The sequence below is a fragment of the Notamacropus eugenii genome, chromosome 2, assembly GCF_028372415.1.
Source record: "Notamacropus eugenii isolate mMacEug1 chromosome 2, mMacEug1.pri_v2, whole genome shotgun sequence".
Lineage (NCBI taxonomy): Eukaryota > Metazoa > Chordata > Mammalia > Diprotodontia > Macropodidae > Notamacropus > Notamacropus eugenii.
The window spans coordinates 97,019,571-97,091,659 of record NC_092873.1 but is presented as its reverse complement, the minus strand read 5'-3'; the positions used below and the strand labels follow the sequence as shown (position 1 = coordinate 97,091,659).

Genomic DNA, 72,089 nt, shown 5'->3' with positions numbered 1-72,089 from the left:
TATTTCTTCCTTTACAACACAACTAATGTGGAAATATCTATTTAATATGATTCCACATCAAGTGCAAGTTATATTGTCATTTCTCTGATGTCATGGTCATCTTCAAAAATGAAGGACAAACACAAACCTGTGAGTAGATCAAACTGCCTGAATGGGGACCCAGCTAGGTGGGTAACTCAGCTCATCCTCCCCCTTCTGTCCTCCACTTCCTTCTCTCCAAAGGAAGGCAAATTTGGATGGCCAGAGGATGCCCAGTTAACTTGGGATTTAACTGGTTAGATTTCTTTCTTTCTTTCTTTCCTTCTTTCTTTCTTTTCTTCCATCCTTCCTTTCTTCCTTCTTTACTTCCTTCCTTCCTTCTTTCCTTCCTTCCTTCCTTCCTTCCTTCCTTCCTTCCTTCCTTCCTTCCTTCCTTCCTTCCTTCCTTCCTTCCTTTCTTATACCCAGGGCACTCTGAAGCCCATAGATTGCACACCAATATGTCCCTGCCCAAAATCCATTTAATGGATGTTTTCTGGACCCTCCTGGCTTAAGAGTGATTATCAGTAGTAACTGTTGCTCTTTCCCTTCCACCTTGAGTTACTTATTTTTTTTCTTTTGCTCATTCAAAGGGCCATTCCCTGATTACTTCTTAAAGAGACCTATTCACTGAATGGGCATCACCTCATTTTAAGTGAGGACGTTTTTAGCCAAAAAAGGTCAAGGTCTCCCATTGCATCCTGGGCCCTCTCCAGTCATCCTGATGAATATCTGATCATGGGATCCAGATGGCTCAGGAGGAGAAAGTGAAGCTAGTGACCTTGCACAGCCCTCCCTGACTCAAAGCAAAGTCAGGTGCAAGTCATGTCATCATTTGTCTGATGTCATGGTCTTCATCAAAAACAAAGGGTGAACAAACACAAAAACATGTATGAACTATATCAAATTGCTTGCTGTCTTAGGGAGATAGAAGGGGATGGATGAAAGGAGGGAGAAAAATTTGGAACACAAAAAAAATGAATGTTGAAAACTATCTTTACATGTAATTAGAAAAAACAAAATACTATTAAGGGATTTTCCTAGGTTCATTCAGCTGCTAGTATAAGAGAAAAGACTTGAAATAAGGTCTTCTGAGCTCCCAGGCTAGATCCCTAGCTACTAACCAACACTTGCCCATTAACAACAAGAGCAGCATTTCAGCTTTTGAATAAAATTAGGCTGAATATTTAAAAGGATCTCCACTGTGGGGGACGGTGGAGATGGGCGTAAGCTGCTTCTTTCACCTTAGCAGGCTTCCCAGTGTTGCATTCATGAGAAGCAGGCCAGCTTAAGCAATAGTACTAGACTGCAGAAGAAATTTTAAGCAATTAATGCCCTCTGTTTGTCATCTCCACCTCCACTTGCACATTGGTCTTTGCTTACCTGGATTATTTCATGATGTACATGCTCTAAGGGAATGATGGAACAAAGGGATTCGGAATTAATACAAGGCCTTGGGGACCTCCAAAGAAATTTTGGCCTAAGACTTGTCTCAAGCATAAGGATTACTAAAGATCTGGCACATATAAAATGTAGGAAATGACTATTTAGAGGAAATTTATTCTATGTCTATATTCACCATAATCTAGGTTTAGAAATTCATAGTGAAAAAAACTTAAGGTTTTTTCCTGTAACAGAGGATTTTGCTATAAGAAGGAGGAAAAGGACATTGTTTTAACAATATTACATTGTTTTATCAGATCTTGGTCTAAAAGTTACAGACTAACATTTCACAAATAAGCTAGAACAACATTTTTCCAGTTCTTTTTGATTTGATGAGGCCTGCACAACTTGGCAGGAGGTACTGGCCAAAATTAAAATAGGCTAAACTTCTTTGGGCTGCAGATAGGTTAGACTAAAGATAGAGGGTCAATGGTTGATTTCTGTGACTCATGTGACAAACAGGAGAATGCTCAGTGGAAACCCTACTTTTTTTATGAGCCTCCTGAAATCTTTTGGCAAACTTTAAGTGGTCTGTGGGCCATATGTTGTGCTGGCCTGGTTTTGACTAAAGAGTAAAGAATTTTCTTGAAAGTCAGTTTGTTTATTTTAACTTTCTATTCACTATTCAAAGGGTATACCAGTGGTCTAACAGGTGGGAGGCTTTCTCATTCAGAAGGGACATGCAGAACAGTAGGAGAGGTCTTATCACTGCTTTTGCAAGACTAACTCACTAACTTTTTCCTGCAGTCTAATCTCAGCAGTTCAAAATCTTGGATATATCATTCAGTACTTCAGATGGGACTTGTTAACAATGTGCCCTTACATGACAAGTTAACATAAGCACCTTTTTATCCAGGCTCAAAGTGAGAACGTAGGTAATAAATCACATTTATAGGCCCAAAAGATTTCATCTCGTTCAGGTTCTAATGCTTACAATTAAACTGGGAGGTAGTTATCCATTAAGTCAAAATTTATACAAGAAGGAATTAGAATCGGCTTTCATTTTTAGTGTAACATATGACAATCATTAAATATATTCATCTTTTGTTTCCATTAAGATCAAAGGACTTCCACATGTTTTTTCCATTATTTTTCAAAGCTATCAGTTCACACATCTCATTCATATCATCACGCTGTGTCTTTCTATTGCATGCGTTATATAAAATATTGATGCTGCAAACAAACAATCACAAAACAAAACTGAATAAGGAACAAGGTTTATAGTAATGCACATTTTAGATCATGGTCCAGTTTGGCCTAGTGGAGGGAATGCTGGGCTTGGAGTCAGGAAGCCATCTTCCCAAGTTCAAATCTGGCCTGTGACACTTACTAGATGTGTGACCCTGAGTGAATCACTTAACCTTGTTTGCCTCAGTTTCCTCAGCCGTAAAATCAGCTGGAGAAGGAAATGGCAAATGACTCCTATATCTCTGCCAAATAAAGCACAAATGGCTTCATTAAGAGTTGGACACAAGTGAAATGATGAAACAGTAACAAATGTCTAGTTGCAGGCATAGGACCTTGGTCGATAGGTTTAGAGGCTTTCCAGGTCATTGCTGTTCATTTACAACATTGTTTAATCCAGAAAAAGAAGTGTTTTGAACCTCTGATTTAAATTAAATGTATTTGACCTACTGTCCTCTTGCCAAAAAAAAAAGTTACTCTGGGCCCCACCCCGGAAATCTACTTTCTTTAACCCTTTCATGTTTTTTTTGAAATTTGCATCATTTCAAAAATATAAAATATTTTTTTAAAAAGTGATGCATCTTAAATATGATAGTTTATTGTACATATTCCTGCTGATGCATGCTGAACTTCCGGACAATGCTAGACATACTGTCCTGTCAACAGTTTTTTGTTAAGATCTGTTGGCAGACTTGAACTGATAGATTATAACTTGCATTTTGTGTGTTTATTTGGAAAATAGTTTAGTTATTACTAATTAGTAACTGTTTCTTCTTTACCCAAGAACCCTGAGATCTTCCCCTCCCAGTTGGATTTTTTTTTTTTAATTAAAGAGGTTATTCCTTGACTAACTACTTGAAGAAGCCTATTCGTTGAATGGGTGTATCTCACTCAAAGTGAGAATCTGATAAGATCTTAACCTAAAATGGCCAGGGTCTCACATCACATCCTGGGTCATCTGCAGTTGTTTTGATGCCCATCTGACCACCGGACCCAGATAGCTCTGGAGGAGAAAGTGAGGCTGGTGATCTTGCATAGCCCTTCCTCACTCAAATCAAAGTCAACTGCAAGTCATGTCATCATCTCGATGGTCCTCTTCAAGAAGTAAGGATAATCACAACAACTCTGTTTTCAGATGAAACATGTATGAACAGTTTTTCAAAATTTTCTTTTCTTCTCTTCTTTCCTTATACTTCCATACCCCTTTATTTTTATTCAGTGCCCCCCAATTGTACCTAAAGCTACTATCCTCCCTCAATCATTCTAGCAACCACAAAGGGTAGTATTGCCCACTTGGGGAACTTATGTATAAAACAAAATGTATTTTCCAACCGGAAGTCTACACAGTTTCAAGTTTGGCTTATATGAAATTATCACAATAAGAGAAAGGCTGGTGGACAAACTGGCCGAATCTCAATCCTTAGTCATCCAGGAAGGGAGAAGTGAAGTTGGAAAACAAAAAAGATAAAGAGATGGAGGAAGCATTTTGATTGGTGCTGAAGTCATTGCATTCCTGGCCAACTCTCCCCTGCCTCTATGCTTCCCAAGCAGGAGTAAGAGACAGAAGACCAGAGGGAGATCTTTCCAAGTGGCTTAAAGCTCTGAGGCACTTGCGAGTCAAGCTGGTTGTGACCATGAGATGCTCCAATGCTAAGGGAAATTCTAAAGGGAAAGAAATAGAGAAACCCTGATGATTATACCAGTTTCAAGAGACTGATTAAAAACTTCCATTCTTTGTTACCACAGATGTGGATGACTAATTCCTATAGACCAGATGTTTAGTATTTGTGTGTCAGGAACTGTGCCAAGCAATAAGGCTATAAATACAATAAATATACTGGTTCCTACTCTCCAAGAGCTTATATTTTAACAGGAAAAGACAAAACATAAAAAGAAGTAGAAAGCATGGGTGTTGCCCATGTGGGAATCAATGCAGCTTGGGGTTGGGAGTAGCACATAGAACATATTGAGTTGGGAGTGAGGTCAGCAGCATGGCAGGGACTCCTTAAGAAATGGGGATCCCTGATAGGGACTCCCCAATCAATGAGCAGTCCTCCAGGCAGAGTCTAAGGTGAAATACAGACACAGCTCAAGGTGGGGTCTCCACTCCAGTACCTCTCTCCCTACTGGTCTCTTCTCTGACACTCATTCTTAAAAGATTCTGGCTCCCCTATTGTTTTGTATTTCAGAGTGTAACCAGTTTTAAACAGCTATCCCATTTGAATAAACGAGTCCCAGTTACCCTTGTGCAAACATGACTTTTGTTCTCTACAACCTTTGCTTCCACCGTTGAGAAACCTATTTCCTCAGGACCACATTCATGTACTTTCCTTCGCTTATGGATTTCCTCTTTCTTTTCACACTAGTTCTTTCAGTTTGGAAGAATGATTATACAGAGTTCTTTCATCATATTTCTTTTTTGTTTGTTTGTTTAGTATTTTATTTTTCCCCAAAACAATTTTTAACATTCGTTTTTAAAAACTTTGAGTTTCAAATTCTCTCCCTTCCTCCCTCCTTAACCCCCTCTTTAAGAAGACGAACATGCGTAGTCATGCAAAACATTGCCATAACAGTCATATTGTTAAAGAAAATATAGACAAACGAAACATCAAGAAAAATGAAGTTAAAAAAGTATGCTACAATCTGTATTGAGACACTATCAGTTCTTTGTCTGGAGATGGATAACATTTTTTATCTTAAGAACTTCTGAGCTGTCTTGGATCATTATATTGCTGAGAAAAGTTAAGTTACTAACAGCTGATCACCTTAAAATATTGCTGTTACTTTGTAGCCAGTACATTCACTTTGCATCAGTTTATCTAAGTCTTTGCAGGTTATTTCTGAGAGCATCCTGCTCATCATCGCTTATAACACAAGAGTATTCCATCAAAATCACATAACACAATTTGTTCAATGTTTCCCCCAATTCATGGAAATCTCCTCAAATTCTTTTCCACCAGAAAAGAGGTGCTATAAATATTTTTGTACATATAGGTCCTTTTCCTTTTTGTTTAAGATACAGACTTAGTAGTGGTATTGCTAAGTGAAAGAGCATGCATGGTTTTATAGCCCTTTGGGTATAGTTCCAAATTGCTCCAAAGAACAGTTGAATCAGTTCAAAACTCTACCAACAGAGCATTAATGTCTCATTTTTCCTACATCTACACCAACATTTGTCATTTTCCTTTTCTGTTCTATTAGACAATCTAATAGGTATGAGGTAGTATCTCTGAAGTATTTTAATTTGCTTTTCTCCAACGAATAGTGATTTAGAGTATTTTTAAAAATATGGCTATAGATAACTTCATCCGAGAACTGTTCATATCTTTTGATCATTTTATCATTTGGGGAATTATACTTTGTTTTATAAATTTAACTCGATTCTCCATATATTTAAGACATGAGATCTTTATTGGAGAAACTTGCTTCAAAATTTTTTCACAGTTATGATTGACCTTGCTTGTCACCACAGTAACTTTCTGTGGTCAGAATTTTTTTCTGTTTCATGATCATTTTTCCAGTCTATTTCTTGTAGCTCTTTGTTAAAGTGGGGCTCTGCTTCCAGAGTGGAGGGTGCACTGTCCCAGACTTCAGGGGTTTTGTGCGGCTGTTTTCAGAGATACTTTCAGAAACCTATAAGTTTTCAGTCTTTCCAAGGTGGTATGATCTAAGGGGAGGTGTTCATTCCTGTGCTCTGGCCTGCGAGTGACCACAAGCACTATTTTCTACCCTGAGACTGTGATGAGGGTTCCTGATCCACTGTGGCTACAAGCTCTGGTGGGTTAATGCCTGTCCTAACCCTGGCACTGACATCCAGGGCTGTGACCCAGATCCAAGTATGGCCAAAGCACCAGAGTCCTGCCCCCAGTGCCAGCAAAATGACCCCTGTAATCTCCTTCTGATCCATTGTTTGACCCTTACGCTCTATGGGTTGAGAGCTCTGGATGCAGCCATTGCCACTGCTAATTCAGTGATTCCCAAGGCCTGCTCCTGCTTTTCTGAGGCTTGGTCTGGCCTGGAGTAGCCTGTGCTGGACTGTGCTCCACTCTCAACCAAATGCAACAGATCTTTCCTGCCAATCTTCTAAATTGTCATTGGAAAATTATTTCACCCCTTCCTTTAGTGGGTTCTGCCACTTCACGAATTGTTTTATGGAATTATTTAAATGTTTGAAGGGGTTTGTGGGAAAGCTCAGGTGAGTCACTGCTTTTTCTTGACCCTCTTAGCTCTGTTCCCTACTCCATCATATTTCACAGCTAATTCCTATTCTCTGTGTGTGTGTGTGTGTGTGCATGTGTGCAAAACTGGTTTGTTTGCTTACTACACTTTTCTGTAATTTAAAATGAGTAAAATCTCCATGACTTTAGAAGCAGTGAAACATGTATCACTTGATATACACATTTTTCTAAAGTGACTATGCTCTGAGAGACATCTTCTCAAAATACAGCTCCTGATGGGATTAATTATTTACATCCATAGTCATATCATAAATATATCTCTAGCTACCCATACACAAGCAGCTCTGGAAAGGTCCACTTTATTTTTTTATGCTCTCTAGGTGAGTAAAATTATTTTTAAATGCTTATGATACATTTTGATTTATAAAAACAAACACTTCCCAAATGCACTCAAACCACTGCCTAGCATGTTGAACTTAGAAACAATTCAGAAGAAACCCACCCATTAGAATGACTGTGACTGATAGCCACCACTATTCCTTTCCACTTTTGTATCTGAAGATTGTTATTAGAAAGATTCTGACTTTTTATTTCAACAATTTAGTATCTATGCTGCTTTTTATATTTGAGTTGAATTTTGTCCACTTTTTGTACTGTTTTCCTTTGAGTTGTATATTTTCTGCATATTGTTCATTCAACTCTGCATTTCTTTATTCTCCATCGATTTCCATGTGTATCAGAATTCTTCATATTCAACCTTCTAATGCTACATTCCTATTCCTTAATTTGTTCAGACATTTCCCAATCTTTAGGCACAGATTTTACTTACATCTTTTTGGTAATATGAATAACGTTACTATGAATATTTTTGTATCTGTGAGTCTTTTCTTCCTGAAATTAGCCTCTTTGGGATATGAAACTAGTAATAGGATCACTCAATCAAAAGATACTAACAATGAAAAGACTTGTGTTCTTCTAAAAATTGTTTTCCCTAATAGTTAGAAACCAATTCACAGTTCTTCCACCAGTTAATGAGAGCCTCTGTCTTCTCACAGTCCTCACAGCACTCAATATTGCCATGTTTTATTATCTTTTCTAGCATCCTTTTAATTGGCACTTTGCTGAGAACTGGTGATTTTCAACAACTATTTAGATGGTTTTTAAGAGGTTGCATTACTTCTTTAAAAATTCTGTGTTAGTATCTGTGGGTTGCTTGTCCACTAGACAATTTCTCTTATTCTTTTAGATAGGGGATATTAAGGCTCTGCTTGAGATGTCCAAGAACTGCTATGGAAACTGGAAGACAATTTGTCAGAAAAATCAATCAATAGTCATTTATTAAGCACTAACTATGTGCCAGGTATTTTTACTAATTGCTTAGAAATAGAATAAAATGAAACTGTTCTTACCCTTGTTCTAAAGGGTAGATGTATACATATCCATGTGCAAGGGTATACAAAAGACATACTTTAATACAAGATAAATTCTAGGGGGAGAAACTAGAGGGATCAAGGAAGACCACTTGTAGAAGGTGGAGTTCAATTTGAGTTTCATTCAATCAATCAATAAACATTTATTAAGTACCTACTATGTGCCATACATTGTGCTAAGTGCTGGAAATATAAAGAAAGATAAAACACAGCCCAGGCTCTCAAGGAGATCACAACCTAGTGGGGAAGACAACATGCAAACAAACTATAGACAGAATAAATTGGAAATCATCCATTAAGGGAAGATGCTACCACTAAAGGAAATCAGGGAAAGCTTCTTATAGGAGAGATTTTATCTGGGACTTAAAGAAAGCCAAAAAGCAAAGATAAAGGCAGGAGAGCTTTACAGGCATGGGGGAAAGCCAGAGAAAATGCCCAGAGTAGGAAGATGATGTATCTTGTTCAAGAAACAGCAAGAAGACTGGTGCTACTGGAAATAAGAGTAGGGAGGGGTGGAAAGAGTAAGTAGATTGGAAAGGTGTGTTTAGGTGGGGAGTAGGTTATAAAGGGCCTTAAACAGGAAACAGAGGTTTATATATTTTATCCTAGGGGCAGTAAGGAGTTTATTGAGGGAGAGTGGGGGTGACATGACCACACTTACACTTTAGGTAGATTGCTTGGCCAACTGATTGGAGGATGGGCTGGAGTAGGGAGACAATTTGTGGTGTGCAGCAGGCTATAGGAGTAGCCATTAAAATGGCTTCTCCATTAAAATGTAAACAGCTCATCTCTATAAAGTTTCTTCTGATCATTCATTTGTATTTACAAGGGCTTCATGACCAGATTTTCTGGGCAAATCATTATTGGTTAATTGCCTTTATCATTTGCTCTTTCGGATAGCTAATTCTATGCTCTCCACTTCATAGTAGCTAATATAGCTTACGTGGTCCTGACTGTGGGGTCCTCAGTACTTGAATTATTTCTTTCTGGCTACTTTTAGCATTTTTTGTTTGACCTGAAAGCTCTGGATTTTGGCTATGATGTTTCTACCAGTCTTCATTTGGGTTTTTCCCCAGAGGTGATTTTGTGAATCCTTTCCATTTTTCACTTTGTTTCATTATTTTAATGTCTGGGCAGTTTTCTTTCACAATTTCTTGAAATATGATAACTAGGTACTATTTTTGGTCATAGCCTTCAATGGTCCAATTTGATCCAATGATTCTTAATTCATCTCTCCTTGATTTGTTTTCCAAGTCACATGTCTCTGAGATGAGATGTATCACATTTCCTTTTCTTTTTTCAATCTTTTGACTTAATTTTAATATATTTTGTTATGGCATGAAATCATTTATTTCTTTTTTATCCATTATAATTTTAATGGAATCTGTTTTATACCTAAGTTGCTAATTTTCTTTCCAAGTCTTGCCTTTATAACTTCCTCTTCTGTTTCTTTCCTCTATCCCTTTTATTTTATTTGTAACGTAATTTTGGCTCAAAAAATACATCTTGTATCTCCCAAGAATTCTAATTGAAACTGCATTATTCTTTGAGACTTTGCTTATGGGTGTGTTAGTTATTCTCTACTTTTGGGTTTATGTTTTACACATCTCTGATGTATGAAAGCTTTTTTTAAATCATTCTTTCCATCTTATTTCCTAGCTTGGGACTTTGTATTAAGTCTGAATTATTTGTAGTTCTACTTGGATTATCATATTCTTATATAGACCTGATAAATTTTTTAAGTTATCCAATTGGGGTTATTTTCTTGCCAGATCTGGGTCTGAGATCCCCTTTCCCAAGTTAGAGGGAAAGACCCATGGCCTTATTTTGTCCCAATATTTTTTCTCCTGGGTAGAACAACAGCCGCATGTACCAGGGATTTGAGTCTTAGATTGTCCTACTCGAGGAATTGGATTGGAACATTCTGAGCCTCCCCCCCCACCTTTTTTTTTACCAGAGTCTTAAATCCTCTTGGGATCAATGTAACCATACTAAAGCCCTCTTCTTCATCTGGGGGCTGTGTCTTCAATTACTTTTCCTTCCAGTATTGGAATGAGAGGCACCATACTAAGTGACCACTCTTCTTCACTGAGGGGCTATACTTGCCACCTGCATCTGCATTCTCTTACTTAGTATCCTTATCAGCTTCATTATTGTCTCTCCACAGGTAGTTCTTAGATCTGTATATTTAATTTTGGTCTCTCACCTAATCTCTAGTCACTCATAACCAGCTAGTGTTGGAAATTTTGAATTAAGATACTCTTTAGCTGTGGTTGTACATGCTTGTAATCTCTGCTGTTGGGGAATGCTGAGGCTAGTGGATCATTTGCATTTCTGAGATGCAGTAGAGCTAAAGCAGACTGCTGTCCAAACTAAGTCAGGCACAAATATAGTGAGCCCACGGAGGCTGTCTAAGGAGAAGCAAACCAGCCCAGATTGGAAAAATGGAGCAAATTAAAGTTTCTGTACCAATTAGTATTGAAATAGGTCCTATGAGTGGCCTCTGAACTTTCAGCCCAGGGTAGATACAGCCACAAATGAAAACAAAATAATATTTGCATACCCAAAATAGGATTTGTTATCTTTATACCTAAACCTATTCTTCTTCCAGATTTCCCTTTTTCTGTTGAGGGCATCACCAAATTTCTACTCATAGCATTGGTTTCATCATCAGATCCTCATCCTCACTCACCCCACATATTTAGCTGCCAAATTTAGTCATTTCTAACTTTATACCATCCTTTTCATCTGCCTCTCTATTTCTACTCACACAAGCACCATCCTTGTCAGGTCTTATTACCTGTAGCCAGTATTACTGGGAAGAGAAGGAGGGAGAACTGGGAAAGAAAGTATTTATTAAGTACCTTCTATGTGCTAGGCACTCTGCTAAATGCTTTGCAAGTATCACCTCATTTGGACCTCACAACAACCCTACCATGAAGTAGGTGCTATTATGTTTTCCATTTTACGGATGAGAAAACTGAGACAAACAGATTTAGTGAGATACCCAGGGTCACATAGCTAGTGTCTAAGGCTGGAATTGAACTTCGGTCTTCCTGACTTCCAGGCCTATTTCTCTATTCACTGCTCAATCTATATGTCTCTATGATTATGATTATGTTTACAACAGCCTCCTAATTAATCTCCCTGCCTCAAGTCTCTCTCCTTCTCCAATTCATCCTCCATGTAACTAGTGGTCTAGTCATGCTCTTTAAAGTGAAGGTCTGATCCCACTTTGGAAAATAAGGGTCTGTCTCCCATTTAATAAACTCTAGTGGTTCCCTATTTTCCTTGAGATGAAATATAAATCCCTCTGACATTTAAAGACTTTCATAATCAGGTCCCAAACTACCTTATCAACCTTGTTACCCATTATTTCGCATCATAAGCTGTACAATCCAGTCAAACCAGACTTTTTGCCTTTCTTCACTTACCATCTGCCATTTTCATGCTTTTGCAGAGGCTACCTCCCCTCTAGAATGTGTTTCCTTCTTTTACTACCATCACCCTTATCACTTCACATCAGAGGTCACAGACAAAGTCTAATAAGACACGTTGTAGTAGTGGTTTCATTATGCTTTGATGATCTTGATAGCAGAAAGGAAATAAAAGGAAAGATACAGTGTGAGGAAAGGGAGAGGAAAGGTGTGGGAACCTATCTTACATAATTGAAGTGCACAAGTAGAAGTCTGTATAAATATGGAAGGTATGAAGGGAACAGATATCATCACTTGAATCTCACTTTCATCTGAATCAGCAAAGGAGGGTAGAATCTGTAGAAAAACATACATTCATGCATAAAAAGTTAGGAATAGAAATTCGCTCAAACTTAATGGGGAAACAAAAGGAAACAAGGAGAAAGGAAAGAGGGGATTAAGAGGAAGGTTACATTGAGAAAGAGAGAGTAGTCAGATGCAGAAGAAGTCCTGAACTTGGAGGGGGAAAATAAAAGCATAAGATTCTATCATAAAGAGGGGTCAGGGAGCAAAGAGAAGAAAATAAGTAGAGAAGCTTGGGAAGACTTGCATGAAATGATGCATAGTGAAGTGAGAAGAACCAGGAGAACATCAATATTGTAAATACAAACAATTTTGAAAGATTCAAGAATTCTTATGAACATAAGTATCAACTATGATTAGAGAAGACTAATGACAATCAATACTATCTACACCAGAATAGAGAGGTGATGGGCTAATATGCAGAATGAATCCAACTTTTTGGATGTGGCTAGTACAGAAATTTGTTTTGTGCAATGATGTTTATTTGTTAAAATTCTTTGTATTTCTTTTTTTCTCAATAGGGAGAGAGGTAGGAGGGAGAAAATATTAATGCTTGTTATAGGAAGGAAGGAAGGAAGGAAGGAAGGAAGGAAGGAAGGAAGGAAGGAAGGAAGGAAGGAAAGAAGGAAAGAAGGAAGGAAGGAAAAAAAGTATTTCATGATGTAGTAACAGAAAGAACCCAGGACAGAATCTTGGAGAAATACCCACAGTTCGGGGGCATGATATGGGTACTGATCCAGTAAAGGTAAAAGAAAGTAGATAAAAGAATTACAAGAGGTCAGTGTCATGAAAACCCACAAAGGAGAGATTATTCCAGAGGAGAAGTTGGTCAATAATGTAGAAAGCTATAGAGAGAGGCCAAGTTCTCTCTATAGAGAGAACTGAGAAAAGGTCATCAGATTTAGTAATTAATAGAACACTGTAACTTTGGAGAAAGCCATTTCAGTTAAGTGATAAGGTGCCCATGGAAAATAGGTATAGACCAAGATCTTATGGTATTGCTGATCATGACCTGAGATTGCTCTACTAGCATATATTAGCAAGTGTTCTGCAACTTAGAGTCTTAGAGATTTGTCTTGTGAGATTAATGACTTGTCTAGGGATGCATAGCCAGTACTTACCAAAGGTGGGACTTAAACCCTATTTATTTTTACTGTGAGTCCAGTTCAGTATACTCTACAGTAAGCTGTAATCTTGCCTATATGCCACAATACCAAATGAATAAATGACCTAAATACAAAGACTCAAATCAGCTCCCCCCCAAAAAATTACAGGAAAATAGCAACAAAATATTTCACAATTGTAGATAATGTAAAGATGAAAACAGACAAAAAGATAGAAATTTATAAAAGACAAAATAGATAATTTTATTTCATAAAATTTAAAAAAAAACTTTGCAGAAATAAAATCAATGCATTTAGAATTAGAAGAAAAAATTCAGATTGAGGAAACTTGTTGTAGGTGCTTTACACATACTTTTGGGTGAGATGGGGGTAAAACCACTGGAAACATGAAGAGGAAAAGAAGGTAATAACCCTACTGCATTCTATGAGAGGTTTCACCACAGATGAAAGGGGAAGAATGATGAATGTCTTCAATCTCTAGACTTAGGTTGGGCCTGTGAAGGGTCTAGGTCTCTCATTAATGTACTATATGATATCTAGTTGAGTTTTTAAAGCCCCTAGTACCTAATAAAATAGGAATCATGAGACATGGATGACACGTTCAATTCTAAAAATTGATCCATGAAAGACATGGCATGACAGCTCTGAACCCTTAATGTGGGTGCGCCACCTGATGTTAGACTAGATGCTCCCTGTACTGGGGACCTGGACCCGGCTCCCCAATCAGAGACCAATGGCTTGTGGGTCCCAGATGTTGTAATATGCCTTTCCTGTCTTTTAGCATAAGAGCAAACAGCATTGCTGACTCATGGTAATGGAGGAGAGAGCAAGTGGGCGTTGTCTCTATTTCAAGGGATTATTTTCAACATTATTTTCAAAAAGCACATATCCTTGCTTTGGGGCTGCCCATTAGCCAGTGTATTTTAGTGTTAAGAAATAGCAAAATACTACTGATATTTCCTCAAGTCTCCATAATTCTGCAGATTTAAAGCACTCTTTTCTCCCTTGTTCTTCACCTCAAAAACCCTCAGTATCATCTCTCTCCAGTATCTCCTTTATTCTAGCCTGATGAAAAGGTTGCTCTTTTCCTTACCAAGGCATCTATTTCTGATCTTGATTCCATGCTCTCCTGTAGTCTCTGGAAGCTTGCTCCTTCAATTATCTTCTGTATTATCTTCAATCGCCCCTTGTTTGCTGGATCCTTCTCTGCTACCTATACTAAATATGTCCAAGTCATCCTTAAAAAACAAAAGCAAAACAAGCATGAAACTTTCCCTTGACCCTACCAATCCCTCAGGCTTTCACGCTATATCTCTCTTTCCTAATACAGTAAAGTTCCTGGAAAGAGACATTTATGCTTACATTTCAATCTCTTGCAATATATCCCCACTAGTCAACTAATGCTGTTGTCTCTAAGGTTAACAAGATCACTTAATTCCTGAATCTGATCAACTTATCTCAGTCCTTATCTTTCTTGACTTCTCTGCACCTTTTGATACAGAGAACAAGGTCTCTTCCTTCTTCTCAATGTCTCTTCCTCTTAGATGCTCTCTCCTCCTTTGGTGTTCATGGCACTAATGTCTCTTTATACTTATTCTACCTGACTACTCCTTAATCTCCATCATCCATCTCACAACCCCTAACCAAAGGTAGTCTTCTCATTACTTCCTATGCCTTCCCTTTATCATCTCATCAGCTCCCATGGCTTCAATTGCCATCTTTTGGCAGGCAAATTGCTCCAGTCCGACATCACTAACTGTCTGTTGGATAGCTCTACCTGGATGTTCCATAGCCATGACAAATGCAAGGTGTTCAAAAAAGAATTCATTATCTTTCCCCCTATACTTGTCCCTCCTCCAAACTTTCTTATTTCTATTGAATTCCACCATCTTTCCAGTCATCCTCAACTCTTCACTCTCCTTCATCCCCCAAAGTCAATCAGTTATCAAGCTTTCTAAATTCTATTTCAATAAAAGTCCCCATTATCTGTTCCCTCATCTCCATGTTCATGACCTTGACCTTAATTCAAGTCCTTATGTCTCTCACTTGAACTAGCACCATTGTTTCCTAATTGATTTCCTTGTTTTCCAGTCTCTTCTCTCTTCAATCCAACCTCCACATGGCTTCAAAATAATCATCCTGCAGTATGGATCCAACCAGGTCACTCCCCTGCTCATGAATCTTTAATGACTCTCTATTGCTTCTGGAAAAAATGCAAATTCAGACTCCTCAGAAGGATATTTAAAGTCCTTCATAGCATGGCTCCAGCCTGTCTTTGCACACATGTCCCTTATCACTCCCCTTTACACAACTTGCATTCCAGTTGCCATAAGACAAAAATAGAAGAAATTCTTAGAGAATAGTTCTAGTGGCCCCCAGGAATCTACTCTCCCCTGGGGTTCCCTCTCTCCTTGAGAAAGAGCTGAACAATAACAAAAGACCTATTACCCCAAACCATGACTAGACTAAATAAATAAATAAATTCCTGCTGTCAGAATTCATGGATTTCCTTTGGTTTGGGTCATAAATCCTCATGAAGGTCCTCAAACCCCATCCTCTTGCCTAGTGTGAAGAGAAACTCCCTGGAACCCTGTGCTGCACTCTACCCAGATAAGACCAGCTGACTCCTTCAAAAGTGACTGATCAACCAGGTCTTCCAGAAAATCTGCTCTCTTCTCTACCTCCTCTCTTCCTTTGATGGATAAACCTGGCTGCTCAATGCATTTGTTTTCCCTTTTGCTCATACGGTCCTTCCCCACTGAGCTATCCTCAAGAAAAAGCTATAATCACTGTATATATATATGTATATATATATATATGTATATATGTGTGTGTGTGTGTGTACACACACACATATACATATGTATATATACATACACATATGTGTACGTATATGCATATGTGTGTATGTATGTGTATACACACACACACACACACACACACCACACACTGGTCTCATGCCTCTCTCATGCTGGAACAAGTCCAAAGATACCAGCCAAAGTGGTCTCCTTGCCATTCCCTGAATGAATGTTGTATCTAATGGAGATTGCATCGCGTACCTCTTGAAGGTTGGCTGCTACTTATGCCTCCCTCCTAACCTGCACCTTTTAGAATCTTAGCTTTCCTCAAGACTCAAGCATCACTTCCTATGAAAAATCTTTTTCTGATGCCCTTAGTTTTTAATGCTGATTTTTCTCCTGAAATTATTGCAGACTTACTTAGCTGTGTCAAAAGTAAACTCCTTGTGATCTGGGTTGCTTTACTCTTTCCAATTGTCCTCGTCAGAACTTAGCACAATAACTTGAACAGAGTAGGCACTTAATAAATGTTTTATTAATTGAATTGATTTGAAAAAATACTTTATCAAAGTGTATGACCTGTGTTTTTGTCAGCATAGGAAACTCCATCCACAAACTAACTCACAATCATGAAGTTGCCTGACATACATAAAGATTATGGGACTTGCCCAGGGTCACACAGCCAGTAAGTATCAGAACAGAGCTCTGAACACTAGTTTGCCTAATTCTAGGCCCAGAACTCTATATATTGTACCTCACTGCCTCTTAATTTCAACCAACTAATTTTTAAAATATCTACATGTTTCTTTTCCAATTTAGTTTCCTTCTGTACATTTTTGTGGGGATGGGGATGCTATTTTTAGAATTCATTTATTATTTTATAGAGGCATGACCAATGTATATATTATCATTTTTCTATTTCTTTTTTCTCTCTGCATCATTTCATCCTTTTGTCACTTTTATGGCTCATTAAGATTCTATTATGTTGTTATATATACATTTTTTTCCATTTATTTCCTCGTCATTGGACATCTGGATTGGTTCCAGTTTTTCTTATTATGAATAAAGCCATTGTGCTTTTTGTACAGACCAGTTTTGTCTCCCTGTTTTTAATAACTCCCTTTATGTATAGTTCTGATTGTGGGATCACAAAGTCAAAGGATATGGCCTCTTTTGTAACACTTTTTATAATATTACCATTTTCCATTAAAAAAACCAAAAACCTACCCATTCACAGTTGCATCCACAGTACGTGGGGGTTGCCGTTTCTATATAACCCCGCCAGCACTGAATCTATCATGTTTAATTCTGTTTTCCAATTCATTGCGTATTACGAAGTAACTCCAAATCATCTGAATCAACATGCCACTGATTTATTACAGTCTAAACAGCTTTCCTGGAGATTACTGGCCATTTGTGTTGGCTCTTTCTACAAATGTCTCTTGATATTCTTTGAATACTCATTTAGAAATTCACGTCAGCTGGCTTTATATCTTCTGCCAGATTTTTGTGAGGTATGTTATTGTGGTTTTTCTGAACTGTTTCTTTCCTTTTTAAAATGCTGGATGCATTGCTTTTTTCTGTTTCACAAATACCTATTATTTTAAAATAACAAGCAAAATCTAGGTTTTTGTCTTCTATTATTTCTTCAATTTAAATAACTAGTTTTCCCAAGTTTTAATAAATAGGTCATTTGTTAACCATGAATAATCCATGTTTTGAAACAATTAGCACCTTGTTTAAAGTTAATCATTTTACATATGCTTCATTTAAAAAATTTTGGTTTCTGTAATGGTTAACATTTATAATTTTTTAAAAAGATAATTCAAAAAAATCAACAGAACTTCATTACTTCACTAGCACAGGATGGGGGAGGCATGACCAGACTGCAGTTGATATGGATTTGGGATTTTTACAAGGATTAGGAGTTCTTACAAGGATTTTGGAGTTTTATAAGATCAAAATTAGACGTCAGATTTGGTAGCCAAAAGAAATGAATACTTTCTAGATAGCTTTAAGAGAGGCATGTAGGCAATGTGTGAGCATATTTAACAACTGGCTCTTTGAGATAAAAAAGTATAGGATACACTTTTAAGTTTATTCTTCATTATTAACATTTTTTCATCACTCTCTTAAGTCTAGGCAATCTACAGAACCAGAACTTAAGCTCTGATTTGTAGAATTTGCTGGTTTCTGAGGTGCAAATGCTCACACTGAAAATTTAACATTTGGTGTTCAAGCTGGTTCCAGCATACCGCTGTGTGTGAGTTGTACTATTCTCTTCCCTGGTTAGTCCACAGACAGTTCAATGCTTTTTGTTCTAAGTGCCATATCTTAGGAAGGACTTTGACAAACTGGAGTTTTTCCATAGAAGGGGCAATCTGCTGGTTAAAGAAACTGAGAATTATTGGCCTGGAGAACCACCCCCTCATTAGGAGGACACAATGGCAATGACTGATCATGTCAATGCATTGATTCTTTATCATTTTCTTTATATAAATTTAAGTTACAGGTAGCTGTTTTTTTCCATAAGGAGAGTGATTTGGGTTCTTTCTGAACTTCAACCCTTACTTACATGGGCTTTATTGAAATGACTCAAATGCCTATTAGTGATCCTGTGTGTGGGCCCAGAACAACCAGAAACAGCTCCCAAGAGGGAATGAAAAAACCTTAGTGTTATTCCTCTATGTGCTATACTAGTTCATGCTAATAGTTTGTTGGGCTGTTTCGAGCTCAGACAGTGAATGAGTCCCTACATTCCTAGTAATTATGTCTTCTACTGACTTAAGGTAATATGGTTTGTCATAATTGAGAAAACAGAAAACATGAGTGTCTGTTGAAACAAAAATCTAGATATATTATGAACAAGTAGGAGTCAGGTTAGGCACCTAGACTGTCTAGCATGGACTCCACTGTGTAGAGCAAGACCATGTGACAAGGATGACAGTTGGAGTTAGAATCCGTCAGGGAGAACCTATTGCTGGGGATTGGCCCAGGTTCAGTCAGAGAGGGCACATCGTGCCTAATTGATATTGGTGGAGCCTTTAAGCTGAAGTAAATAATTGGGCTCCTATGAATAATCAATCAAATACCACTGGGAAAATACAGCTAGGGACTTGGTAGGGAACAATATGTCTGAATGAGCAGAGCTGGATCTAGAGAAGGTTGTAAGTCCCGTTGGAAAATTAGGGCCAAGGAGATAGACTGAGGAAATGAATATATGATTCAGCAGCTATATAGCTTCCCATTCATTGCTGTTCTGCTCTAAATGGAAATTTCCATGGATTCAACAAAGTAATTTAATTTTGTTTGTGAACTATCCATTTTTCTTTTGGTTATAAATCAGGCGTCTGAATCAGGATTACTCATGTTTCAGAGTTCAGTCTGTCCATCCCTGAAGTTTGTTAGACGATTAGGCTTATGCTTTTGAGTGACTGGTAGCATCTCATCCCTGATGACAGGAAAATGAGGCATGAAGTGCAAATTCTAGCTAGGATCATAAGGTTATCAGTTTAGAGATGGAAAGAGCCTTTGATAGCATCGACTCCAATCTCCTCATGTTATAGATGGAGAAAACTGAGACCTACATGGGTGAGGTGACTTGCCCAAGAGCACACAGGTAGGAAATGACAGAGGTGGGTCCTCTCCAACTCAAAATCCAGCATTGTAGATGCCAAAATATCAATTGGCTTTAACCACAAATGTGTCACACACACATACACAAAACCCTCAGAGATAAGGAGAATCTTGAAATCCTGAGAGTTGGAGAGACCTCACAAATTTATTTAGGCCAAACAGTGTCTGAATGGGAATTTCCTCGTATCTTGATAACCAAACCCCAATGTCAAGGTCTGAAACATGCTGTAATATTCAGTTAACCAATCACATATAACATTGTGACACAATAAAGTTAGATTTGGTTTGGGGACTTGGCCCTTTGAGTGATATGGACTGTTCAGTCTGAGCTCCCTTATGTAAAGAGTGTAAGACAGAGTCTGTGGAAAGAATGACAGTTGGAGTTTGAATCTGGCGGGCAGAGCCCATCATCCCTTGAAGATGGGGCCAGTCATAATCTGAGAGGACACAACCTGATGTAAAAGTGGGAGATGGCTATGGTTTTGTTTATATGTGGGTATAAACAAGTAATTTATCTTTCTTTTGTGAATTTGAAGCAGTCTGAGTCAGGATTTGTGATATCTCAGTGTTGTTCTTCCATCCCTGAGTTCACTATACCATAAGACAGACTACTTTTCAGTAACCGGTACCCTAATGGCCTTGATGGTAGAAATATGAAGAAGGAGATACAACTCCCAGCCAACATGATAAAGCCTTACCTAGCTTTTTCCTCATACCCCTCAAAACCAAAATAAAGGAACAGGTTTGTGTCCTATACAGTCAAGCCCTGGAAAAGAGCCAGACCAAGGGTGGAAATTTCAATTCAATTTGTCAAGTATTTTCCTCTGACCTATCAGATCTTGGCATTACATCCCCACCAAACAACATTCTATAGGTATCCATTTCAGCTCATGGCGTTTTTTGGTGAAGGCTTACTTTTTAAGTGGTTTCAATCACTTGTAGAAAGTTGGCCTTCTTTAAAAATCCTTTTGCACTGAATTATATTTAGGCTGCACAGCTTGGCCAGTGAATGAATCCCTACATCTGTCCCATTTTAAGAGGGAAATGCTTCTCATGAGATTGGTTTCTTATGTTAAGGTAACTGAGAACCTTTCCAGGGCAGGCCTTAAGCAAAGGCAGGGATTGACAGTTGTAGAACCCGTATGCTGCAGGGAATTCCAGTCACATAGGAGTTAAGATTTGAAGGTCTCAGAGCAGATTTCCCCCAAATTCTTGAGTCTGTACTGAGTCTGATGTCCCACCGTTTAGTTTCAAGATGATGCCCTTTTAATATGCAATGTAGCTGTTTGGCTGCCTTTAATACATGGCTTTATAACATGTCAATATATGTCACTAATATATTGGGCTGGACCTGTGATTATTTCATGGGGATGAGGAACCTTCTAGAGAAGGAAATCCTTCCAAATTGCAGATCTGCACCTACTTGGCACAGTATATAGTCTTGTAGAGTTGCTTGGGGCACTAAGAGGTTGTGATTCACTGTCACACAACTAGTATGCGTCAGAGGCAGGATCTGAACATATTTCTTCCTTACTCTGAGGACAGCCCAGCCTCTATCCACTATACTATGCTTATTCTCATCATTGTCACTAGGGAGAATTAGACTCTCAGACACCATTCAAAGCCACAGCTTAGTTGGAGGTGTGGGTGAGGGGAGAGATAGAATGTCCTTTCTGGATATATGGCCCAAACTCTCAAATACCTGGCTATTATATACGGAAGACAAACTTCATAAATAAAATGATAAAACCTTATTGAGCAAAAAAGAGAACTGACCCACCAGAGGAATATTTCGTATTTATAGCTAGAAAAGAGGAACAGACAAAAATATCAGTATTCTTCAAATTAGTTTAGTAACTTAGTGCAGTGTAGATTAAAATTTTGACAGATTACCTTGTAGAAATACACAAAATGATAGTCAAATTTCTATGGGAAAACAAATAAGGAAAACTATAAAGGGATAAATTTCAGGGAGGAGGGGGCTTGAATGTGCGGGAACAGAAAGAAGAATTTTTCTACTACACATTAATCGTATTCAAATAAATGTAAATACATGTAAAACATATTTCAGTTTCCTGCATGCTAACTGATTGTTGGACATCACCTTATTAACATCTCAAACTCAACATGTTCAAAATGGAACTAATCCTCTTTCTTCCTAATGCATCTTCAAAAATGCTGTTTTGTGTAGAAGGCACTACTACCCTCATAGACACTCACCTCAGGTGGATAACAAGTTATCTTTGACCTGCTCTCCCCTCATCCCTCATCACTAATCAACTGCAGAGATGACTTTAACCTTCTTCATGTGTCATGAATCTGTTCTGTCTCTCCATTCACGTAGTCATCCATATAATCCTCTTTTCACCTCACGCTTAGGCTAATCAGTCTCTCTACTAGTTCTTTTTTTGTTTCTCCAGTTCATTCTTCACACAGTTGCCAGTGCAATCTTATAAGACATGGGTCTGATCATTGCCTTTCCAGAAGGTTTAGTAGCTTTTTTTCCCTAAAGAGCATTGTTTTTCTCTATTCATTCAGTTGAAACTCTCTTTGAAGCACAAATATGTTTTTTTCCTCAGTGAGGTTATCCTGTCAGGTATTAAGTGAATCTTTATCTGAAAATTGGAAATGACCCACAAAAGAAGTGTTGGGAATCTCAGTATAGGGCATGTGGCCACATCTTCCTTTGGCTTTCTTAGATATTGAAGAGCAATTTTCTTATCCTTGTAGTTGAACTCAATCATAAGCCTAGGATAGGTTCTTTCTTCTTCAAGAGCCATGACAGTTCTAGTAGCTAAAGACAGACAGATAAGGATACCCTCGGAGAATAAATATGACATCACCATCATCAGCAGTGTGCAAAATCATCATTGCCACCTTGAACAAGACACATTTGTTGAGTACTTTCTGTACATAGGGTATCATACCCAACACAACCTTGTTGAGGAGGCAGGATATGCATGTAAAAAAATAATTAGCAATAGTAGGAAGGAACACATGAGCTCAGAGGAAATACTGACCTCAAGGACCATGGTAGTCTGAGAAGACTTCATGGAAAAAGTAAGGCTTGATCTGGGTATCAAAAGAAGGGTAGAATTGAGAGGAGGAGAAAATGAGGTCAAGGGACATTGCAGGCAGGGGGAATAGTGGGCTCAGAAATAAGTATTTTCAGTTCCCACAATGATGATCTAACTTAATTAGAATAAAGCATGTGTGTAGTTATGAACTTTATACAGTTATGGACCTTGTCTTTCATGGGATGCTTTCTCAACTCTCAACTCTTTACTAGGTACATTTACACTGCTGTGCTTTTTTCTTCTGTCCGAAGAAGTTATTTGGTTTTGAAGAAAGGCCATGTTCCCCAAGAAGCATGGACAGTTATCTATAGAGTATGATTTCATGGGTGATGGAAAGGTACTCTCTGCTCCTCCCAGTATTTCACTGTATGTTCTGGGAATTTCTTCAACAGGACTCAGTTTTTCCCTTTTCCTTGGGCGCTCTCCCACCACCCCTCCAATGAGAAAGAAGGCTTAAAGTAGAGATAGCTCCGGGGAATTCATATACCAATATCAAATCATTTACCCAAAAAGTAGGTTTTGATAGAGGAATTGGGAAGGCAACATGAGGGGAAAGGGAATCTCTCACAATCACAAACTAATGTAAAGAAATCAAGTCACATAGAGAATTTCTATGATAATCTCTATACTATGAGAATGACTTGCACAACTCTGCTGTCTGTGGTCTCAGCGTGGCCTAGCCATTAAGCTCCCCACTGAGTAGCCCATGCTTACCTATTTGGAAGGGGTGGCCACCTTCACCTCCCCTTTGAATAGACAGTATCACTATCCCAGAAACGTTGAGGCAATAGATTAACACAAAGGAATGGAAATCTGCAAAGGCCAGTAGATTCCAGCACCCGCTAGAAAATTCAAGTCAAGACTTACTCAAGTTGTAAGTGGGCTTCAACCAGATTCTGCTACCACATCAGCTGAAATTGCCCCCCATGCTTCACTTTGTTTCAGCAAAACTTATCTTTTTGTTTGTTTAGCTCTAGCTCCATGGATCACTGGGGCCATATCTTATGGTTCCTGGTGAAGGAACACAATGGAGGAGCTTAAATAGCTAAGCAATGAATCAAGAGTAATAAGTGGTTTCCATTTTCAACCTAGATTTAATTGGGGGCAGGGGTACGCTTTATAGGACAATTCAAAGAAATAGATATTTTTCTGGGGGAAATTGCTGAGTTTCCTTAAGTAAAAGGATTGGGCCTGGCCTTTGAGTGCTGCTAATATGATTGACAATACTGGGAAACAGGCCTGAATTCTTGGCTTCCCAAATTTCTCTGAACCAATTGTCTCGAGAAAAATTAGTCTCCCTCATGTGATCACACTGTATTCAGTGATCTCCTTGCCAGTCGTAGAAATCCTAGAAGAGTGTGTTCTTTCATATATATATGTACTCTCCTAAGAAATGATTACCTGCCATGGACTCAACATCACCATAAGATCAAGTTTGTAGTCAATATGAGCCTCTGTAATAGACAGAGGGGATTTTTTTTTTAAACTTAAGGCAGAATCCCCCTCTCTTAGCCTTCTCACTATTCTTTTCCTCTTCCTTCCCTCCAAAGGTAGGAAGAAGCTTCCATTTCCTTATTCAAGCACCATGTTATGCAGGAAACTGATGGCAATGTCAATACTTCAGGAGGCAGGCACAGTCTATTCTGTGGGATTGGATGTACTGCAATGTTTGAAGTATGTGCATATCCCCACTGTGGCCAACTTTATAATAGCCTGTCTTCACATATCTCAAGGAGAAGGCCTTGAGATTGTTTCAAAATTGAGGAAAATATGTTCTAGTATGGGTGGTAGCAAGCCTGCTTCATGATCCAATATCCCTAGAGTGATTCCTCTCAGGTGAAAAGGACCCCTTGTCTTTTACACATAATGCCAGGTAGATAGGGATGCAAAGCAAAAAAGCCTCCTTTACCTATCTGCCAAAATCCACTCAGCTCCTCTGGGGTATGCTTTTTCAACATTCCTCCAAAATTTCAAATCTTAAAATGATTTCATTCTACTATGCCTTTTATTCTCCTTATTATCTCTTCTTTCCTCCCTCTTCTCTTTTTAAGTAAAGACTTCTTTCTCAGTTTAGTTACTATAAACAAAGACCAAAATCAGAGATATCCTTTCTAAGAGTCCTGCACATCCTTCCTTCTCTCCCTTAAGTTCTGCCATGTAACTTCTGTGATACGGGTGCAAAGAGACTGATATATTAAAAGGGAGAGTTGAAATGCGCATAGTACTGGGCTTCCAAAGTGTTACTGTGGGTTTTGCCCTATTATTTCTCTTTTGAGAAAAGTGGGTCTCCCTTCTGAGACTTTAGACCCTGGTGCAGTATTTTCCTCTTGGAACAATAGCAGTATTTTCTTATTTCATAGTGAGGTTTATTACAAACCCCATTAGCTCATATTTAATAAACAATATCTATTCTTGTAACATTTGGAAGTTGAACAAAGCTCTGCTCACAACAATGCCATGAGTTCGGTTCAAGTATAATCCCCAGTGAGGAGAGAAAGCTGAGGCAGCCCAGAGAGGTGAAGCTATTTTAAGCTCATGGAAATGTGGATAGAAAATCACTAAGCTGGAAATTGAATCCAAATCTTTTAATTTAGCACACAGTTCTCTTTCTATCAACCAAGCTACCCCTTCCTTTTTCTCAAAATAATAATATGCACTCATATAGCATGTTAAGGTTTACAAAGTATTTTTCTTGCTATGATCCTGAGAGGCAGGTAGTTATGAGAATTATTCATTGCATTTTACAGATGAGGAAAACTGAGGGTGAGAAGTTAAATGATTTGCTCATCATCCCAATAAGATGATGGGCCCCAAGTTTGTATCAAAGAAGCAATGTTTAAAGGAAATGAAGATATTTATTCTGGAGAAAAAAAAGAATTGAGGGTGAGGGTTGGGGAGGAGGGCATAATAGCCATCTTTGAAGTATTTGATATTCCATATTGTGATAGAGACTCCGTGTCTGGCCCCAGAGGCCAGAACTAGGAACAAGGAGCAGAAGTGATGAGGAGACAAATTTAGGCTTGATGTAAGGAAAACATTCCTAGTTATTCAGGCCATTCCAAAATAGAATAGGCTGCCCCTTCGAGGAAGGGATTTCACTCACCTGAGGTCTTTAAAGAAAAGCAGATGATCACTTGTGGAGTAATGGAATTCTTGTTTAAGTATTGGCTAAACTTCTTTTTATTCCACTGAGGTCCCTTTCAACACTGATAATGAATAATTCTGGGAATCTTTGAGGATTTTTTGATGTACTCACTAATTAAGGTAAAATTGGAAAATGAGAACACCAACCAGTTAATCCATGTAAATAACTGAATTCCCTCAAGGATAGAGGGTTCAGTAATATCAGTCCAAATTCCTAACTGGGTTTTTTAAGGCCTAGGATTGAGTGATAGAGGAATTGCCAAGGGAATCTAGATATCATCTTCCACTGTGGAACATAGCATGAGTCCCATACTTTTTATCCCCTATTCTTTTTTCAGTTCAGGACACAAAACAGGGGCTCCACAAATGATCACTCGTTGACTTTGTGAAGGAAATTCCCAGGTTGTCAAGTCCCAGGGGAGTACTAGGAAATGGCATTGGTCCTTCACTGGAGAACACACAAACTCAAATAAAAGCAAAGATGTGATCTACTCACCTCAATAGCTGGGAGATTTCAAACCTGGATGACAGTGTTTTTGTTGGTAATTTGAGGGAATTTCAGTATGAGAGATTGTCCAGTAATGGAGGTTTACATAGCAGCTGGTAACCCGACTACCTGTCAAATATGCCGCTAAAGGAATTCAGGAATTTGAAGGGATATTGGCTTGGATGATCTGCCAAATCCTTCTGCCTTTAAAATTCTATCATTTTCTGAATTAGGAATATGAGAGAGGACACACACACACACACACACACACACACACACACAAAAGCAAATAACAGACACCTTATCAAGTAGTGACACATTGGGTTTATTGTCTAACGTAGATTTCATTATGTTAAGCACTGTGGTAGATACAAAGAGAGGATAAACACTTCCCCTCATGTGAAAGAACATACAGACCCAATAGGAAGATGCTTTCCTCACACTCACTAATAGGGTTCCTTCCATGAACAAGAAGCACTGTTCCGTGAAGTCCCGCTGCAGACCTGGAGCATCCCTATCAAAGCTGGAATATTGGCAGATCATTATACCTGATGACAGATGAACCTATTATGTCACCCCTGATGATTCCTCCTTTTCTAAGCTCTCCTCTCTTCTTTTATGCCTCAGAAAACAAAAACAATTCAATTTTCTTCCAGGGAGTATAGATATTTAGCTTTGGGACTTGCTAGCAGGTCGTATGAGGTATCCATTCTATTGAAAGCCAGAGCCTTCTTTGGAATATTCCAAGGATCCTAGGGATATAATAAAGCCTTTGAAGGACTGTATTCAGAAACAATTCAAAGAAGACACCTTGTGGCCTCGCCTTCCTCCTGTCTCCTCTAAACATCCTTCTGCTCTGATGATGTGCATAGGCTCCTGGCAGATTATGACTCAAATCAATGATCCTCTTTGGACACACACTCCCCTGGACCCAGCTCCCCAGCTCCAGAGAAGACCAGGCTTCCCTGTTCTTCCTTTGTAATTACTAAATTACTAAAAACTTTTTTTTGTCTTATCCTTCAGTCTCTGTTTTCTTTTCCCATCATGGTGGGTGGTGGTGTATCTTCTTCCTCTGGGGACTGAAAAAGCCTCATGAAACTTGCAGAAACATCACAGTGTAACTGTAAGTCCTTCAACTTCATATTCTCCCTGTCCCTAGATAACTCAAACCCCTGTGGAAACCTGGACTTCAACACAATTATAAATAGATACCAAGGGATCAGATCTTCCAGTGAGTTCTTGCAGACTGTCCTATGAGAATCTGAGCTGGCTTGGTACTGCCTGGCTTCTGATTTCTATACCCATCAAAAGGTCACAGTATTCAGATGCCCAGAAGGGTTTTGTCATATGCTCTCTTCTCACTCTTCTCTGGACATAGGTAACCTCTAGACCTCAATGTGTATTAAGAATTCAAAAAGAGTAATAAACAAAAACTGAGGAACAGCTTATACAGACAAGGGATAGATTCTTCAGAAATACTCAAATGATTTTCTACAGGACCCAGAAAGTTCTCAAGAAGTCTGGCCTCCAGGAAAAGTCAAGCCTGAAGCAGACCTATTACTTAAGTAGATTCCTATGCAAGGTGAATAGTACCCTATTCTCCCGAATTCTGTTAAAACTAGCCCCAATTCTCCCTCACTTCAGTGAAATCTTCATTTATTACTTGTTCTAGGTTCACTTAAGCCCAGAGTTTCTTAGAATCTTAGGCTGAGAATTGGTAAGAACCTTACAGGTCACTTAGTCCAATCCCTTCACTTTACAGGTGAGAAAATTGAGGCTCAATGATGTTATATAACCACCAGAGATCACAGAGTAGTGAGTGACAGAGGCAAGATTTAAATCCAGATCTTCTGATTCCAAAATCTCATCCTGGCATCATACAGCTTCCCACTGGTTGCTGGCACCAAACATGGGGTCTACTGGTGCTGGACCACAATAAAAGAGTGAAAATACAAGAGGAGAAGCTGTTTGACTGTCCTAGCAGAGTTGATCATCAGGCTTTACGATAATTAGATGCTGGTGATATGGCCATGATTTCTAGACAACAGTTGATTCCCAGGCTTTCTCCCAGACAATCATCCACAGCAGCAACTCACTCTAGTTTCATGAAATTTAGTTAGGTCACTGATTGCTAATCATTTCAAGAGTCCTCTAATTGGTATTGAAAAGCCCCAAATGATAAACTGTGTTCTCTCTCCACTCTGATGATAAAGATTTAGGTAGAGAATCACATAGCCAAGACCCTCATCATGATAATGTTCCAGGAGACCTTGTTCACATATTCCTCCATCTGGTGAGGATATAGACTTAGCAAACATTCCCAAGATGACCTTTTGCTCTAGAATTTATTTTTGTTCTGTCTTACCCACTCCCCATCTTCCTCTGCTTCTCTCCAGTATCCTTTTGTCATCATATTAAAGTTTGTGTTGATAAAAAAAAAACTATTCTTCAGTCTTTCACAAACATTTGATTTTCTATAAGTACATATTTTCTGAACAAAACAACTTTGGACCGTGACCTCCTTGGAAAGGATGGACTTTCAAAGGAGTAAGGCAAATTAGCATGGTCATAAGAGTAGTGACCTGAGACCTGAGTTCTAATTCTGTCTTTGATAGATCTATGACCGTGAATCATTTAATTCTCCTTCTCTTTCTCATCTATTCATTTAATTTAGCAGCTTTTAAAAGTTAAGAACTTTTTAAAATAAAATGTTGCATCACTTGGACACCCCCCCATCATCACCACAGAAACCCCAGATCTACTTAAATAAGACCCACTCAGAGACAGTTGACTCCAACTCACACTGATTACAAAACAGCGTATTCACTTCCTATGACACTTTGGATGAATATAGTTGCATCTCCAGTAAGGATTCATGAAATTCACCTTTTACCTTCCATTGAGATCATCCTAAACCATGATTAGCAATCTTGTACATGGGGCAAAGCCACAAAATGTGCCCAGGACAGGTAGCATGGAACAAGCCTGCAAATTAATTTGCTATGTTTTGGAATGGGTTGGGGAGACTCTGGAACACAAGGCTCCACATGAGGAGTGATCCTGGGAAACTGCCCCATAAAGAAGAGACCATGGGACAAAAGTTCCTGTGGTTAGAGATGCTGGGACACTGAAAGTCCATTGAGTTGGTGTCTGGTGGTGGAAGGAGGACAAAGCCAAGCCAGAAGCATATTCACTTAGGGTACAGACACTGGGGTAAGGAGAGAGAAAGTGCATCTTTTGATTTGAAGTAATTCTACTTGCTAACTAGGTAGTAAGCTCAGTTGTTCCCATGCTTCTGTACTCCAAATGTTCTCTAGGTTTCCATGCCCTAGGAAAAAGCCTGGCCTGACACACCCTAGTTGTGGCTCTAAAGATAAGAACTGAGTTTGGAGGTGTATAGGAAATTCTAATGCAACTAGTGCATTCACCAAATTTTTCCTTATGAAAATTCTGTTCTCCTCTTTATGGATTTTATCCTGGAAAAATTGGTCTTCTCAATGCTCTGGTCTGTAGAGTTATTCAGCCTTCTTTCAGCAAGAGCAACAGATGCTATGGATGGAGGATTTTAGGTCATAGCAGTATTGGTGTGTTGTGGGGTTACATTCATGGCTGGTAAAGTGAGCCAAAGGAATAGGCTATGATGCTATGACATGCAAGCCACAGTCCCCAGAAGTGGGATGGGAAAGCTTACTTGTTATGTTTTTTTTACTTTGAAACACCACGTGGTATCTCCAAGAATGGTCACCCTTGTAGGTTTTGCCGTCAGTTCAGATTTTTCCTTGATGAGAATCAGTCTCTTGACCTTGACTCTGGACTGGCGCTTAGGCTCATCTTCCTCGTGTAAGTTCTCACTTTCTTTGTTTTGACCTCAATTTTGCTGGCCATTTCTTCTTTCTTGCATCCATTTGGTAAAACACTTGGCAGCTGGAGTTCTCTGTGCCCTTCTGTCAGCCTGTCCCTAGAGGGCTTCCAGAGAGGGGAATTTTTCATGGAAGGTGAAGCAGGGGTGGTCACTGTCTGTAGTGACCATCCAACTGGGAGTCTCTCAATGTCACTTTAGGGTCCCGGTGTTTCCTCTTCTTCACTTTCCTCCCTGTGTTCTTTCAGGGTGGTCTCTGAGTCAGTCTGTAGACTCACAGCAGATACTCTTTGGGAAGGAGAATCTTCTGTCCTCCCCTCACCCACCTTCCCTTCATACATCCTCAGCCACTTCCGGACTCTTCACAAAACAACCTCAGCACCTGCATCAGGAGTTGCTTCAGCTCCAATGATTTTTTTTTTTTTTTTTGCTGGCATGGAGACCCAGGAATAGGAAGAAGAAAAGGAGGAGGAGAATGAAAATTTAGATGGAGAGAAAGCTGCACTTAGTTCTTCACTCACAGATCCTGAGAAATCAAATGAATAAGCTTTCAGCTTCATTCTTCCCAATGGACAACACTCTTTCTTGGACAATCACCTCCTGCCTTTAGGTGTCAGAAGTTCTTGGTGAGAAGGGCCGCTTCACATTCTCCTTCCCTTCTCAGTCCAGATTTCCATTTGGGGAGTTTGTCTTCAAACAAAGTAAGCTCCCCAGGCTACTCTCTCTGTCCACTAACCCTGTCTCCCCCATAGTTAATCTCTTAGTTAATGTCATAGTTAATCTCCATTGACATCTCTTTGGTCTCTGTGACTGAAGCTTGAACCTGGGACACCAGGGTATGCTCTTATGTTACCCCTTTCCATCCCCAGCAGCTTCCTTCTAGCTTGCCAAGGAACCTATTTCCTTTCTACCCTCAGAGGGATCCCTGAGCCTTTGCATTCTAATCAAGCCTAGATCCATCCTGGGAACTGGATTGTAAACCTGATCTCATCCACAGTTCCCAGAAACATGGTTGCTCAAATCAGAGATAAGGTTTGGTTTGTCACAGTCTAGTCCCCTGTCAACAAAGTCAGAGAGAAATCACTTCGCTGGCACATGCTGCTCTGTACAACACTGCTTATTTTCACTAGGACTCAGTTTCCTCAAGGAAATTGGAGCTAGACTACCTTTCTAGTACTGTTCATCATTCTTCTGCTCATTGCAACCTATGTAAATTCAAGAAAAATGCAAAAAGGCAGATGCCTAAAGCGCCAGCTCTGTTACTGCTACATATGCAGTCCCTCTATATTTGAATATAACTGCATAGGCAGGGATTAGAACATCTGCAGATTTTTTGCCATAATGGGCAATCCATATGAGGCTCTCAGCAAGCATATCCCTATCAATAACTTGTTTCAGCACTCCTCAGAGCTATCCTTGCTAACTCCTCCCCTCAAGTCCCTTCAGAGTCTTCCTCATCGCACCCCCCCCCCCACCTTCCCAGGGTATGACTAGCCCAGTTCAGCTCCTCCCCTTCCCTAGAGAAAATGCCTAGCTTTCACCTTCCATGGCTTAGGAGGCTTGGCTAATGGTATCTACATCTGGTAGTACTTCCTTTTCATGTCTCTACTTCATAGGGAGGGGCTGGGATTAGTCCAAGGAGGGGGGAAGTCCTTCAGAATTCCAAGACCTCTTGTCTCTATAACCTTCATGCTCCTTAGGTAGTTGATAGATGACGCTCCTAACTCTTAAGTATTCAGACAACTCTGCAAAATGGTAGGATCCTGTGCCATTGGACAAGTCTGTGCCCTCCAATTTAGAGTGGGCATGGCGATTACCAAACCCTTTTGTTCCACCAATCAAATGACGATTTCCCATAAGTCAATTGTATGAGTCTGTGAATATTGTGAGGACACCAGGGCAGTGTTGGAGGAGTCTACATTACATGTTTCTCATACATTATGAATGCCCCACCTCTCTTTCCAGTCATGCATGTCCTTGTGGAGAGCTTTTAAGCTACTAATCACATTTAAGTCATCCCCCGTATACACTGCAGGCTACCATTAGACGACCTCCACTATGTAACTTCCTCTTGTCCTTAGGGGCACCTACAATTTTGATTCTTCTCCATAGTATCCCCTGATTTAATGTGATAGAGAAAATTTCATGGTTTTTAAGTAGACCTTGAGCAAAGCAAGCAACTGCGAATCATCGGAAATGGCTAAACCCATTACTTAAGTGGGATCCAGACTAATTTCTTGCTCCTGTCTTGGTCATTATAGAGCCAAATCTCCTCATCAGCAAGCTAGTTTGGAGTTAGACCAGATGTTTCTGGGAATCTAAGGTGTCCTACACAATGTTTTTCTCTTACCCATCAATGACTTATGGTGGTGGGCAGAGTTTTGAAAGGTTCAATTTGGGTGAAAGGTCAGCTGTCATACTCACAAAATTTGATGTTTGGGAGCCTGACTTAGACAACCCAGTCCTTAGGTGTAGGTGTGGCACTTACACAGAGGACAGACAATATGATCCCTGTAGGGACATTCTGAATATCATTCCATTTGGCTCACAGCAACTATGAAGTCTGTGGTTTATAGAAGGCATGTTTTTGTTATTGCTACATTTAATGCCCCAAACACTGGCTTTGTCACAGCAATCCACCCACAGATTCCAATAACTAGAAATTGCCTTTTGAAGCTATTGAGAAACGATGGACAGTGCGTCTTGGGTCTAACATTTACTAAGGGAACAGATAGTCTAAAGATGCTCCAGATTCTTATGACCCATATGGATGATAAGAAGGCATCGTGGCCTCTTTAGATGGTGTCCTCACAGCTCAGATGTGGCTTCAACTTTAAGGAGACAATTCATTTAAGTGATCCAGGGAAGTGTTGTTGCCTACACTGGTCAATTTGAGAAAGAAGTCTCTAAAGGGCCAGGGCCTGAGGAAAAACAATGGGCTTCAAAGATGGCTCCCTTGGCAAAGTCAGGTGCATCAACTTTCATAATGACCACTATGAACTAGGTCTACAGATCATTAGATGCAATTTAGGTGCTTCAGCAGATCACAGAACTGTGATCATCAAGGGGAATGAATGCATGGATGATTTTAGTGCTCTGTGAAGCTGAAGAACCACTTCCCTTGTACCTGAGTGTAAAATGGCCCCCACGTAAACTTCTGGTGTGCCCGCAAGAACTATCTGGCATTTCTCTAATTTGCTTAATAGCAGATGCTAGCAAAGGTTTTGGGGGCCAGGATTAGCTCAGACAAATGTAACGTGGTACAAAGGATCCTGGCAGATCTAGAATCACCAATTTTCTCTGAAAAATTATGGGGATATTGCTCCATCTGAATAGTGTGACCCAGTATTCATACATGTCAGACTAGAATGCTGCCATCTTGTAATAGCTTTTCCTGTCTGGACTTTGTTATATGCATCCCCAGAAGTTCAATTTAGTGACTGTCTCAGCTCTTGCCAACTGGTCCATCAGATTGTGTTCAAAAGATAAGGGGATACTGGTTCTGGATAATGGAATTTGGGGCTCTATAGTCATGACTCCTCTCTCCTCTTTTCAACAATGTTAAGGCTCTAGCTGGGACTAGGTTAACAAAGGATGTGATGCCACTGGCCAAACTCAGGGTCTCTTAGAACCAGCCTCCCAGGTCAGACATCACTTTTGCACAATGCTCACTTTTCTGATCCTTCTTCAGCTTCTATGGATTCTCTTCCCTCCACCCAAAAAATTACGCTATATTTATTTTGCATTCACTTGATTTTATATGTGCTATATGTATGTACATATGCATACATGTGTACACACACATATGCTGTGTACAGGACAATGTGAACTCATTGAGAGCATAGACTCTTTTTGTTTTTGTATTCCCAGTGCTTAGTACAGTACTTGGCACATGGTAGTCACTTAATAAGTGCTGATTGATTGATTGACCAAGTTGACAATCAAAACAAAAAGCTTTCATGGGGCCACAAAATCTAGTTGGACAGTACAAAACATATCTTATCCTCCTTGTATTAGAGAGGGAGCTCTGGGGCAGGATGCAGGTGAGCAATATGGTTGAAAGTGGCTTAGAGCTGAGCAGAAGAACATGTTCAACATTATAGAGTCAGCCTTTCCTAAATCAGATGCCAAGGTGATGTTGGACAGACAGTGTCCAGAACATCCATGTTTACTAAGGGGACAGATGTTCTGAAGGTGCTCCAGATTCCTATGATCAGTATGAACAATAAGAAGGCACATGGTCCCTTCATATGGTGCCCTCACAGCTCAAGTGTGGTTTCAACTTCAAGGTGATGTCCATTTTAGATTACCTAGGGAAATATTTTCCTTAGCGTTGGTTAATTTGAGAAAGAAGTATCATGAGGATATGGGTCATATTTAGGTTAACTCGATTTGCATCCTCAGGTGTCTGTTCTTTGGGTTCATTGGCATGAATGAAAAGGAGGTACCTAACCACGGGTTTGGCATGAAATCATCAGAAAACACTCTGTCTTTGAGCCAGTTCTGAATCAATAAAAGTTATGAATCCACCATTAGTGGGTCCTGCACTGTCTGGGACTTTACAATGTATTATTTAAGTTCCAAAGAGATGGAGTCTGATGGACATGGGGATAAGGTCAATTTAGGGATAGGTGGTGAGTCTCCTTATTCATGATTCTGCTAGGGTGGCACCCTGACTGTGTGGGAATCTATGACTGAGAGTCAAGTGTGCACAGGGCACTTGACCCACAGAGAAGCACACAAAACTAACTCCTATTGCTAAACCAAGAGAGCACTGGAGGGTCTGCTCCAAGGCTGAACTTTAACTAAAGACGGACTTTACACACATGAATTGCCAGATAAGTGCAACACATCAGCAGCCATAGTCACCCAACTTTATTTATACAAAATGGGGAAAAGTCCTCTAAGAACTTATCCACCAGGGCACATATAATCCAGACCACATTCTGATTTCAGGTGGAGGAAGAAGATGGTATTTTCTATCAGAATTCCAGATCTATGAGAACTGTCAGACCTGTGAGTTAGTTGGTTTGGTTTTTGCAAGCTATCTAGTCTCTTGAATGTCTTTGAGAGGCCTCTCTACATGTTGACTTGGCTAGGTAGGGAGAGTGGGGAGGTTGGGGTTAAGAGAGGACTATTTTCTGTGACCTAGGGCATGGACTAAAATGAACCTTACTCTGCTCCCTTGGATGCCATGAAAGCAACCATGTTCATGGGGCATCTCCAGGGGTGAATTATCCATAAATAACAGGGATCATGGAAAACGGATCATTCATCCGGTCTTCTCTCTGAGGTTCCAACTTTGGCCACAAAGCACTGTGTGAGTTAGGCTATTGAATCTTTCAAGGTCGCAAATACTTTTTTTGCAGTATAGCTAGTTGCTGTTTTTTTTGGAGGGGGGGAAGGGTGGTAGAGGCCTGCCTAACATAGCTGCTGTCACAAGCTTAGTCATCCCTGGCTCTTGTTGCCAAGATAATGGTGAAGGACTTGCCACCATGCTTTTCTATTTGTATGCCAGAGTGTGTGCAACTGTGTTGTGCTCCAAAGTGGGGAGGGAACAAGCAGTAAGTGCCTACTATGTGCCAAGCACTGTACTAAGCTCTGTTGATTAGCCCTCCTCTTTTCCTAGCTGCCCTTCCTCCTGTTACACAGAATAGAGCTTTTGAGCTGCCTGTTTGGGGGAGGGCAGGATGAGGGAGTGCAAGAAAATAATAGCAAGTAGAAAGAATAATATGCAGTAGTAAGGGGTAGGTAGGTTCAACAGACAAAGTCACTGGACTTGAAGTGATAGAAGGGATATTTTCTATTTCTCACTTACCAGGATTGATGGTCAGAGAGACACCAGAGAAGAAATGCCAACGGCTGTCCTTGCCAGGGTCTGCCACTGAGTCAGCTCACTCTAGTCCATGATAAAAGAGCTAGACATGGCAAACAGTCAGAAGTCCCTCCCAGTAATAGAAAAGCACCAGACCCCAAGTTTGTAGTTTGAATGAGGGGGAGGATCTGAGGACAGAGTCTGGAGTTCCTGAGTCTTCATCTGACCCTGCTGGAAGGCATCACCTGGGAGCTGCACTATATTGTCAGCACTTCTTTGCCCACTCAAAGAAGGGAAAGAAGGAGGAGGGAATAAGCATTTATATCCTATGAACCAAGCACTATGCTTCATTTTTTTTTTAATTGCCTTGTTTGATCCATTCAACAACCCTGGGAGGTAGGTGCTATTATCATTCCCATTTTACAATTGAGGAAACTGAAGCAAACAGAAGTTGTGACTTGTAGGGGATCACACAACTAGTAAAGGTCTGGTGCCAGATTTGAACTTTGGTTTTCCTGACTCCAGGTTTAGAGTTCTGTCAATTGCACCATTAGCTGCCTCCAGCATCTGTTGGGAACTAAGAAGACTGAACTAGGCCTTTTCCCAGAACTTTTGAGCTTAAGGTAGCCTATGTGCTATGGTCATCTGGGTTTAGGGGGAGCAGCTGGCATGTGACAGCACAGTAGATGTTGTATTATTGTTTGTTGTTTTTATCATTCCTGGGCTGAGAATGGTTGAGAGGACTGATGATCTCATGGGTGAGGTCTTGAATTGCCCTCAAATTGGATCTAAAGGGACAGAGTCGAGGAAAGTCTTCAACCTCACTCTCCCAGAGTCATCAAACCCCAGTGACAGGACAAAAGTCAAAATGACTGACCATGGCCCAAAATACAGTGGGTGATCTTGGTATCTTTGATGTCTTATCAAGATCTAAGCACTCCACCTGGGCCAGTAGTAAAATATTATACCTGTTCTTCCTATGTTCATATCTCTATGGGGAGTCAATCCCAAGTCATAGATATGGGACTAGGTCTCAGTGAAACAGGAAATTCAGAGAAGAGGCAGAGGTGATTCTGATCAGATAAATCCATACCAACCATACCCCCTAGACTAATAGGTCAGTGTTGGTACTCTGAGAGAAAACTGAGCCAGGAAGCAAAAGGACTTTCACACCCTCTCTGAGAATCATAGAATTTGGTACTCCTCCCTCAAACCCCCAACCCAGCACCCAGGTGGGTAGACTTGATCCAGAACCTAATCCAGTCTATTGAACAAGATCAAGTTACTAGCAAGTAGTGCCACCCAATGGTTAAATTTGTAATGAAGAATATGCCCCAGATGGGAGAAAGGGTAATTCTAGTTTGTGGAAAGGATGGCAAGGATGGTCAAGAGGTATATGCCTGGCAGCTGAAGAGCTCCTAGGCAGTGACTGAGGACAAGGAGCAGAACCTGAGGACTTTGGGCCTGGGGGACAGGATGTGCATCTAGTCAGAAACCCACAAAAAGGAAGGCCCAGGCAAGGTGACCATGGAGAGTGAGACAGAAGCTCTGGAAACTGAGGAGAGACACTCTCCCTGCCCCCAGGAGATGAGCAAAGGTTGGTATGAGGAGGGAGTGACCTCTGGGATCCTGGAAGCCCCCAGTTCCCCAGCATCACTGACTTTCTAGGATGTAGGCCTGATAAAACGTCAGATAATTCATTCTAGAGAGAAACTCTATAAACATAGTGAATGTGGAAAACAGTAACAGCTCATCACTTAACCTTCATCAGCAAATACATGTGGAAGAGAAACCCTATAAATGTAATGACTGTGAAAAAATTTATGGTAATCAATGATCTCTTAATCTATACAAGAGAACTCTGATATTAAGAGAGACCCAATATATGTAGTGAACATAGAAAAGTCTTTAGCAACAACTCATTCTTTGATCTACATCAGAGAATTCATACTGCAGAAAACACTAGAAATGTAATGAATATGGAAAAACCTTTAGTCGTCAGGGAGATCTTGGTCAGTATCAAAAATTTCATGATGAAGGGAAACAGTCTAAGCGTAATGAACGTGGGAAAGCTTTCTTTTATAGTGTGCAACTGACTTGACACATGAGAACTCATACTGGGGAGAAGTCCTATAAATGTAGAGAATGTTCCAAAGCTTTCGGTGGAAGCTTATCTCTTATTAGAACATCAGAAAATTCATGCTTAGCAGAAATATTATAACTAAGATGGATGTGTGGAAAGACCTTGTGGATTAGTCCCAGCATCAGAGACTTCATAAAAGAGATAAACTCTTGGTATTAATGTCAGGAAGCTTAAGACTTGCTAACTTATATATCTGAGAATGATGATAATCAGGTGATGTCTTGGGTTCCATCCATCTTTTCAGAGGATTTTTTTTTAGTTAATAAAAAAAAAATTTTAGTTTAGTTTTAATTTAGTTTTTTTTTTAGTTATTTTTAGGTCCTAATTTTAAATAATAGTACCACCTATATAGAAGGGCAGCCTGAGGATCAAATAGCAGTGGAGAAAGGTAGTGTACTTTCCTCAGGGCCTTTTCAGAGCCTGAGACAGCTGTAAAGAGGAGAGTTGTTAGGGGTGTGACAGAAACAAAACAGTTGATCAAAGAATAGTTTGGAAGCATGGGAAACTTTGTGGGGAGGCCAAACTGGAAGGGAGGGTCAAATATTCTCTCTAGCTCCCACAGTGGGAATCCACTGAGGACTTAAGTGTGGTAAGAATAGCTTGTGTGTATCTGATTTTAATAGGTTTTATGAATGTCTTTTATTTTCCCACTTCAGTCATTTCCAAACCCCAACTGAGCCCTTCTTGTACAAATAAAAGCAGGAGAACCATGATAGTTCCAACAGTATGTTTTACTTATTTGTGTACATGTATGTGTGTATTAATATTTACAAACATCATAAACAGAGACATTCCCTGCTTTCATGTCTCTACCTTTGTGATTTTTCAAAGTTCACCTTTCTTTTAGGTTTTTTAAAAGTTTACATTACTGTTGTAGCCTTACTTTATTTTCCTGATTCTGCTTCCTTTATCCTTAGTTCATTCATAACAGTTATTCTTATGTTTCTGCATAGGTCACAATACTATCTCCTTGCCTTCATATACGACAGTGTGTTTAGCTCTTCCCTAAGCAAGTACTCCTTTTGTTTTCATCTTTTTACTACTAGTTAAAGTACTGCTCTGCATAGTTTGATACGTATAGGGGCCTTCTGCTTTGGACCTCCTTGAGGCCTATACCCAGCATCAGGATTGCTGGATCAAAGGGTGTGAAGCAGCTGTAGCCCAAAGAGATCATAAAGATGGGAAAAGGTCCCATATGTACAAAAGTATTTATAGAAGCTCTTTTTGTGATGATCAAGAACTGGAAAGCAAAGGAATGTCCATCAATTGAGGAATGGCTAAACAAATTGTGGTATATGAATGGCATAGGGTATATGAATGTAATGGAGTACTATTGTGCTATAAGAAATGATGACCAGTCGGATGTCAGAAAAACCTGGAAAGACATAAATGAACTGATGCTGAGTGAAATGAGCAGAACCAGGAGAACATTGTACACAGTAACAGCCACAGTGTTCAAGGACCGTTTCTGATAGACTAAGCCCTTCACAGCACTGCAAGGACCTAAAGCATTCCCAAGGGACTCTTGAGGCAAAATACTATCCACATCCAGAGAAAGAACCATGGAATCGGAATGCAGAATGAAGCAGACAATTTTCTCTTGTGTTTGTTTTGTTTTGGTTCCTCTCATTTCTTTTAATTCTTCTATGTGACATGACATGTGCAAATGTGTTTAATAAGAATGTATGTATAGAACTCATATAAGATAGCAAGCCATCTTGAGAAGGAGAAAGGGAGGGGGAGACAATTTAAGACATACAGAAGTGATTGTTGAAAACTGAAGACAAATAATTTTTTTTTTAAAAGGATGTGAAGCATTTAGAGACTTTCCTTGGACAATTCAAATCAACTTCTAGAAAACTGGACCAATTCACTCCACCAACAATGTCTGAGTGTGCATGTGACTGGTTTCTCATTCCTTTTTTCAGAACCTGGCACATGCCTAATTTGGAGCAGAATAAAACCTGACACTCACAACTCAGTGAGGGAAGTACTGCAGATGTTATCTCCATTTTACAGGGGAGTTAATGGGCTCCTCCAGAGAAATGGCAGCTTCCATCCAGGTGACACAGCTAATTCAGGCCAGAGGAAGGGTCAGGACCTAATCCCAAGTCTAGTGCTGCTGAACCCAGTGCTGCTAGGTGACCCAGATGCAACTGCATACACGGAGCAGTTGAATGGGACTGGCAGATGTCACCCCTGCACTGACCACCTGGGTGGTAGTTTGCAATGGGTCCCAGCTGCCTGGTTTTCACCTATCTTATGCAGCTCTGCAGAATGTTTTAGGGCAGCTAGGTGGAACAATGGATAGAGCACTAGATCTAGAGTCAAAAGCTGAATTTAAATCCAGTCTCAGACACTTATGAGATATGTGACCCTGAGCAAGTCGCTTAGTATGTTTGTTCAACTATAAAAAGACATCTTCCTCCTGAGGTTGTTGTGAGGATCAAATGGGGTAATATTTGTAAAGTATTTGACACAACATGCTAACATGCCTAGCACATAGTAGCTGCTGTGTAGATGCTTAATCCTTAACTCTCTCTGCCTTCCAATGGAGTGAGCACATGAAGGCGGATACCTGGAGATCCTTGGTACTGGACCCATGGAAACTCCAGTATTCGATGCTAAACCCTTGACCTGAAGAGAAAATGAAGGACAATGGCAAAGAATCACATAAAGAACCACAGAGGTCATCTGGTCCAGCCCCCTCCACATGCAGACAAGGAAGCTTAAGGCTGAAAGTTAAGTACCTCCTACAAAGGTCCCACATCAAACAGCAGTGTCTAATGCCAAACCTAGCACTCTTTCCACAATATCCATCTGAATACCATATGAGAAGAAAGTGGAAGAACTGAAGGGGCTCAGAAATTATCTCCTAGGATGTGGTAAAATGGCTTAGGCAGCTTTCATTGACGAAAGGAATGGGCTCATTTGTACCTTCTTCTAGTAGAGAAGAAAGGGAAATTTTGGCTTCCCACAGACCCACATGAAAAGGACCTGTATAAAACCCTCACTGTGCTTTATAAAACACAGTTGGGTCATGCCCATGCCCTAGTCACATCCCTTCTTCCCTGGCTCCCAAGTTCAGGAGCTAGCATGTTGTTTAGGTTGTATTTCCCCTTATTGCCCCCGCCCCAGACATCTTAAAATCTCCATTGTGAGAGTTAAAATGTGCTGTAATAAATGGCCTGTTGCTTAAAAAAGAAAAACTAAAGGATTGCAAAACTCAAGATAGTAGAAGGGATCCAAAGATTAGGAGGTCCATAACAAGAGTGACTAGGGACTACCATGTGTGGGAAAACAGAATAAAAAGAATCAGACTGATGCATACTAACCAACAAACAAAGATGAGAGATTCTGCTACATACTAAGTAGTCAAAATGGCCAAGAAGTGATCATTTAATCCAAAATAATTCTATTTCTCCAAAGATTAGGTGTTGTTTTTGTTTTTTTATTTCAGGAGCCTCCTAGTCCTACTCCCATCTGGTGCTTATGTTCTTTACGGTTTCATGTATTCTCTGCCTTTTCTTGACTCAGTTATCCTCTATCAGATCAAAAGGTTATGAAACTGTAAGAGAGAAAAATTAGAAAATTACGGAACATCTACATTAAATGACAAAAATTGAAGTTAGCAATGTAAATAAACATATTGACTGTAATCATATTTTTAAGGTCTATAATAGAAAATTATAGACAGATGGATTCTTTTTTCTTGTTTTTATTTTGTTTTAATCAATATTAGTTATTTTTATTAGAATATTAGTAACTTGAATTTTAGAATTTAATTTGGAGTTTCTCTTCCCCCCAGTTATTTATTAGCATTTAAATAAAAAAAACCTGGATCTCCCTATATCACCAAGGCTGAAAGTGTAATGGTTACCATGAAACCGATTCCACTACTGAGAGGCACTGATCTGGGCCAGTTCATCCCCCCTTAGGCAACCTCATCTCCCAACCCTCCATACCTCTGCTCTTGATGCCAGCCTTAGTGTAGACCCCCAATTGCAGGTTAGCCCATTCTAACTCAGAACTCCTGAGTTCAGGAGATCCACCAATCTAAGCCTCAAGATAACAGGCTTGCACCACCATGTATTTTTAACAGTTTATTCATATTTTATGTAGGCGATAAATACCTTAACTAAATAATGTTGGACATTTTTTCTCTTGTCTTTTTCCCAGTTTCTGGAAATTGGCAGGTTGTTGAAACAGATCAGGCTGGTAATACAGTATGGGTAGGCACTAAGGGGTACCTTTTCGTCTCTGTAAGAAAACTCACATGTCACTAGAAAGTTTCCTATTTAAGTGAAGTCAATTTCCTTGGGAAGGGGGGATATGAATGGGGCTTTTTGTATCAAAAACCTTCTAAATTTCTTCTTGAAGAAATTCTTCATGCTGTCCAAGCATGATACTTCTCTGTACAGGTCTACAAGCCTCTGGTCTCTTTCATTTCTTGAATTTAAACTTTTTTTCCTAAATATTTGTCACCATACTCTTGTGACAAACACCACTTTGGAGTCATGTGCCATTTGTAGTAAGGTTGTTTAAAGGGATACGATTCGGTTCCATAAAAACATCATCAACTCGTTGGTCATTGAAAAGAGATCTCATGTTAAAAGTACCAGAAGTTATTTTTCTATCTGAGGACAGACAAGACTGTCTTAAGAACTATGTAAGTCTTAGCATTCTCCTCCCCTTTTTCTATCACACTGTGGTACCACTCTCAAATCTCTGGGACCAAAAGAGGGATTAGGAAGAGGAGTGAGAAGGAATTATCCCACAAGACTAGGGCTCCTTTTTTTCTGACATACATTCACCTTGTTAGATTTGTATTTTTAAAAAATAATTTACTATAAAAAATATTGGACATCAGTATAATCAAACTGACAGCAAATATTTTTACTTTAATAATGACAATAAGCTCACAAAAAGTCATAATTTTAGTCACTCCATCAGTCTCAGTTACTTTTTTCCTCATATAGTTGTAATTACTATGCAATTTGCTCTTTTTTTGCTCTGCATAATTTCATAGGGGACTTTCTTTGTATTTCTCATATTTGCCATCTTAATTGCATTATTATAATTCATCATACTGATGTACCACAACTTAACTATTAATATGATAAAATCCATTTTAATGAAATATTATGTGTGGTATTAATGTACCACAACCTGTCCAATCATCATTGGACATTTATGCTGCTTCCAGTAGTAACAATTTATGTTTCCCCTTTTGAAAATTGTCTGTTCATATCATTTGATCACTTATGCATTGTGGACTGAGAGTTCCCATTTTAGATTTTTAAATTTCTTTATATATTTTAGAGAGGCAGCTAGATGGTGCATTGTATTGTGTACCAGTCCCGGAGTCAGGAAGATCAGAGTGCAAATTCAGCTTCAGACACTTACTAGCTGTGTGACTTTGGGCAAATCACTTAATCCTGTTTGCCTCAGTTCCTCCTCTGTAAAGTCAGCTGGAGAAGGAAATGGCAAACCACTTCTGTATTTTTGCCAAGAAAAACCCAAATGGAGTCACAAAGAGTTGGACACAACTAAAACAACTGAACAACAGCACATACTTTAGAGGCTAAGTTTTTAATTGTCATGATTTCCATATTCTGCAGTCTGTCATTTTTCTTTTTATTCTGAACACATTGCTTTGTTAAACAGAAAGTTTGTATTTTAATGCAATCAAGCACATCTTACTCGCCCCTAATAATTTTTTCTATTCTGAATGGAGATTTTTTTAAGTCATCTTCTTTGGCGGGGGAGCTTTTGATATTTGTTCTAGTCTAGTGGTTCACTATGGACACATACACACACATACACACACACACACACACACACACACACACCAAAACAAAAAATTGATCACCTAAGAGTATGCCTTCTGGTAATGAGACTCTTCATACTTAGAACATGACAAATGTACTTTGAATTGAGTTACACTGAATTGAATTGTTTTGAATTGGCAATGTTGGTTCTCAGCCAGTAGACAATCTTTTGTCAGAATCATATTCAAAGCCTTTCCAGATAGGTTAGAACCTGAAATGGATGACAAAGTCCTCAAGAAATTAAGGTCTCTCCCATGCCATGATGAATCATTATCATCCTCCTCATCAGGAGTGCTGTGTGTGTGTGTGTGTGTGTGTGTGCATGTGTGTGTGTGTGTGTGTGTGTGTGTGTGCAGAAAAGGAGATGGAAAGAGACAAAGAAGACAGAAACAAAGACAAAAATACACAGTGACAGAAACAGAAAAAAAAAAAAACGAAGGACAACAACCAACCAACCATCCCTACTCTTACTAATCATTAGTCTCTCCCTGTCTACTTGTTTCCTCCCTATGTAATGTAAACATCTTCCCCACTCATTAATGGGCCTCAGATTAGGGGAGGTTTGTTTTGTAGGAAGGTCCATACCTTTTGTTAATTGCTACTGAGGCACTGGGTCATGAAGATCATGCCCTCTGGCTCTGAAAAGTGTATATATACTCTGAGGTGAGGTTTTGTTTTGAAGGCTATCTGTTTGGAAGAAGGTTCCTGTGCCAGATGAGACTCTGGACATTAAGGATTCCCCCAAGCTTTGGTATGTAATGGTCAGACAGATGTATCTGTTTGTTTATCTGTGATGTACATATTGCTTATGGTCAGACAGAAGTCCTGTTTGTTGGTCTTTATTTCTCTGCTTGTATTTTCTGTATTGGTATATGTGATTAAACAAGACAGCTGACCCCTCAAAAGTTGCTTTCCTTTTAAAAAAGCAGATCTAAGAATCGGTGCTAGCAGGCCATTCTGGATGTGTCGGGGTGCTTGCTGCCACCCCCTATTGCCTACAAACAGAACCATGTCTCCCATTCTCAAAAAAAAAAAATCTTCATTAGATTCTTTCATCCCCCAAATTATCCTTATCTCTTTTGCCTTTTGTGGCTAAACTCCTTGAGAAGGCCATCTACAATAGGTACCTTCACTTCCTCTCTTCTCACTCTCTTAACTCCCTACAATCTGGCTTCCAAACTCATCAATTTCACTCAAATTCCTCTCTTTAGAGTTATCTGTGATCTCCTAATTGCCATACCCAAAGGCTGTTTCTCAATCTGCATCCTTTTTGATCACTCTGCAGCATTTGTCACTGTTGATTGCGCTCTTCTCTACTCTGTCTACTCCTTCCTGACTACTTCTCAGTCTCCTTTGCGGGACCTTCATTCAAATCGTACTCACCAAACATGTATATCCCACAGGACTCTATTTTGAGTCCTCTTCTGTTCCTCTAAACTACTTCAGCTGACTCCCTTCCCGTAAACTATAGATTCAGCCATTATGTAAAGCAATTTGGAACTATGCCCAAATGTTTATAGTAGCTCTTTTCTGGTGGTGTTTGTGGAATATAATTGTGATGGAATATTCTTGTGATTCAAGCAATGATGAGCTAGATGCTCTCAGAAAAACTTGGAAAGACTTTCATGAACTGAGGCAAAGCAGAATGAGTAGGACCGGGAAAACATTGTACATAGTAATGGCAGTATTGTAAGATGATCAGGTGTGAATGTCTTAGCTGTTCTCAACAGTACAATGATCAAGACAACTCTAAAAGACTTATGATGACAAATGTTATCCATTCCCAGAGAAAGGACTGATGGAGTCTGAATGCAGATTGAAACATACTTTTTTTTAACCTCATTTTTCTGGTTTTTATTTTGACCTGTGTTTTCTTTTACAACATGACTAATATGGAAGTATGTTTTGCATGACTACACATGGATAACCAATATCAAATTGCTTGTTTTCTCAATGAAGTGGGTGGACAGGGAAGTAGAGAATTTAGAACTCAATTTTAAAAATGAATGTTAAAAATTGTTTTTACATGCCTTTGGGGAGAAAATAAAATACTAAACAAATGAAAAATAAACCACTACACTTGATGATCTCATCAGCTACCATGGACTTAGTTATCATCTTTCAATTTATCCAGCCCTAAGCTTTCTATCGATCTCCAGTCCTACGTTTCCAGCTGCTTCTCAGACATCTCAAACTGGATTCTAGAAAACACATTAAACTCAACATGTCCCAAAACTGAACTTATTTCTCCTCTAAGCACCTACGCTCACGAGCTAGGTGTTATCCTCAACTCCTCCACTTCTCTTCTATATCTAATTTGTTGCCAAGGCCTCTTGATGTCACTTTTTTGGTATATCTCAAATACAACCTCCTCTCTCCTCTGATGCTGCTACCACCCTGGAGCAGGTCCTCATCCCCTCACATCTGGACTATTAAAATACGACGCTGGTTAGTCTGCCTGCCACAGGTGTTCTCCGCTTTCACTCTGAGTGGGATAGACTTAGTGAAGACTCCTCAGATTGTAATTTTTCTCCCAGGGGTGAGGTAAGGCCTAAAGGCTCAAGGTTACAATATTTTTAGAATAGAATAGTTCCATATAAGGATATAAAACTGTGTAGTGTATTAGGGTCTCAATGATTGGACAAAACTTACATAATTCCTCGATGTCTTCATTTCAAAAGGGATTGGTTAGATTTCGTGTCTAGAATGTAAGACCATATTCTCAGCTAATGAGGATAATGGTCAGTGGGGGGAGGAGGGACTTGCGTTAGGGTCTACATAAATCACTGTCCTGTTCTTTGTCTTCGGCTTTCCTACTCCAGGTGAACTGCTGTAGGATTGTCCAGATTCTCGAGAATCGAATAAATCTCTTTTCTGTCATCACTTTGAGAGGCCTCTGAGTAATTGATTTATGTAGGGACCTGAGCCATTCCACACAACTTCATACTCCATTCAGCCAACAAAGTGATTTTCCTAAAGTGCAGGTCTGACCATGTCACCATCTGTGCCATCAAACTCAATAAACTGGCTCCCTATAATCTCCAGGATCAAATATGAAATCCTTTGTTTGACTTCGAAATCCTTCATAACCTACAGACACACACACACACACACACACACACACACACACACACACACACACCACACCCCTTTCCAATCTTCTTATACCTTATACTTCCACCCACTCTCCACTCTTTCCTCCAGTGACACCAGACCTAATTGCTTTTCCTTGAACAAGACTCTTCATCTCCCACTCAGGACATTTGCCATGTATGGAATGCTCTGCCCTCCTTGTCTCTACCTCCTAACTTCCTTCAAGTCTGAACTAAGTAAGATCCCATCTTCTACGAAAGGCCTTTTCCAGATCTACTTAATTCTACTCTCTTCTTTTTGTTGATTATTTCCTATTTATTTTGTATATAGCTTGTTTGTACATATTTATTTGCTTATCTCCATTAGATTGTGAGTTCCTTGAGGTAATAACTGTCTTTTGCCTCTCTTTGTATCCCCAGAACTCAGCACAGTGCTTGGCGTATAGTAAGTGCTTCATAAATGCTTATTGGCTAACTAGACACGCAAAAGAGCAGAAGGAGAATCCAGAAGTTCCTGCCAACTTTGTAATTTCCTAAGAAGCTCTTAAGACTATTGAAAAAGGTTAAACCCAAGAGTCATGAAATGTCAAAGGCCAGCAGAGTGCAATATGATATAAAATAAACCAGTGAAAGACTGGATACTTTCTTCTTTAATCATTTTAGTCAATCTAGTAGGTGTAAAATGATATCTCAAGGTTGTTTTAATTTGCATTTCTCAAATCAATAATAATTTAGAGCATTTTTTTCTTGTGACTGTAGTTTTGATTTCTTTATTGAAAAACTGCCTGTTCATATCCTTTGACCATTTATCAATGTGGATGACACACATTCTTATAGATTTTACAAAGTTCTTTGCATAATTGGGATATGAGACCTTTAGCTGAGAAACTGTCTCTAAAATTCCCCTCCCCCCCATTTTCTGCTTTCCTTCTGATCTTGGCTACATTTATTTTATTTGTGCAAAACCTTTTTAATTTAATGTAATCAAAATTATCCTCACTCTGCTATTTCTTGTTTATTCATAAATTGTTCACTATCCACAAGTCCAATAAGTATATTTCATGTTCAAATTTTCTTGTATTATTTCTAAATCTAGATCATGTATACATCTTTCTCTCATCTTGGTAAATGTTGTAAGACATTGTTCTATGCCCAACTTCTGCCATACCGCTTTCTAGTTTTCCCAGCAATTTTTATCAAAAAATGAATTCTTATCCCCCAAACTTTTTTTTACTTGTCAAATACAAGGTTACTATATTTGCTCCTGAAAATTGTATGTCTACTCTGTTCCATTGATTTACCTTTCTATTTCTTAGCCAGTACCATATAGTTTTTATCATCGCTGCCTTCTGTTACTGCTAAACCTCCTTCCTTTACAGTTTTTCATTAGTTCCTTTGATATCATTGCCTTTTTTTTGTTCTTCTAAATGAATTCTATTTTTTCTAATTTAGTAATATAATTTTTTGGTACTTTAATTGGGGTGGTATTGGCTATCAGAGTGGCTAAAATAATTGAAGGAGAAAGTGACAAATTTTGGAGGGCATGTGGAAAAATTGCGACCCTAATTCATTGTTGGAACTATGAACTGATCCAACCATTCTGAAGAGCAATCTGGAATTATGCCCAAAGATGTACCCTTTAACATGGTAATACCTTACCAGGCCTATTTCCAAAGATGATTAGGGAAAAAGGAAAATAACCTATATATTCTAAAATATTTATAGCAACTCTCTTTGTGGTGACAAAGAATTGGAAATTGAGGAGCTGTCTATCCATTGGGGAATGGCTGAACAAGTTGTTTTATATGATCATGATGGAATACTACTGTGCTATGAGAAATGATAAATTTGTTGATTTTAGAAAAAATATGGAAAGGCTTGCATGAAATAGTTAAGAGTGAAATGACCAGAACCAGGAGAACATTATATACAGTAGCAGTAATATTGTTTTAAAAACAACTTTGAAAGACTAAGTCATTTTGACTATTATACTCAAATTAACTACAAAGGATCTATGAAGGAAGGTACTATCTATCTGCATCTAGAGAAAGAACTAATAAATAAATATGTAAAATTATTTTGTATATACGTATTCATATCTAATGGTAGCCATCTCTAGGGCATGGGAGGAGAAAGAAAAAAAGAAAATAAAGAAATTTACATGATATCTTTAATATATATTTAAAAGGTTTTATTTGCAATCTTTTTTATTTTACTATATTATGGAAATGCTTGTTTTATTTCATAAATTAAAGCTAAAATGAAATTTTATGAAAAATCAAAATCAAAATCCTGGATGAAGCAGAGCCCTAATGTCCCTAAGTGGCCACTGTCTGGCTTCCTCCCATTTTGGGGGAATTCTGTTCCATGATCAAGTCAACAAACCTATGATCAATTAGGAGCATAAACTCATGGATAATACCTCAGTTTGAAGTTTGCCTTCAGTATTAATTGAAAGTTGCTTGTCTTTTTATTCTTGATCTTTTTTCTTTTTCCTTTCTAAACTCTCATCTATATTCTATCCCCAGAAATACAGCAGACACCCAGTAATATGCTGAATGTGATAGCTGTGGTGCTACTTCATTTTAACCTCATTTATGAGGTTTAAATGAGATGACTAAGATTCTTTCTAAACCTTGGGGTGTTACATAAATGTTATATATTATTATTCATTATAATTTATTGATCCTCACAAAGCATGATCTTGAATACATCCATCATTCTGCTCATCCTTTTCTGGCTGCTCACCTGCTAGCTCCCAGAAGCAAGTATAATACTCCATATATGCTCTCACTGGGGAAGAGTACAAAGAGACCCTTCCCTCCCAGTTCCTGGACATTACAACTCTAATTGTAGACTAAGATTGCATTAGTGTTTTTAATTTCCATATCATACTGTTGACTTATGGTGGTTTTGTGGTACACTCCACCTTGAAGGATTATAAATGTGGACTACTTTCTAAGACCTTGCACACCTCCAAAAGCCAAACCTTGAAGATAAAATTTGAGCAAGGCACTGTTGAGCCTTCAGTGGCTTCAGAATATCATTTACCCTCTGATTAGGGATGGGTCCCCAAGTCTCCCAACCTGTCTTTCAGATTGGTCTATACCTGGGCACTTAACTGCTCTTGTGGGAGCTTTAAGGGGAGACAAGATGTGAGCAGAGAGAGAAGCAAGACTTTGGAGATGAGCGATGGCCATGTAGCTAAGTGATTCATAGGTTATGAACTCAGAGAAGCCATTTGTGACCCAAACTCTGCCACTAAGTCACTTTCTCTTTTTGGTTTTTTTTATTCATTTTGAACTTAAATACAAAGATAAAAAAAGTTTCCATGTATGCAGCAAAACAGGAAAAGTGGGTTCAATATGAAACCATGGATCTTCATTTCACATTGATTTTTTTTCAATCCTATGTAATAAATACTATACAGTGTTTTCAAAGCTACCCTGCTTTTCTGTGCTTCCTTATGAGTTTTCCTTTGTTCTCTAGTGCACACTTTTTTTCTCACTCTCTCCCCACCTCACACTAGAGAAGACCACCATTAAGCACACACATATATGTGTGTTTATATGTGCGCATGTGTGTGTATAAAAACATACTCTGCATATTTCTATTTATCAGTTCCTTCTCTGGAGAGGGATAGCATCTTCCTTAATAGGTCCCTTGTAGTTGATTGGAGTATTTGTAATACTCAAAATAACTTAAGTCATTCACAGTTGTTCTTCCAACAGTACTGCTATTATTGTGTACAATGTTCTCTTGGTTTTGCTCATTTAACTCTTCATTTCCTGCAAATTTATTCATGTTTTTCTAAAATCAACAAGCTCATCATTTCTTATTGCACAATATTATTCCATCACAATCATAAATTATAACTTCTTCAGACATTCCTCAGTTGGTGGACATCTCAATTTCTAATTCTTTGCCACCACAAAGAGAACTGCTAGGAATATTTTAGAACATTTAAGTTCTTTTCCTTTTTCCCTGATCATCTGTATTGAAAATGCATTTTTTGTCTTTTGTTAATGCTTTTTGCTTCTTAATGGGAAAATCTTTCCCATTCCTTAATAGGTCCATGTGACCTGCTTAAGTCACATGGAAGCCTGAGTCACATGAGTCTAAGTCACATGGAACAGGAAGGGTGGAACAGGAAGATGCCAAGCTAGAACAGAACTGAGAGGAAATTGGTCAGAGCACAGTCAGAACTAGGAAGGATGCAGGCGAGCAGGCAACTGGCTACTGTGAGTGAAAGAGCTTGTTTGTGATTTTGTTTAAAAGGGCCTGCTTGTGATTTGTCTAATGGAGCTGGTTTGTGGGAAGCCTAGAAGTGGGGGAAGGTTTGGGGAATGGTGTTGTTCTCTGCATTGTTACTGTGTATAGATTTTTGTTACTATGATGGATGTGGTTTTCTGGAGTCTGAATAAATGTTTTGGTTCTGTTTTCCATGTAAAGAGTCTGTTGTATTTCAAGATTCAGAATTGCACTGGGATATTCATGGCCACCATAAGTGCTATGAATATCACTTTGGCTCTATATCATGTTGGTAAACAGATCTAATAGTAGTATATCTGGGTCAAATTGTATACATAACTATATAACTCTTTGGATATAACTCCACATAATTCTCCAAAATAATTGGATGAATTCATAGTTCTACCAGCTGTCCCTATTTTTCCATATCCCCTCCAACATTTGTCATTATCCCCTTCTATCATTGTAGCCATTCTGATAGGTGTGAGATGATATCTCAGAGTTGTTTTACTTTGCATTTCTCTAATAATAATGACTTAGAGCATTTTTTCATGTCACCATATATAGTTTTTTCTTCATTGAAAAACTGCCTGCCTGTATCCTTTCACCATTTGTCAGCTGGAGAATGACTCATTCTCATACATTTGACAAAGTTCTCTACAAAGTTGAGATATGAGAACTTTATCTGAGTAACTGTCTATAAAAAAATTCTCCCCATTTTTCTGCTTTCCTTCTAATCTTGGCTTCATTGGTTTTATTTGCACAAAAACTTTTTAATTTAATGTAATCAAAATTGTCCATTTTGTACCTCACAATGCTCTCTGTCTCTTGTTTATTCATAAATTCTTCTCCTATCCATTAATCTGAAGGTAATGTGTTCTGTGTTTTTCTGATATCTCCCTTCATATCTAGGTCATGTGTGCATTTTTATCTTGTCTTGATAAATAGTATAAGATATCAGTCTATGCCCAATTTTTGCCAGATACTTTTCCCTCTTTGGAATTCAGTTTCTTGAACTCTGAAAAGGGCTTGACTGAAATCTTTCTAAATTCCAATCTGGGGTTCCATGCTGAGATGAATTAATGGACTAACCTTAGATTTTTCAATTGATAGAAATTCTGGTGGACTTCTATATCACTTCAGATTTCAGTCATGGTGTTGGGCACAAGAAGGAGCTCCATAAGCACTAAATGACTGATTGATATCCTTTGTGAAGTGAAGTCCTAAGGACTCAGGAAAAAGAACACAGGAAGCTAAGCTAAGTAAGAGCTGAAGAACAACACATGGTCCTCAGCCTGAAAGAGTAACTGAGATAACAAAGTGGGAATAAGACCCACCACCTGGGAAGTTGGAAACCAGAAGATGATTGAATTAAATTTCAATCAACTCAAACATTTATTAAGAACTATGGCAAAGGCAGTGAACTTAGCAATAAGCCTACTAAGCTTGGAATCAGAAAGACCTAGATTCATATTTCACTTCTAACACTGTCATTTAACCTCTATGTGCCTTAGGACCTGTCTACTAAAATCTTGGACAGCTGAGACCACAGAACCTCACTCCACTCCGATCAACCTTTTCTCTTGGTTATGGACCATTTCCCCTTCCCAAGGTCCTGGGGGCCTTTCCATCTTCCATGTGCCAATCATTAACATGACCCCTCTTTTATTAGCTCTCCCTCCAATTAAAATGTGAGCTCTTTGATAGCAGGGATTGCCTCGATTTTCCATTTTTATCTCCAGCACATCTTGCAATGCTTGGCACATAGTACATACTCAATAAATGCTATCTCATTTTGTTTTCTTAAGTCTGCATTGGAAGAGGGAATTCCCACCCCAGAAACTACCCACCCCTCTAAAGTGGAGAGTCTTGAGGGAAGAGTTGCCGCTGCTGAGGCTGAGGAACATCGTCAAGGGTATTGTCTTTGTTGGAGTAAGTGTATATTGCTAGTAACAGAATCCAACAATGTCCAACAATGGATGCTGCTTCCTTGAAAAATATTGAGATCTTCATTGCTGGAAGAATTTGGTTAGAGATTTCCTGTCAAGCATATTTATAGGATCAGAGATTTCAAGCTAGAAGGGACTTTAGTGATCATCCAATCCAACATTTTACAGAGCAGGGAAACAAGGCTCAGAGAGGAAAAGTAACCTGCCCAAAGTATTGCAAATAGAATGTAGCAGACCTGGGATTCAGAAAGGAGATAGAGGGGTGATCACGGATGACTTTATAGAGCAAGTTGGATTAGGGTTGGCCTTTGAAGGTTGTATTGAATTTGGATGAATCAAAATGAAGAGAGACAAATAGGAAGAGGGAGAAACAAGAGCATCTAAGGAAATAGCACAGACAACTTGGGGTTAAAGGTGAGAGGGATAATGAAAACACCCTAGAATCATAGATTTTAGAAGAAAAAAAGAAACTTCTAAGGGTGAACTAGACCAGCCTCCTTGTTCTGAGATGTGGAAATTGAAGCCCCAGTAATTAAATCAAGGTCACATGAGCAGTAAATAGCAAAGTCAACATTCACACTGAGGCCCTTTCTGAGCCCCTTCCAGTACCTAATGCTGCTTCCTTCAATTTGTATGGAGTAGAATTTTCAAAGGGGAGAAGTAGAAAATAATTTTCACTGGAAATCAAAGATCCAAAGCTAAAAATCTTTTCCATATGTAAAATATCAAGATTCAGTTTTTATACTAGTATGAAGCTTGGGGTCCCCAACCAACTTGTTCTGAAGAGACAGTGAAATCTGTTCCTCACCTAAAACTTTACCATCCCCAATGGCAGGGCCATCTCCAGGCGTCTTGATCTGTACCTTGCCACTGGACCTAGATGGCACCAGAGAAACTGAGGCTGGTGATCTTGTACAGCCCTCCCTCACTTAAATCCAATTTACTTGCAAGTCATGGTACCTTCCAGATGTCATGGTCTTCTTCGAGAATGAGGGTCAAGCAACAGCAACCACCACCCTCAAGAAGGGGGCGTGTGCTAAAGGTCTAAGGGTTTGAGGGTTGGAGGGGACAGCATAAAAGGAAAAAGCACCCCTGTGAGCCACAAAGTGGGCAGCACATCAGGAAGGTGTCCCCTCCCTTGTCAGTGTTACAGCATCTTTCAACTTGAAAATATTGTATTGGGTAAACTTAAACACTGTTCCCTTCCATCTCGTGGAACTGCTGGGGAACCTGTTAAGTGGTATCGTGTGTGATTTTTCTGGATGCTGGACAATTTCCTGTGATATAGTCTGATCAGCAAAGACTGAGTGATATGAATGAGGAGAAATAGAAATAAACCACATTTTATCTTGCTGTTTGTGAACTACTATTCATAAAAAAAACCTAGAGACATTAAACATACTCTCAAAATAACTACAGATATTAGTCTTTGGTTCTATATGAAATATTCCAGAAGAGAGTTTGGCATATAGGACTGCCTTGGACCACAAGGCTCCATCATTTTAAAAGGTTTCTCTTATTGGGATGAAGGGGATGGCATAGACCAAGAAGTAAACAACACAGATTTCACTAAGCCCTGATGAATTTTTATTGTCTAACATCACATATACTTCATTCTTTGGGCCTGATAATCCTGAAATCAAAAGACAACACATGAAGGCTAGCTCCACTGTTCTAAATTTCATCTAATCAATTTCACTAACAGATTTCTTTTTATACGCTGTCCCTGAAAAGTCACACTCCAGACTAAGAGCTCCCCTGCCAAAGCCAGTATCTTACCCTCTCTTCACTCTTAGGGAACAGATACTCCACCTCCTCCCCACCCCCCTCAGTTCATGGTGAACTGGCCTATCCAATCTAGGTGCTTCTCTCTCCTGATGAAGATAATTAACCTTATTTTAATGGGATATCTAATATTTAGCTTGGGCGTAGAATGGTTTCTGGCAGTGATGCTAAAACATCAATCCTGATAGAAGCAAAAGTGTCATTTAGCAGTCCCAAAGAACCCAGACAACTAGCAGAAATTATGAGGTTTGAGGGGAAATTCATGGATCCCTTAAAGACAGGAGTACAAGAGAGGTTACCTGGAATGAATTCATGGATTCAAGCATTCTCCAAGTCAGGGTGATGGTTTATTGTAACACCAATATAATGGGCAGAACTCCTTAGGGAACTCACCTAAAGCACTTGCAACTTAACAGGAGTGATGCTAAAGCTTATATAGGAAAAGTAGTGAATTATCTGGCAGATATGCTAATTAGGTGATAATTTACAACCTTGGTCACTAATGTCATTTTTTCTCAGAAGTGTATTTTTGGACTGTTACATCTGTAGCAAGACAGCTTTGAGAGTTGACCTCTGGATTGAATATGATAACTTTTGGAATCAATACATGATAATTTTGTGGTTGCAAGATAGTCCTGTTTTTATAGAATTTCTTCAGAGGTCAGCTTGTTCTTGTGATGAGGAAAGATAGTTTACTTTACTGGGAGTCCAGTCATGAGTAATTGCAGGGAAAGGTAGTTTGTCTTATTGGGACCCACTCATGAGTTAAGATAGGCGTAGTGTCCTTGGTCTGGGGAGAAAACTGTCAGGGATAGTGTTTTGAAGCTAGGGAAAAGTGTTTCACTAATCACACCTTAGAGCCAGATACAGTTATTTTTACTCTCACGGAGTTGCAATAAGCAATAAAGATTTACCAGGACTCACATACATAAGGGATTTCATTTGACATCTTTCCTTCTCAAATTTAAACTTGTCCTGGTATAAAAGCGTTAGAAATCCTTTCTATCTATTGCACATAAACTTACTTCTCAGTAAGCCAAAATCATTGTTTAGGAACCTCCATAACCCAAAAAAGTTTTTTTCCCGGGGCTGATGACCTCACTCACACAGATGGTTCCCAGGGACCATGGCAAGTTTACAAAATAAGGAGAATTGACATGTACCTCAGGGAGGGGTCAAAAATGGTGCCCCTGCCTGCCAACACCTATACATACAGGAAGACTGTGCAGAACTAATCTGGATAAGGCTTTTATCCAATTCCCTCCTTTCCATACACAATAATCAGAACAATTTTAAGCTTTAGCATTAAAACAGGAACCCCAAGTAACTTAGTTAACAATCTTGCAACTTTCATAAGTGATAGCCAAATTGCTTTAGCTGTAACCTCCTCTTTAACTCCAGGCAAAGGTGGAAAATACCCAGTTTCCTAAATGGCAGTTATAAAACATTATAAGACAGGATTAGCAAGACTGATAAAGTAAAATCAATGGTTTTATACAATTTTTCCTACAACTTTTAGTTTCAACAAAAATCAGATAAAATTTCTTTGTCTAGCACCATTTCTGGCTCACAATAATCACTCAATTTTTACAATAAAAAAGAATTTTACTACAATTTAGAAATACAATAATAACACAAACAGTAAACTTCTGATGACATTAACTGCATTTCCAAATCATCACATATAAAATTATTGATGGAAGGTTGGGCTTACCAAGTGCAGAGGGTGGTTAGCTTCTGATCTTATACTGCCCTGGTCTATCGTAATTTACTTTACTGGGGGCCTGTTCATGACTAATTGCAGGGAAAGATAGGTTGTCTTACAGGGTCCCTTCATGAGTTATTGCTAGGCATAATGTTCTAGGGCTGGGGAGAAAACTGTCAGGGATAATGTTTTGAAGCTAGGGAGAAATATGATATCTTGGAATTGGGATCCAAACACAAGCACCTAAGCACCCCATCAAAGCCACAGGAGACATTTTGGCCAGAGCAGATTCAGAGGAAAAAATTTTATCACTTCCAACATACCTGGAGATATAGATGATCCTACATTATTTAAACATTTTTTTCTGTCCTGATGGAGCCCTATACATAAACCCAGGCCAGATCTCAAACTAACGTATTAATGTTCTTGAGGCCACATCATTCTAGTATCAGATGCTAGATGCCAGAGATCACCAGGCTCCCATGTCCTCACCTTGAATTACATCTTTTGGCCATTTCTTATATCTCTGAGTTCCCTTTCCATAGTGCTGTGAGAAATTAATTATTTCTCTCATATATAATACCTAGTTATTGAATCAAGACCAGCGTTTTTCCCCTTTTCTATTTCCTCATCCAGAAACGAACCAGAGTGGGAAATCTCTCTTAGAGATCTATCCAGGACAAGATCTAATCAAATTGTAAAAGAAATTCTAATTTTAGGCCAATGGGTGCATTACTGCTGATTCTGTTTGCTCAGACAGGTCTGGGAAAATGTGGATCTTCCTTTCAGTTAGGTAATATGGAAATTGATGTCTTTTTGACCACGATTTAGGTGACAAACATCACATACTCAAGACAGTCATTTTAATATAGCCCACACTTTCTACTGTGTTAAACTAGTCAGAGTTGATTGTCATCCCTCAGGGTGGCCTACTCTTTGAAGGGACTATAAACTGTGACCCCCCACCACCACCATTTGAGGTCCTTGGTCTAAGAGAGATGGCCAAATGACCACCCTTTTATTAATAACATTCTGCCTTATTACTGAAATGATTAAATTATCCAGAAACTGTCTCTTGAACATTTTTAATTGTGAAAATGTTAATGTTAAGATTTCCTTATATAGAGCTAGAAAGGATTTTGGAAGCCATTTAGTTCGATCCACTCATTTTTTTTCACTTAATAGTATTTTATTTTTTGCAATTGCATGTAATGATAATTTTCCACGTTCACTTTTATAAAATTTTGAGTTCCAAATTCTTTTCTCCCTCCCTCTCTTTCCTCTCTTCTCCCCAAAATCACAAGTAATCTGATATAAACTATACATGTACAATAATATTAAGCATATTTCCACATTAATCATGTTGTGAAAGACAAACCAGGTCAAAAGGGAAAAACTCTGAGAATGAAAAAAAAGGAAAAAAATAGTATGCTTTGATCTGCCTTCAGACTCCATAGTTATTTCTCTCTCTGAATGTGGATCTCTGAGCATCAGTTCATGTAAATCTTGTCAGGTTTTTTTGAAATCTGCCTGTTCATCATTTCTCATAGAACAATAATATTCCATATTCCATTCATATACCACAACTTGTTCAACCATTCCCCAACTATTATGAATCTCCTCAATTTCCAATTCTTGGCCACCACAAAAAGAGTTGCTGCTGTGTGTGTGTGTGTGTGTGTGTGTGTGTGTGTGTGTGTGTGTGTGTATAGATAGATAGATAGATAAATAGATAGATAGGTAAGTAGATAGATAGACATAGATAAAGACATAAATATAGATATTTGTACATATGGGTCCTTTTACCTTTTTATGATCTCTTTGGGATGGAGACCTAGTAGTAGCATTCCTGGATCACAGTGTATACAGTTTTATAACCCTTTGAGCATAGTTCCAAACTGATTTCCAGAATTCAACCCCCTCATTTTAGATGAGGAACTGAGGACTTACTCAAGGTCACACAGGTATTTGCAAAGAGAGGGTTCAAATCCAGATCCTTTAACACCAAACTCAGGTCTCTTTCTACTGTACTATGCTGACTGCTTAGATCTGATAATAATTACTGGGACTTGGGGGAGTTATAGATCATGATCCCTAAAACCCAAATACTGTGATCACCTGTGGTGAGAAACAAAAGAAGGAATTCAGTTTTCACAAGATTAGACCTGCTCCCACCCTTGAATGGTAACAGAATGTAAGTCAGAGGTGACTGGTTCTAATCAAGACTGTGACCTAGAAAAACCAGGTTTCTGATCAGCAAAAGGTCAGAAACTGTTATGCATGTTTAACGAGCTGTTTGAGGGGGAACCTATCAGGGTGGAGAACATGAAGTGGGAGGTTCAGAAGGCTGCATCTAGCCAATGGAGAGCAAGGGGAGAAATTCAAATCAGGATGGCGATAAAAAAGTTTGTAATTGTCTTGAGAGGGAGCTTGTGCCTACTAAGTGACCCTTTTTCACAAGGGGTTAGAGGCCAAGCCACCTTTCAGAAAATGACATGAAATAAATTTTTTTTCTAAATTCACTCATGGTTAGGTGGAATTCTTGGTAAGAGAGTTATTTCTAGCACTCACAATTAGGGTCAGACATTGAGACATCAGGTCACATGGGGAGAACCTGCCTATGAGAATGAAAACTTGTCTACTATTGCCTTTTCTTTGATCTCTATACCCATTGAACCAGCATTTAAGACACCCCAGCTGGCTAACATGTACTCATCTCTTCAAGGGGTTGGGGGGGGGGGGAAGAGAGGAGGGGTTTGGACAGCCACCCTGCTCTCTTCTTTACATACAGCTGACCTCTAAATCTCAGTTGCTGTAAGAGATCCATAAAGAAAAGAATTAATTATTAAAAGAAATTGATATTGTTATTGTCAAATTACAGGATCTATATAGACACATATAAATGTTTTCTTCCCAGAACTAGAAAATCTATAATGACTTCTCCCACCAAGGAGACATTGGGTCCAAGTCATATCTGTAACTTAGGTAGAATTTGATGCAAGTAGCTTTGTCTCCTCCCACCCAGCCTCACCTACTGCTAAAACAGGCTTAACTTCTCCTTTCTCCTTGGAGAACTCTGTCTCTCTTATCTGTTCTGGGTTCAACTCATCTTTTATTCTTCACAGGAAACATAGCTGAATTTACTTGGGATATGATGAGAGAATAAAATGAAATAGGAAGATGCTTCCATGTCTGATACAGACTCAACAACAAGATCAGACTTCCTCCTTACATTTATATATTTATTAATAATAGATGTTATTGTTCTCTTTGGTTTTTACATAGTAATTATTTCTTATGAAAAAATGAGATTCAGAGCTTCCCCCAAACCCCTTCTTATAAGTCCTGACTTTATGTCCAGTTTTTCCTCAGAAAGTCATTACTGATAATGAGATTGCATTGACTCTTCTTATCCTGGTCAATCTCCACCCAAACTTTCAAGTAATTTAATTTAATTTAAGGTAGAGAAGTCCATTGTGTTCTATTCAAGATTGAGTGGAAAGAGATTCTTCTGTTTGGATAGTCCAAGGTTGGGAGTGATCTGATATGGAGATACTTTCTCTGTCCTAGGGTAAGCGATGATGGAGTGACATCAGTCCCTGTTGAAAGGGTATATGAACTGTGCAGCCTAACCCCCAAATAAGCCCAGTTCTAAACTGCAGCTCCCATACTGCCTCCTTTGAGAGAAATAAAACAATGGATACAACCTAATCTCATTTGTCTTTCTTAGACTAAACTCTGTGTAAAGCTGACATTCCAGATATATTCATCAGCCCTCCCAATGAGTTCCCTCTTCTAACAAAAACAGTTAATTGAAACTAATCAACACACTATTTCTGACAGTGGATAAAGCATTTTGTGCCCATATCACCAACTCTGAATGAAAAGAGAAGGAGATGCTTCTTCATCTTCTCTTTGGCTCTAAGGTTGATCCATTACTCTGACTTTGATGGGTTATAGGCTTCAGGAACTCCCTCGAACTCTTCTTGAGTCTTCTTACTTGATCTGATGTTCACCTGAGGCCCTAAGCTTTTCATCATCTCTATGCCCAACTCTCTGTTATCTCCAGATTGCCTCAGGTTGCTTCCTACCCTTGATCCTATTAAAACTTTATTCTCTTGGTTCCTGGAGTCCAATCTCTAGTTACCCCAGTCTACAGACCACTCCCATCAAGATCCTCCTTGTACCCCTCCTTCAGTTATCACAGACTACTTGACCACTCATAGATCCCTCCCATACTCTTTCTGTATATGAGATCCATCTTACCTCCTTGAAGGAGCTCAGATTCAATCTGATTCATTGCAGGAGCTCACATTAATTCTGGCCTACTGCATTAGTGATACAAATGTTCAGATTCCTTAAGTCTACTCAATATGGTGGATCTTTAATAAACTTTGTTTTTCTTTGGCTGAAAGAAGGCTTGAGAAAAGAGTGGAATTCATTCAGGTAGGATCTGGTGTGTAGGTGTTTTGGTGTCCCAGTACCCCTAAACCTCAATATTTTGGTTCACTAACTGGGAAAACTGTTCATTTCAAGCTCTTCTCCAGCCAAGACTGGGAGGTATGTAAGCCTCTCCCTATCCTCTTCTCACCCTTCAAGCACTATGACAGTGGTTTTTGGGCCTGACCTCTCAGATCCCATTAGGTCAGACAGCTCAGCCTCATGCTCCTAGTTTCTCTGTACAGTGGTTATGTTCAAGGCCATGGACTTGGGCACACTTTAAAAGCCTAGAGGACAAGGATAGACACCCTATCAGGAAGTATATGCCAATTCTGTCAATTCTCTTGGTGCCAGGGAACTGGGAAAACTTCAGGTATTTTTTTTTGCTTTCCTTTTGTTTGTTTCTCAAGGCTTATTCCCAGATCCTCCCTTACAGAGGGAGGGACTTCCAGCACCCACACCTATAATGGGTCAATCCTTTTCAATTCCCAAAATTCATCTTTGGGTTGTCTTTTACAAAATTGTGGAAAAAATAGTTTCTCTAAAGAACTTAAAAAGAAAAAGCTGATGTTCTTTTGCAGCACTGTTTGGCCTCACTATCACCTAGAGGACCATGAAGCATAGTCTATTTTGGGAACTTTTACAATATAATACTCTCTTACAATTAGTGTTCTACTGTTGCTGAGAAGAAAACTGGGTAGAAGTACCCTACGTAATGGCCTTTGTCAAGCTCTCTCAGAATCCAATTCTCAGAAAAGATTGTAAGATACTCATACCTAGGATCATGCCACAAAGGGAGAATGGAGGCCAATTAAACAACTCCTCCTTATGGCCCCCAGGGCTTAGGTCACCTCCTCTTCCCTGTCTCAGCTCCCACCAACCTCCCAGCTCCTATTCCCCACCCCAATCTCCCCTAGGAGCGCCTGTTTCCCTTGGTGTCCTTTCCCTTTTCCTCTAGCCCAACCTTCATTATCTGCCTCCTTCACCTTCCATTTCTCCTACCCTACATCTCCTCCCCTGAGCCCTTCACCCCCTTGGTGACTTCTTTTCATTTAAATTACTGCTACCAGGTACATTGTTCTTTTAGTTCTCTTTTTACTTCACCCTGCATTAGGTTATACAAGCTTTCTCAGATTTCTTACTGTGCTATATTCCACTATAGGTATATATCACAATTTATTCAGCCAGCCTCAAATCAATGAGCATCTTTTTTTTGTTTCCAATTTTTTGCTACCACAAAATGTGCTATCTATGTTTTGAAATAAAGGAGCCCCTTTTTATACATTTATCCAGGAATGGGATCTCTTGGTTTAAAAGGTATAGTTTTGTGACTTTTCTTGTATGATTCTACATTCATGTCTAAAACTGTTAAACCAATTCATAACCCCACCACTAGTATATGTGTATGCCTGTCTTACATAGATCTGCCAACATTGATGGCCATCTTTAACCATCTTTGCCAATTTTTTAGGTATTATGTGAAACATCAATTTATATTTCTTTTGTTATTAGTGTTTTAGAGAAATTCTTCATATAAATGTTGCTCATTTTTTAATTCTTCTTTTTTAAACTTTTGGTTAATTTTGTTTACTCATGCATTCATTTAACCAGTGCTTACTATATACTAGACACTGTGCTAAATTCTGACAACACCAAGAAAAGATAAAACAGTTACTATCCTCAGGGAGCTTACATTGACTTCTTATCCTTAGGGGAATGCCTCTTGGTCATCTATATTTCCCTACACGATCTTGGATGCTTCTTCCATTTAGAAATGACTGACATGGTTTATAAATCATCATCTTCTTCATCATTAATTGCAATGACAATAAAAATAATAATGACTAACATTTATTTAGTGCTTACTATGTGCCAGGCACCGATCCTCACAACTCTAGGAATTAGATTCTATTATTATCATCCTCATTTTTAGAAATGAGGAAACTGATTCAAACAGAGGTTAAACAATTTGCCCAAGGTCACATAGCTAGTGAGGGTCTGAGGTTGGATTTGAACTCATGTCTTCCTGACTCCAGCACTCAATCTACTGCATCAGCTAGAGTTCTCAAACTTCAACTGCCACAGTTGAACATCAGTCTGTGCTAAATGTGTGGATTTCTGAAGCTCAATGATAATCACACATATAGGGATCAGACTTTCCTTACTGGTCATAGAGATCCCATGAGAGAAAATGAACCCATATCTTCTACCCTAGTAATAGTAACAATATTTTACAAAATTTTCTCTGCATACCAGTGCTGCAAGATAAATGCTACAAGTATTATTATTCCCATTTTATAGAGGATGAAACTGCACTTGAAACATTAGGACTATTAATTGTCATAGTTGAGCATGCTTTCTACTACCCTATGCTTGGTTGATGTCCAGAGGTAGGTTTCTGTCAGTCTACCACTGGGTCTTAAAGGGGTATCAACACAGAATAATTGGATAAGTTAATCATTGTTAAAAACAAAAGGTCATTTTATTCTGTATATTTAAGCAAAGTCCCCAAAGGGAAGAATATGTGGCTTAACTGGAGACATGCAAGAGAGTAGGAGACAGGGACAAGAAAAGGGTACTATTGAGGCCAAATAAGCCCCATATACTGAGGCCCAAATTAACACACACACACAAATATGGAATGGGAAGAGAGCGGGGAAGGTGTAAGACCAGGGATGTCATCAGGTAGCCTCAGGTATGATGGTCTTTATGTCAGGGCAGAAAAAGGAAGGCCACAGTGACTTAGTGGGATAGTGCTTTAGGACTAATGTCACATCAGTTTTGGCATTATGGACAATTTCAGAATCAGAGGGCTCAAATATTTACAGACCGGGCAGAGACTAATTGGTATCTCATCCCCTTGAAGACATAAGCAAGGAGTTGCCAGTCAGCTAGGAAAACATGTCTAACCTGTTATGTTCGAAGTATAGAATTCCCTAGATTGTGGGGAAAAGGGGGCTTATGACTTAGGACAGGGACATACGGGCATCCAGATAAAGAGCTAAAGGTCCAGAAAAAGGACAAAAGGAAGGAGGTACCAGGAAGGAGGAGGGGAAATGACTACAGAATAGATAGTCTGTTGGAAAGAGAAAGACTAAGCCAAAAACAAGAGTTGGATTTTTTTTTCAGTATTACCATAGTAGCAGATAAAAACAGAAATATGTGATTCATCAACAGAAAAAAATGAAAATATGAATTTTAGCAAAATACATATATGGCTCAACTTCTTTGCTCCTTTCTTAGTTTTTTATCTTTTATGGATTCCCCTCCCCTTTTTTTGCTTTCTTTGGTCATCTTATATTTGTTATTATAATTTCATATAGCTGTACTCAGTGTGTATATTATTGTCCTGCTATTTTTTCCCTTGACAGCATTTCATTTGTCTTTCTATATTACTTTGTTTTCTTCATATTTGCCCATTTTCTTGGTTCATTAAGGTTCTATTATGTTACTTTGCCATAATTTCTTCAGTGATAAAACATCTGGGTTGGTTCCAGTTTTTTCCAAATACAAATAAAACCACTATGAACATTTTTGTGCAGCCCTACCTTGATTCCCTTTTAAATAACATCCCTTGGCCATTGCTCTCATTGGGACCAAGAGGTGAAAAGGTATGGTGAGTTTTATATTTCTGCTATTTTTGTATTCCAAAAGAAATGCGTGAATTCACAGCTCCACCAACAATGAAATGGTGTGCCTGGGTGTCCCCAGCTTCACCAACATTAACACATAACATTTAATTATATTTTCCCATTTAATGAGTGTAGTAGGCCACCTTGGAATTTGTTTACAAAATACATTTCTCCATCTCATTTTAAGGATAAGGAAAGATGAGGCCCAAAGGAGGTTATATGATACTCAACACGATACAAGTAATAAGTAGGCAAATGTGAGATTACTAGCAATGTGTATTTCTTCTTTCTAGAACTTTATGCATTATGAATGATGCTTAGAAATGTATGTCAATTCCTCAGATAATGAGATGTCAGATTTTTATTAGGTACATTTATTACAAAAATTATGTATCTCAGTTGTTCTGAAGTTAAAATCTTTTTTGTGGCCAGTAAGCAAGCAGCAACTGCAACCAAGGGGCTCCTCATCAGAACTTTTTGCACCATACACCAAACATAGGGCATTTTGAACTGAGACAAGTATCCTTTCCAAAAGGAGACAAAAATTTGTCCTGTTCTTGCCCATTGTTCTTGCTTAGATGCACTTGCCTGAAGCAATTTGCAGAGCAGAAGAGAGATGAAGCAAGATATTAGCCACCCTATGCTGGCCCAAAGTCAATGAAACAATCTCCTAAGAAGAAATAAAGATAACCAAATTAAATTCCTGGTATTAACACAATTAACATCTGATCATCTTAATACCTCTTCAGATTGTCTAGGCCTTGCCCTATGCAAGTTCAGCAATTGGGTCCTTAGATTCCATTACCTGCCATTAATGTATGTGACAGGCTGGTCATACTACCAATATAAAAGAAAAATAAATGTAGGTGTCTTTTTTTTCTGTTTAATGGTCTATTGGGGTGGCAACTCTACTTTGTAGAAAGTAGGAGTCAGTTTAAGGACCTGGTCCTTTAGTGTCCAGCCTGGGCTCCATTGTGGCAGGGACAAATCCATGTGACTGAGCCTGTGACAAGAATGACAGTTGGAATTAGAATCTGGCAGGCAGAACCCATCCCTAGAGATGGGGTCAGTTTTAGTCAGAGAGGGCACATTCTCCCATTAAGTGAGCTGTGTGAATTACAGATCAGATATTCATGGTAAGACAATACTCAGGACATGGCAGAGATTGTCTGGCCAAACTCTGCCAAATCCAAAGGAAGCTCCATGTCCTGTTGAAATCCAGACCCAAATATAGGCACTGAGAAAATATATGATTTAATAGTTACTTTTCCCATTAGTTATAGCTCTGGTCTGGATAGGAATTCTTATGGATATGTCACAATAATTTTGTTTGTAAATTAATAGTTTTTCCTTCGGTAATAAACGAGAAGGAGTCTGAGTCAGGATTTGTGATACCTCAGTGATGTTCAATCCATCTATCACCTAGGATGGCAGGCCTCAACTTTAGACTCTTGACTGTCTGACACCATCTCCATCCTTGCTGGCAGCAATCTGAGGGTCAAGATACAACCCCCATCTGCAATGGCAACAGCCTTACTCAACTTTAAAGTCAAACCCCTAAAAAAATCCAGAAACAAAGAGAGTCTCAGAGTTGGAGGGGTTTTCAGAAACCTTCTAGTTCAACTTGTACCTGAACAGGAATCTCTCCATAACCTCATAGCGGAACCCAAATGTTAAGTTGTGAAATCTGCTGCTTTGACTTCATTCAGTCAAATACCCACATATAACACTGGGAGGGTTTAAGGTTAAGATTAGGATTTGTTTTGAAGACCCAGTCCTTTGAAGGTCATGGGACTGGTCAGTCAGGATTTCCATTGTGTGAGAAAGTGAAGGACATGGGAGTGTGTCTGGGGGTGGGAGGTGGGGGGTGGGGACAGGAATGACAGTTGCAGTTAGAATCTAGTGGGCAAAACCCATCTCCTACGATTGGAAACAGTTTCAATCCTAACTAAGTATAAGAAATGGCAATAATTTTGTTTATATGTGTTTATAAACAAAGTTTATAAATTAGGAATCTGAATCAGAATTTGTACAGCCTGTACATCCCTTTGAGGTTGTCAGATTATGAGGCTCAAGGCCTAGAATAATTGGCATCCTTTCCTTCCTGATGAGGACAACCTAAGCAGAGAGAATTAACTCCTAGTTGCAATGTTCGAGCCTAACCAGGGGATTCAGAAACCACCAAATGGATAATTTCAGCTAGTCCCTAAACAGGAATCTTTTTGTTTAATCCTGTTTAAAATACAAAGAATAAAATGAAAGACCTGGCCACCAATCTACCAAGGAATATAGAAGGAAAATCACAAAATGTTGTCGACAGAAATGAAATTTTCCTAAAGAAATAAAGTAATATTTCATGTTTATACAAATCCTGTGGTAGAGTGGTCAGGAAGATGAGAGGTTCGAATCCTGCTTCTGACACTTACTGGGCATGTGATCATGGACAAATTTGAGTTCCACTTTCCTCATCTGTAAAATAGCCTTCATAATACCTGCAGTGCCTACCTCCCCAGGTGGTTTTTAGGCTTATATGAAAAAATGTATGGAAAGTGTTTTGAAATCTTAAAGCACTAAAGAAATGTCAGTTGTTATGCTTATGACTAGGAAGGAATAGAGAAAAAAAAGGTCAGTACCACTCATTGAAGATTATAAATTTAATAGAATGCCAGTTAAAATCTCAATGGGTTGCTTTATAGACCTAGCTACTTTGATATTCAAATGTATATAGGGAAATAACTCTGAAGAGATAGGTACATTGAAGCAAAGGCAGAAGAAAAAGAAATTGTCTTCCCAGATGAATAACGTATTTAAGAATATTTATAACATATTTTAGTCCCTCGTCGCTCTATCCTTAGTGGGCATCACTTGGAAGTCTCATGAGTTTCTCAAACACAGCATGTTCAAGTAAAATTAGTTACATTTCTTCTCACACTCACTTAAGCACCTGAACTCTCCTGTTTCAATAGAAAGCCCACCCAGTTTTATAAAGTCATCTCTGACTCCACCTTCTCTTTCACCCCTAATTTTCAATCAGTTACCAAGTATCGTTGAAGATTCTGCCTCCAAAACATCTCTTGCCTCTGTCTCATTTGCCCCACTCACCCAAGTTCAGGCTTTCATCATGCTGGACTTTACTAATTGTCTATGAACTGGTGTTGCTGCCTCTAGTTTCTCCCTCTCTTCCATCCATCCTCCACACTCCTGTCAAAAACCTTCTAAGGCACAGGCCTGACCCGATTTTCTCAAAAGTCTTTGGTGGCTGCCTATTATCCTAAACTCCTAACTCTGGTCATTGAAAGTCCTCCACAATATAAGTCTGACCTTATTTCATATCACAGACTTTCACACGTTCTAGACAAAATGGACCAGTAACTGATCACCAAATTTGACAATCCATCTCCCAACCAATGTGTGTTTACACTGACCACTCCCATGAAGGGAATGCACTGATCTTTTTCTCTGAGAAGGCTTATCTTCCTTGGAACTGAATCTTCATGAAATCTTTCCTGATCCCCACCACCACCCAGTCAGTCAATGGGCTCTCTGCTCAAAATACCTTCTATTTACTCAACTACAAACATGTTTTATCTCTTACACCCCAGAAAAGTATAAAGTTACTGAGGGAAGCAATTCTTTCTTTACTGTCTTTGTTTTTCCCCAGAGCACACTGCATTCAGCAGGGAATTTGTAATATTGCTGTAACATATAATATTCAGTTCAACAAACATTTATCATCTGTCTACCACAAGTAATAGAGTTAAAAAGTAAAAATTAAAAATTGGATGAAAATACAAAATTTTATCCCTAAAATAGAAGGGAGGATAAATTCTGTCAAAAAGAAAAAATGGGAACAAAGCAGATAGATTTGATTACATGAAGAAAGTCTAAATAAATTACATAATCAAGAACAAAATATAATAAATGATTGAGGGTGGGATGTCCAAGTGATCATATTAAAGATTAAAGTCAGGGTTCAGAATTTACAGAGAATTGATAAAAATCTACAAAGGCCAAACTCTATCTTCATTGGTACATAAGCAGGCAGCTCATAGAAGAGAAATCACAACCTGTAACTGGACATAATGAGCAAATATCCATTGTCTTTACCAATCAAATTGTATATTAAACAGCCATGAAGAATCTTATATCCAGCAAACTAGCAAAAATATGACAATGTTGGTTGAGATGTGGGAAAATAGCTATACTCTAGAATTATTTAAATGGTGGCAATAAAAAAACAGCAGTCTTTTTGGCAAACAATCTAACATTTATGCAACATGATTAATACAAATAATAGTACCCTTTGATTCTGTCTTTGGAAATATGTCCCAGGAAATCAAGGAGAATTAGAGAATGTTTCTTTAAGGGAAAAAAAGCTTGTGTGTCTGTGTTATTTATAATAAAAGCTGGAATCAACACAGAAGTCCCAAGGTTAGGATATGGTTAAAGGATTATAGCAGTGCAGTTATATGGCAAAAACACCATTGAATTAGGTATCTGGAGCGAAATGCATTGGAAATCTGCCTTTAATGGTTGCTAGCTTTTTGACAAAGAATAAGTCATTTCCCTTCTTAATCTTTGGTTTCTTCATCCTTAACATCTACCACACACATTTACTGTGTATAAGAAGTTCTTTGAGAACCTTGAAATGTTCTGCAAATGTCAGCTATGCCAATATGACGGAATACTATAGTACCAGTAAAGGTGAAAACAACATGAAGAATGCAAAAAAATGAAAAAATGTGAAAAATAATATAAAGCCAATGAAAAGTTGAAACAAAATAGTATTGACTACACCTATAATCTTGGTAAATATGTTCTCTTACCCACTTTTTTTTAATAAGAAGACAAATATAATTTATTTTCCCAATTGAAATGAGAAGAGAAAATGGAGCAAATGCCCCAAGACTAGCTATGTCATGGTTATTGTATGTTTAGGTATATTTTCCACTGGTTTGGAAGGAGTAGTCAATGGGTTTTGGGTTTTGCTAAATCAAGTTGACAAGATGACTGCTTTAAAAACCCTAGCAATTTTTCTTTTCAAAGCTCCCTCCTTTTCTGTACTTAGAGGAAACTTGCCCTGAAATGTAATAAGCACTTTTCTCAGCAGATTTAAGGCAACAGGTCCCAAAGGAATCATTTATTTGAAACTTGAAAAGGCCATTTAAAATCTTCAGTAATACTGATACTTCTGCCTCTTATTTGTCTATGTATCAGAAGAGGTTCTTCTGTCCTTTCTAGCAGAATGATAGCTCCCTTTCTTTACCAAAGACTCAAATCCGATGAGCAAATGCACAGATGCTACAAATATAAATAAACAAACCCTCTTAAATCACTGTGAGATCCTCTTCATCCAGCCCATTATCCCCAACACTAGCTGTATCAATCATTAAATATGTATTGAGTACTTATGGAGCCCTAAGCTTGGCCCCTAATACTGGAGCTATAGAAAATCCTAAGATACAGACCTGCCCTCAAGGAGTTTACAGCTTCACAGGGGACATAGGACATATACATAAAGAGATAACCAACAACACATGAGAAATCAAGGTAATGAGTGGTGCAGGTAATCCCAGATACAGGAGTTCAAAGGAGAAACCGATCCCAAGGATTGGGGAGATCTGGAAAAAACTTCATGGAGATGATGGTGTTTGAGCTAGGCCTTGAAGGAAACAAGCAAGACGGGGTGGAGGGAAGGGTCTACATGTGAAGTAGGGAGAATGGCAGGAGCAGTGGTATGGACACAGGAATAAAACATATATGTGTGTGTGTGTGTGTGTGTGTGTGTGTATATACGCACATATGTATATTGTATATGTGTTTATGTGTATGTGTGTGTATATATATTACAGTATACTATGATACACACATACACACATATATGTATATGTTCATCAGGACCACTGGAAATGGCCCAGGATGTTACAGTATAGCAGTTCTTGTACACCTACATGAACTACTATACAGTAATACATTTATTTCCGCTGATGTCTTTGATTCCCAACTTCTATACCTGCAATGTAGGATAGCATGCTTCCTCAAATCTTCCCCAGTCTATTGTCCTAAGAAATAATAATTTCCTCTCAACAAATGTATTTAGGTGTAGTAATCACACACTCCAGAGACTCCTCAGTGGTCAGAGAAATTCCACAGGGGAGGCTGTGCCTGTATGTATTCTCCTGGGAGTAGGATAAGCTTGCTCCCAATTCCACATCTTCATCAGATCAAGGATTACCACAATCTAAAGTCAACAGAGGTCTTAGTCCAAATAGTCCAAAGGGAATTTTTTTCTACACACTTAAGGTGGGCCTTCCTCTTCTTTGTTTTTCTGCTTTGCCTTTCTCTGCCCTTCTCTTCACATCAAACTTTTTGTTTTGGGGGAAAAAGAAAGATGAATGAATGAATGAGTGAATTCCCTTCAAATAAGTTGAAAGTACCTAATACAGGAAAGGCACTGTCTTCAGACATTGGACTGTTAGTAAGAGCACTGGATTTGGAATCAGAGGATGTGGATTTGAAGCCTGAGTCTATAGCTTAAAATTTGTGAGATCTTGAGTAGGCCACTCACTTCTCTGGTATTCTGTCTTTATTTGTAAGGTAATGGAATTAAACCAAATGATCTCTAGGGTCCCTTCCAACTTTAAATCCTATGAATAAATTATGTTGGGGTAGGACTTGAAGTATAACCCTTCATAAATGAGGGAATTACAAATGAGTCAGAGAATGTGATATAGAGGGGAAAGAACTGTGCCAAAATGAGACCTGAACTCACCTTTAACTAGCTGCATAGCATTATCTGCATAATGAGAGAATTGGACTAAGTGAACTCAGAGGACTATTTGAGCTTAAATAATCTATAAATTTATAACTTTGATAGGAAGAATCTACAGCTTTCATTTTTTCTTAAAATGATCTTGGCATAGAACTAGATTGTCACATCTCTTCTACTGCCTAGTACATTGATTAGGAGCACTGTGATTCTCAACTATGACTCCACTGGCAGGATTCTGCCATCACTCCAATCTGGTCTAACATCGGCCAAAGGGAACAGTGACCACAGTTTCCTCCAGTAGAGGTGCCCCACTACTTATGAATTTCCTTTCCCATCTTTTTCAGAAATGATGGGCCAATCTCAATTCTGTTCCCTCGTTATCCTCCCCACCACAACCACCCCCTCCCACATGAGTAGAGAGCCATTTTTAAAATGTGCATTTGTGACTGTTAGAAAAGACAGTATGTCCTTACTATTGCATTTATTATCATTTACGTTCTTTAGCCAATTACCACA

The 72,089-nt window shown here is 38.9% G+C and overlaps 2 long non-coding RNA genes across 3 annotated transcripts in view; both read right to left on the bottom strand.

Moving 5' to 3' along the window:
* The window catches only part of LOC140526067 (uncharacterized), a 40,425-nt gene extending 19,720 nt beyond the window's left edge, over positions 1 to 20,705 (bottom strand). The window contains exons 1-3 of one of the 2 annotated variants that reach the window (XR_011974231.1): positions 16,376 to 20,705; positions 14,251 to 14,395; positions 2,663 to 4,308 (exon numbers count right to left, since the gene is read on the bottom strand). This is a non-coding gene — a long non-coding RNA (uncharacterized lncRNA). Of the gene's footprint in view, positions 1 to 2,662; positions 4,309 to 14,250; positions 14,396 to 16,375 lie in introns of those variants that run through there. The other variant, XR_011974230.1, reaches the window with a different exon arrangement.
* Positions 20,706 to 41,484: 20,779 nt separating this feature from the next.
* Positions 41,485 to 66,419, bottom strand: LOC140526066 (uncharacterized). The gene is made up of 3 exons (XR_011974229.1): positions 65,543 to 66,419; positions 42,250 to 42,376; positions 41,485 to 41,684 (listed from the first exon to the last, which is right to left on the bottom strand). It is a non-coding gene; the product is annotated as an uncharacterized lncRNA (long non-coding RNA).
* Positions 66,420 to 72,089: the final 5,670 nt, after the last annotated feature.